Source organism: Panicum virgatum, chromosome 1N (assembly GCF_016808335.1).
Source record: "Panicum virgatum strain AP13 chromosome 1N, P.virgatum_v5, whole genome shotgun sequence".
Classification (NCBI taxonomy): domain Eukaryota; kingdom Viridiplantae; phylum Streptophyta; class Magnoliopsida; order Poales; family Poaceae; genus Panicum; species Panicum virgatum.
This window is the reverse complement of record NC_053145.1, coordinates 64030330-64098908: the sequence shown is the minus strand read 5'-3', so window position 1 is coordinate 64098908 and position 68579 is coordinate 64030330. Positions and strand designations below refer to the sequence as shown.

Below are 68579 nucleotides of genomic sequence, written 5' to 3'. Positions count from 1 at the left end.
TAGGCTGCAAAAGCATCCCCGCGGTTTGGAGCTTATAAGTCATACTCCAGGCCCTTCATGAGTTTCTAGAGAATACCCAATTCTCATAGACCATGACCAGTGGTCAAACTCATATAGGTGTGTTCCTTTCAGATGTTCTGTAGGACAACATCTTTTGTTTCAAGAAAACAACTCATTTGTTTAAAAGAAACCACCTGGCACACATTAAGGTATAGACCAACCTGCCATACAGATTAGAAGAGAAATGCACCTTATACACGGAATGAGCCCTTTTCACAAAGGTTCTCTTCTCACAGTCAGACTTTAGTTTTGTTTCACCATCCTAATTCACGGGATCTCCGATCACATAGGACAGGTTTCCACTATAGAATGACTCACGTGGGTCTCAAGCCCAATTCCATAGATGCATTGTCTATCACATTTCGTGAAAGACCCTTTGTAAACTGATCTGCCAGATTTTTAGCCGTCTGAACATAGTCCAGGGCTATAACTCCGGAGTTTCTCAATTTTCTGACAGATTTCAACCGCCTTTTCACATGTCTAGATGACTTCATGTTATCCTTTGAACTATTCACCTTGACAATTACCGTTTGATTGTCACAGTTCATTAGGATTGCCGGTAACGGTTTTTCAACTATCGGCAAGTCCATAAGGAGCTCACGAAGCCACTCAGCCTCAACAGTGGCGGTATCTAATGCTGTGAGTTCTGCTTCCATAGTTGACCTCGTTAAGATGGTCTGCTTGCAAGACTTCCAGGAAACAGCTCCACCACCAAGTGTAAACACATAACCACTTGTGGCCTTTATCTCATCAGCATCAGAAATCCAATTTGAATCACTATACCCTTCTAGTACCCTTGGGTACCCGGTGTAGTGAATTCCATAGTTCATTGTCCCCTTCAGATAGCGCATTACTCTTTCAAGACCCTTCCAATGATCATCTCCCGGGTTTGAAACAAACCGGCTCAGTTTGCTTACAGCAAACGAGATATCAGGTCTTGTAGCGCTCGCTAAATACATTAATGAACCAATGATCTGAGAATATCTCAGCTGATCTCGCATTATCCTTTTGTTCTTTCTAAGAATTAAACTGGCATCATATGGTGTTGAGACAGGTTTATAGTCGCTATAACCAAAGCGACTTAACACCTTCTCCACATAGTGAGACTGTGTAAGAATCACCCCACCATTGATCTCTTTTACCAGCTTTATATTAAGGATAACATCAGCTTCTCCCAGATCCTTCATCTCAAAATTTTGAGATAAAAACTCTTTGACTTCCTTAATCACATTACGGCTAGTGCCAAAGATCAGTATGTCATCCACATACAAGCACAAAATCACTCCTTCAGCCCCACCATAGCGATAGTACACACATCTGTCAGCTTCGTTCACAACAAAGCCGGCAGAGGTCAAAGTTCTATCAAACTTTTCATGCCACTGCTTAGGCGCTTGCTTGAGACCATATAAAGATTTTAACAACTTACAAACCATTCCTTCTTGACCCTTTGATACAAACCCATCCGGCTGATCCATATAGATCTCCTCTTCTAACTCTCCATTGAGGAAAGCCGTCTTAACGTCCATCTGATGAACGAGAAGACCATAAGAGGCTGCCAAGGAAAGTAACACTCGAATTGTGGTCAATCGGGCAACTGGTGAATAAGTGTCAAAGAAATCTTCTCCTTCTTTTTGTGTATAACCCTTGGCCACAAGCCTAGCCTTGTACTTTTCAATAGTACCATCTGGCCTAAGCTTTTTCTTGAACACCCACTTGCATCCAACCGGTTTACATCCATAAGGACGTTCAACGACCTCCCAGGTTCCATTAGACATAATAGAATCCATCTCACTCCTTACTGCTTCCTTCCAATAGTCAGCATCAGGAGATGAATATGCCTCTTCAATGGTTCTGGGTGTATCATCTATGAGGTATACAATGAAATCATCACCAAAAGACTTTACAGCCCTTTGTCTCTTGCTCTTTCTCGGAGCATCATTGTTATCCTCCTCAGGATTTTCTACAAGTGTATGTTCATTGTGTTCTATCGGCTCAGCAGAGCCATCATCCTTGATGAACTCTTGCCTAGATGAACTTGTTTCATCTCTCATGGGAAAAATGTTTTCAAAAAATGTAGCATCTCTGGACTCCATTATAGTACCAACATGCATGTCAGGTACTCCAGATTTCACTATTAAAAATCTATATCCAACGCTGTGAATAGCATAACCTAGAAAGATACAATCCACAGTTTTAGGTCCAAGCTTACGTTTCTTGGTTATTGGCACACTCACTTTTGCCAAACAACCCCATGTACGTAAGTATGACAGTGTTGGCCTTTTCTTCTCCCATTCCTCGAAAGGAGTTATCTCTTTATTCTTTGTAGGAACACGGTTTAGGACATGACATGCAGTCAATATAGCCTCACCCCACCATTCCTTGGAAAGTCCCGCTGTATCTAACATGGCGTTAACCAAATCCGTTAGAGTGCGGTTCTTTCTTTCGGCAACCCCATTTGACTGAGGTGAATAGGGAGGCGTCCTCTCATGAATAATACCATGTTCCTCGCAGAATAAAGTGAATAAATTTGAGAAATACTCACCACCACGATCTGACCTAACTCTTTTGATCTTTCTCTCAAGTTGGTTTTCTACTTCAGCTTTATAGATTTTAAAGTAGTGTAAAGCTTCATCTTTTGACTTCAACAAATAGATGTAACAAAATCTAGTACTATCATCAATCAAAGTCATGAAATATTTTTTACCACCTTTTGTCAACACTCCATTCATTTCGCACAAATCGGAATGAATTAATTCTAAGGGTGCCAAGCTCCTTGCCTCCGCGGTCTTATGAGGCTTACGAGTTTGTTTTGATTCAACACATACATGACACTTAGAATTTTTGACAAAAGTGAACTTTGGAATTAAGCTCAAATTAGCTAAGCGCATCATACAACCAAAATTAACGTGACAAAGCCTCGAATGCCAAACATTTGTTTCATCAACGTTAATAACATTGTATGCAATTTTATTACAAACATCTGACAAAGAAAGACGGAACAAACCTCCGCTTTCATAACCTTTTCCAACAAAAGTACCAAACTTAGACAAGATACATTTATTGGACTCAAAGACTAATTTGAAACCATCTCTACACAGTAGAGAGCCGCTGACTAAATTCTTCTTGATGGTGGGGACATGCTGCACGTTCTTCAGCTGCACGGTCTTCCCCGAAGTAAACTTCAGATTTACCGTACCAACACCAAGAACACGCGCATGTGATCCGTTCCCCATCAGCAAGGAGGAAGTCCCGCCGGTCTGGTAAGAAGAGAACAAAGAAGCATCAGCACAAACATGAATATTAGCACCAGTATCAACCCACCACTCGGGTGAACCAAAGACTGAAAGAACAGTAGGTAATAAATTACCGTACCCCGAAGTTCCTCCAGGCTCGCTAATAACCATGTTGGCGGAGTTGTTGCCTTTGCGGTTCGGACACTTTGCAGCAAAGTGATCCGTACTAGCGCACACATAGCAAGCTCCCGTCTTCTTCTTCTTCTTAAAAGTGGTTGTCTTCTTAGTCTTTGGTTGGTTCTGCGGTGGCTTTTTCTTGTTCTTGTTGGAGTTGTTCTTCTGAACAAGATTGGCACTTGAAGCACCAACAACTCCTTTCCCACGTATGTCCTTTGCTCTCGCCTTCTCCTCAACATCAAGAGTCCCTATGAGTCCATCTATTGTGAACTCCTGTCTCTTATGTTTTAGAGAAGTAGCAAAGTCCCTCCAAGAAGGTGGCAGCTTAGAGATTATACCTCCAGCCACAAACTTATTGGGTAACACACATGGGGACTCTTTGCTGCAATTTTTGAGATCTTTTGCCAGAGTATGTATTTCATGAGCCTGTTCCACTACAGAACGGTCTTCGACCATCCTGTACTCAAGGAACTGCTCCATGATATACAACTCACTCCCGGCGTCAGATACTCCATATTGAGCCTCAAGAGCATCCCACAAAGCTTTGCCAGTTGGCAGCCGGATATAAGAATCCACCAGGTTATCACCGAGAACACTAATGATCAAGCCTCGAAAGAGGATATCAGCCTCATCGAACGCACTCCCTTCCTCTGGAGAGAATTGTTCAGGCTTACCCTCTTTCACATGGATCACTCTCGATAGTGTTAACCACAGTATAAGCCGCTCTTGCCAACGTTTGTAATTTGAACCATCAAAAGGTGATGGTTTGATTGATGCAGCAAAGCTAGATACCGAAAGCCTATTAACATCATCAGGTTTTTGGATTGTTAGAAATCTAGGCAATTTTCGGTATATTTTAATTCCAAAATTAGATGTATAAACTAGCAATATTTCTATGACTTTAAGGAGTAAAATAAAACATGTGAACATGTTTATACTTATCACACATATAAGCATAAACAATATAAATAACCAAAGTTTTAGGGAGTACCCTAAAGCGGGGCCGTTGCCGGAGGCATTGGCTGCGCTGTTACCAACTGGAGTAGACATCTACTCGGTTGGCCTCAGTCGAAGTAGTCGAACTAAATCGGTGCAGGAAGATGTTCGCAGTGCAGTCCCACGAACGGTCACCAAGATGTAGTCGACGTAGTCGTTCGGCCACCAGAATGTAGTCGACGTAGTTGTTCGGCTCGTCCACCAGGAAGTAGTCGTACAATCGGGCAAAGCCTTAGTATTTTTGAGCAGTCACGCTAAAGCGTTACCCAAAAACCTGATTGCCCGCCTATCCCGTGCAGGATCTCAAGGCGAGCAAGGTTTCGGAGGCCTGCTCACGCTAATTCTGTGCGCGCAGAGATTAGCGTTGGGGAACTCAGTTGTTGCAACTGGAGAGGGAGAAGAGAGGAGCCGAGTTGCCTCAGTGCTCTGGTGTAGGATGGATGAGGGGCATGGCACTCCTTATATAGTGACTCAGGTGCTCAGGTTCGTTGAACCTGGACACCATCAGAGTCATTTAGGTGATGCGGTTATGGCCATTAATTACAGATTTAATTGCACGTTTAATCGCACGATTAATTGCTGTCAACGGGCCGCGCCGCGCCTCGCCTCGGCCTCGGCCTCGGCCACGGCCACGGCCACGGCCACGGCCACGGCCCGGCCCGGCCCGGCCCGGCTCGGCGAGGCGAGCGAGCGCGCGCGCGCGTGTGGTTCACCGTCCTCCTCTTACCGGCTTCACAAGTGGTGTACAAGAAGTCCACCTTTTAAGTCGGTTGAGATCCTCCTCAATTCCCGGTACGGAATTAAACATTGATTCCCTAGCATTAATAGTGGGCTTTAAATTCTTTTATTGCTTTAGAATAAATGGGCCAAGCCCATTACTCCAACAGTACCAACTAGATGATCAACAAAATCATCCTCACCAGGAAATTTACCGCTATCTTTGAACAAATAGCACACAAAGCAAAAGATTAGAATCACTCAATTAGCAATTAGCCCTTGCTGTGCTCTTGCTCTTGCTCTAGTAATTAGAAAATTTCAAACCTGTGCTAGTGCTGGAGTTCACTAATCAGTTTGCTGTTTGCCCTCACGGCTCCCCCTCCCCGGCCGCCGGGCGCCGGCCGGCCGGACGGCCCACGCCGCGTCGCGGCGTCGGAGTCGCCGACTTCACCGCCGCGCAGCGCGGCAGCGCCGCAGCGGCCGCGCCCGTGCCCCGCGCCCCCGCCGCTTGCTGCCGCCTCCCCAGCGGGCCCGCGCGGCCGCGCCGGCGCCGCGACACCGCTGCCTCACCGGGATGCGCCGCCGGCCCACCGGCCGCCGCCTAGGGTTCCTGAGCTGTGAAAGCGTGAGGCGTGAGCGGTGAGAGCGCGTGAGAGGTGAGGCCGTGCCCGTGAGGGAGTCGAGGGAGAGGGAGAGATGCAGGCAGTAGGCCGGAGGGAGGGATGGGCTGGCCGCCAAGTGGGCCGGACGCGCTGGGGGGAGGGATGCAGGGAGCCCGGCTGGGAACGCTGAGTTGGCCTAATTTGCTTGGATATAGCTTTGTCTGTTTGGTTTTTCCCTATATTTATACATGGTATACACTATATACTAAATTTTTTCTCCGAAATAATGGATATTCAACTGAATACCCATGAATACATATGGGCCCGCCCCTGGCTCGAGTGAACATCAAGTCATCATACCACTACTATAGTAGAAAAGAAGATTTGGACGCTGACTTGATCCAAGTGATGGAAGGGGTCAGCACTCGGCTGTTTGATCGCTTCTCGGCAGCAAAGCCAGGAACCTAACGACCTCGGTCAGATGATTCCGGTCACGAGAAACGCCTTTGCACGACTAAAAATTCTCCACTTGATCCCTCAAGCTATCGTCAGAAATCTGTGACGACAAAGTCAACCATGTTCAATCTGCGAAAGAAAAGGAGAGAATAACGAATAAACAAATAAATAATGGAAAAAGCAAACAGACTGCCTTTTAAATTGACGTCCTATTTAGTTGCCTTCAAAATTCCAAAACTTTACAAGATTTCTCATCACATCGAATCTTTGAACGCATGCATGAAGTATTAAATGTAGCTAAATAAAATAACTAATTATACAGTTTGTCTGTAATTTACGAGACGAATTTTTTGAGTCTAATTAACCCATGATCGAATAATAATTACTAAATACAAATGAAAGTACTACAGTACTTTACACCTTAAAATTTACGCAACTAAACAAGACATGAGAATTTACAGCACTTGTTCAGTGAAAAAATGTTACTACCTCCGTCCCAAAATATAAGCATTTGTTGACTTTTACTGATCATGTTTAACCATTCGTCCTATTTAAAAAAAATTTATAAAAATATTATTTATTTTGTTATGATATGTTTTATCATCGTATATATTTGAAGTATATCTTAATTGTTTTTATTTTTTCTAATTTTTTTTTAAATAAGACGAATGATCAAATATGATTAGTAGAAGTCAACAAATAATTATATTTTGGGACGGAGGAGGTACTACTACCGGTGATGGTAATTCCGTGCGCGCTGGAACGAACCCCGAGGCGATGAAGAAACAACGCATGTCAGCCGAGGTGGGCCCGTTGGAAGGAGTAGAAGCGAGTAGGGCCCTGTTTAGTTAACACTTCATAAACCCCGAAAAAAAATCACATCGAATGTTTCGACACATACATAAAGTATTAAATAAAGTCTATTTATAAAACTTTTTGGATAGATGGGCTGTAAATCGCGAGACAAATCTAATGAGCCTACTTAATCCATGATTTGTAACAGTGATGCTACAGTAACCATCTGTTAATTATTAATTAATCATGAATTGATTAGCATCATTAGATTCGTCTCGCGATTTACAACCCATCTGTGCAAAAAAATTATAAATAAACTTAATTTAGTACTTCAAATTAGTAAAATTTCATCACACAATTATTTTGTAAAACATCTCAACACGGCCCAGGTGTGGGTGTGGCGGTATGCGCTTGGATGTGCTGCCGTCGCCTAGCTAGCTTTTTCCATCGCCACGTCCCGTCACCCCGGCCTCTCTTTTTCCACGCCGGGAATCGGAGTACGAAAAGGCCGCACTGCTCACCTTGTAGCCTGTACCCTCAACCAATTTGTTTCCTGTCCCCACGCCACGCCCCACTCCGCTTCATTTCATTTCCGACATTTTTCGCGAGCATTTTGTTCGAAAATTTTCCCCGTCTGGTACAGGACACGCTATTGGCAGGCATCGTATCGGGTGGCGCCGTAGCGGTGGGCACCGCCGCACCGGCAGGCATTGGGATCCCGTAGCGCCCCAGCAGGAGGGACATGACGCGGCGGTAGTGAATCCCGGAACGGAAACAATTAAGCGCGTGCGAATCCCGAGGCGGCGGCGGCCGAAATCCACGTGCCGCGTGAGGCCATAGTTATTGCCCTGTGAATCTCGATGCGTTGGTGAATGGTGAGCGTAGCAGTAAAACTGAGGCGGTGATTTTCTCGTGATTTTTAGTTTTGATTTTGGCCCTGTGAATCACTTTCACCCGCCGTGTGTCTGTCTGCGAGTAAAACTGTCACTGCGATCGCGATTCCGCCGCGCTGAATCCCGAGCCCAGCATCGAAATCCCAAGTCGATCGCGCACTCGGAAACTACCCCCACGCCGCCGTACATTCAGAATCTTTCCTTGCGCCTGCCGTCACTGCGACGTGGGGCCACAGAGGTGCGTTAATTTGCTTGCGGGAGTCACGAGTGAGGAGTGGATGTGCGTGCCCGTGTGCGTCGAGGAATTGGAGCGGCAGATGTTGCAACCTCTTGCGCCGAGCCTAGTTCAATCTAAAAACCATACTAGGTGGCTTAGTGGACAAGTTATATCTTTGTTAATCGGAGTGCATGTGCCGTTCGTTAACGATGTGGCATCGTCAAGTTCTTTACTCTCATCTAGCAGGCCCGTATCTGGGCGGCCGTGCGACCGCACAGGCCCCCGAATTCGAAAGGCCCCCAAAATATTAGGTATATATTAGATATAGTCATGCAAACACTTTAATTTAGTTGATTGTTTGACCCAATTTGTGGCAAAACATGGCCCAAATTGCTCCTAAAAGATAAATCGTCGTAGACGTATCACTTGCCACTTTTTTTTTACATGGGTGCTGTTTGGGGTCACGTGTGTGATCTCAAGTGTACCTGTCACGGCACCCCAACCTCTTCAAGATTTCATGTTTTGGAGATAAAATCGGCCTAATAAACCAGACCTCTCAATGCTTTGTTGCTAGAACAAACTTTTTTTCGGAAAAAAAATTTTGTTGCCCAAACAATAACAATTGTTCCAGCAACAAAAAAAATTTCCGGAACAAAAAATAGTTATTGGGCCTTATGTGATGATTTAACTATCAGTCACACGTGTGACTTCTAACATTTGTGCTTTCACACAGCACATCGTGCTCGTGTGACTTCTAACATTTGTGCTTTCACACAGCATATCGCGCTTTGCCGACTGGTATCGCTTGGTATTCATGATCCTTCACTAGGTCACCAGGGCCCCAGTCCATTGTTTCGCACAGGGCCCCCGAATTTGCCGGTACGGCCCTGCATCTAGGTGCGCTAGCTTCTTCCGTGCATCCGGCCGGTAATTAGATCATGTGTAATCAATCCTAGGATAATACACACTTGTCATTTGCATGAGCTCCCATTGCCAATTGTTGGACATGTTTCGGCTGCATATCTATATATGGCCCAATAGATATGACAAACTACAATTGTGTACCAGGAAACCAAACACTAATCTAAAAAAGGTGTGGTATAGCCATCATCCAAGTAGTCCCTAGGTGTTTATGCATACAAGAAAAATCGGCACCGTTGATTTTGTGTGTTAGCGCCGTGCAACTTAAGCATACACGCTCCTGTTGGATATATGAACAAGATTCACATATAATTTACGCTGAGACGACTCGCCAAAGAAAGAGGGAAAAAAAGAAGAAGGCAAACTTCAGCTGCACTGATTGCTATAAAATGTTATGTTGTTTGAGTTCAAAATCAACCGTTGATACCACATTGATAGTCTTTTGGGGTCATATTCCCTTCGTCCTGGAATATAAAGCGTTTAGAACTCCAAAGCTGATAGAGCAATAATGCACTAGACTAGTCTATTCTGCAAAATGTCTCCAACCAAGAATCTGCGAATAGAAATCATATGTTATAATGATACTGGGTTTAGCTAACTCCTACACACCTCCTTGATTATTTGCTTACTTTTTTAAGTGCATAACATGGTTGGCGGATCCTGTGTACACTAACCATTTTCAAATAGTTTCCGTCTGATTCGAGTGAGTCTTCCTGTGTGGACCATTTCTTTCACACCTTGTCAAATGTCTGGAATTTAGAAATAAATTGATCATTTGAACTAGTATCCAGATTAGTAGAAACCGTTAAGTGTACCGAACACAACTACATGATAGTTTATGCTTGAGACTCTATTATGAAGTGTTTCCTTTCTCTCCGATCATACGTATCATTTTCTTTGTTCTTTTATCTGCACCTAATCAGAACCTAGGTAACCATGAGCAACGAGTGAGTATTATATTTCGAACTGAAGACAAATTTGAGAGAACCAAGGGCATATTTGATCTGGATCGATGTCCGTGCATCGGTGAAATTTAATATTTTGCCGCTATATGATGTATGGCGTGGCGATACATCAAAATGACCTTACATGGTAACAAATGTTTAAGGCGGTATATGCAAAAAGTCGTTGAAGTAATTAGCTAGTTTGATCATATCACTTGACAGATTCTCCTGGAACATTTGGAATCCACCAAGGAATTTACGAAGTGTGGTCTGTCACAAGAACATTGACTAGTCTTTATTCTTGTGGTTGATGGATTTTTTTGAACATATATAAAAATCCAAACACACCCTGTTTGGGGATTTTGTTTAGGTGAAAGTAATGCACCCTGTTTTTTTTTGTAAAGATAAGGCACTCTTTTTTGGGAATTCGATTAGAAGCCACACAATACATCCTGTTGTGGTTTTGTTTATTTTGTCATACTTTAGAAGGTCTGTCAAGAAGCCAGCCAAGGAACCTACTAAGTTATAACGTACCTCACCTTATGTTTGTCTTAATTGCTCCACTGGCTCTATAGTGTGACCTCCAACAAGCTTGTCCTCTATTGCCTCCCTTTATTCTTTAGCTATAAGAGATTTTAGTTTCCTCCATCATGAGATAACTATTTAGGTGTCGCACACGAGGGGACTAAACATACTATGGCAAAGATAGCGGAATTTGAAGAAAACGGCGGTTTTTAGAAAGAGCAGAAGGCACTGTACAATGTTGCAAGAAGGTTGTTGCCCAAAAGAAATTAAGCATTTTAGATCAGGTAACGGCCGATGGGCAACTTGGAAAAGGCAAAATACAGTTATAGTACAAAGAAACATGGGACCAAACCAAATGAAACGGCCCTCTCCGTCGGCAGAAAACCGGGAAAATGCTAGCGACCTCCCCTGCACGGCCACTCGTCCCGTTCCGTTCCGTTTCTTCTCCAGCCCGTCGTCTATAAAAAACAGTCGTCCCTCTCGAATCTGCCTTCCCTGCCCCGACCTCTCTTTCGCTTCCTCCTCTGACAAAACGCAACGCGAACGTGACGAGAGCCACACCAATCCATCAGGGCACGCGCCCCGTCGTCCCGCGAGGCGCTCCTTCCCTCTCCTCCCGCCCGCGTCTCCTGCGCCGTGCACGACAGAGAGAGGGCGCGATGAGGCCGGGCGGGCCGCCGAACTCGCGGGCGCTGCAGCCGCCGCAGCAGCCGGGCACGCCGGGGCGGTCGCGCCGGCGCCCGGATCTCACGCTGCCGCTGCCGCAGCGGGACCTGACCTCGCTCGCGGTGCCGCTCCCGCTGCCTCTCCCGCCGTCCTCGGCGCCGTCGTCCACGTCGTCGTCAGGGGCGATGTCGGGGCCGGCGTCGCTCGGCGCGCCCACCCCGCCGACCTCGGCCGGCTCCGCGCCGCCGAACCCGCCGCCGCTGTGCGAGCTGGAGCGCGTGCGCCGCATCGGGAGCGGGGCCGGCGGGACGGTGTGGATGGTGCGCCACCGCCCCACGGGCCGCGCCTACGCGCTCAAGGTGCTCTACGGCAACCACGACGACGCCGTGCGGCGGCAGATCACGCGCGAGATCGCCATCCTCCGCACCGCCGAGCACCCGGCCGTCGTGCGCTGCCACGGCATGTACGAGCAGGCCGGTGAGCTCCAGATCCTCCTGGAATACATGGACGGCGGCTCCCTCGAGGGCCACCGCATCGCCGACGAGGGATTCCTCGCGCACGTGGCGCGCCAGGTGCTCTCCGGCATCGCCTACCTCCACCGGCGCCACATCGTGCACCGCGACATCAAGCCCTCCAACCTCCTGATCGACTCCGGCCGGCGCGTCAAGATCGCCGACTTCGGCGTGGGCCGCATCCTGAACCAGACCATGGACCCCTGCAACTCCTCCGTGGGCACCATCGCGTACATGAGCCCCGAGCGCATCAACACCGACCTCAACGACGGCGCCTACGACGGGTACGCCGGCGACATCTGGAGCTTCGGCCTGAGCATCCTCGAGTTCTACCTGGGCCGCTTCCCCCTCGGCGAGAACCTCGGCAAGCAGGGCGATTGGGCCGCGCTCATGTGCGCGATCTGCTACTCCGACTCGCCGCAGGCGCCGCGCACTGCCTCGCCGGACTTCAAGAACTTCATCAGCCTGTGCCTCCAGAAGAACCCAGCGAACCGGCCGTCCGCGATGCGGCTGCTGCAGCACCCGTTCGTGGCCCAGCCGCAGCCGCAGCCGCAGCCGCAGCCCCTGGCCGCCCCGCCGCCGTCATGATGACTCGCCCCAAATCCACAATTCCCACCGATTGATTGGTTCCCGTCCTGATCCGACCGGGTGGATTGATCACGGATGGAAGGTTGGTTGCCTGATTGGTTGGCAGGCAATGAGATGTGGGATCTAGGGACGTTCCCCCTAGCCATTTTGGGAATTCAAGCCACCGCCACAGCAACCATCATCAGCACATCCATTGTTGTCACAGTTGCTCCAGGAATTAAAGTTCGCGTCTTAGCACTTGTTTATTTTTTTTTCTTCTCTTCCCCCTCTTTCTCTACTTCATTGTTGTTCATGGTCCTCCAAATGATAATCATAAAATATGGGTTGTTAAGAAAGCAATCGCGTTCCATTTTGTAATACCCAGCCAGTCGAACTCCTGGTGGTGGATTGGAAATAGGAGTAGCTGGTGGTGGTGATCCATCAAACTCCTGGAGTCCTGGTGGAGAAGATGATGACCATATCAACATAGCAGGCCTTGATGCTGGCTTCTTGGATTCCGTAATCCTTGATGGAATGATGGACGGATCAAATCTTCTGGTATTATTTTTGATAAAAACTGGATCAAATCTTGCAAACGGGAACCAAATCGACATTATTTTTTCTCTCATTTCTCTGGCTTTATTCTTGCCCGTCTTGTGGAACGGATGGCAGGCAAAGCAGTAGCCCCCCCCCCCCCCCCCGGCCTGCAACAATGTATGCCCTTTTCTTTTTCTCGTTTTGCTCCCCTGTTTGCTTGGTTGGGGCCCGGGCCTGTGTGGGGCGCCACTTTGCATGCACGGTTTTTTGGTCATTTTTAGGCGTCGCTTGGCGTGTCATCCTAATTTTTACGCAGTAAAAGGAAGCATACGAGAGGCAGGAGAGACAGCGAAAAGCAGGGGGAGGGAAGTGAAGCATACGAAGGTGTCCTTCGGCTGCTCGGCACCACTTATGCTTATCACTTGCTCTCGTATGACCGTTTAGTTTCCAAAAAATTTCACGCGCTACAGTAACTTGCAATATTTGACTATAATTTGGAGTATCAAATGTGGATAACTGACAAAACTCATTCCATAACCTCCGAGTAAAATCGCGAGACGAACCTAATGAACCTAATTATGCAATGATTAGAAAATGTTGTGCTACAGTAACCAACCCTAATGACAGATTAATTAGTCTTAATAGATTCGCCTCGCGATTTCCAGTCCATCCACGTAATTAGTTTTATAATTAATTTATATTTAATACTTCTTTTAAGTAGTCTAACAGCCCCAAAAAATTTTGCAACTAAACGGTCCCTGAGCTCAGGCCTCGGAGGCTCTCACAGAGAGAGTTGCTTGGAATGGATAGATTTGTAGGCCTGCGAAAGGGGCGGCACATAGGAAACGGATTAATGGAGGCATGTGGGAATGGCGTGAGCCCGCCCTGCCAGGTGGGCCCGGTGGGGGCGTCGCCCGTGCCGCTATGCTGCTGCAGTAGAGGGGTAGTATGAAACTATGAATAGCGTGATCTTTCGGGGGAAAAAGTATGAATAGCGTGAACAGTGTGCGCTCTGTCTGTGCTGTAAAATAAATAAATAAATGGAGACACGCCCTCATGCCCCGTGTGTGTGTGTTTAACTGTGTATCGGCTCGAAGCAAGGATGAGGGCACCCACAGTGTATCCCAAAAACGAACCTTGGTGACTAAGAAAGAATCGAATAGAGCACGCTGGAGCAGTCGAACCATATCTGTCAGAACTAAAAGCGAACTCCAAACTCGGTTCGGACTTAGGGAATAAAATACTACTTCCCTTCCGCCTCCGTCGGTGAAGACACGCTAGTGAGAGCAGAGGATGTCCAGGTGATTGAGATTTTTTTAGCATGCACGGACCCTACAATATGATGTTCACACTGCACAGAGCGAACGTTGGTTTGGTTCGACTTCTGTTGTCGGGTGTAGGCGAACCGCACAGTGGAGCTGCTCTGAAGAAATAGAAATTCCTTGCCATTCACTGCCACTCAGTGCTCAACTTGTGCTGCTCCAAGAGTTGCATTTTCCAAATTAGCTGCAGCTAGTTTCTTTTTTAAAAAAAAAAACAAATCAGCTGCAGCTCAAGGCAACTGCCATGAGGAATTTGGATAAAAAAGTTTTATTAGCTCCACTGACGAAACAGAAAAGCGAGCAACTGTCTCTGAGTCTCTCTTTTTTTTTTAATTACACCAGGAGCACTGGTACATCATTTAAGAACTCGGTTGGAGCACCCACGCTGACCGCACGCTCAAACGCAGGTGAGGTTACCTGGGTGGTCCCAGAATGCGCCTACAGAGCAACTCACACCCCAGTACCCCACACACCACCACACACGCTCAGCCTCCCTCAGGGGAATTTTCCCCGATGAGACGCGCGGGTCGTCCCCGACGGGGATCGAACCCGGGCGGGTGGGCTGCACACCGGCAGCGCTCACATACGAGTATATTTTTGTTGTTGCCGGCTGCTGCTGCTAGCGTCACGACCATGCTGGGATGAGTTGTGTTGCGGTGTCGTCTTTTCCCACCGTGCGGCCATTGAATTTCAATCACTGGCGAGGGAGGCGGCGCAGGGAAAGTCAATGCGGCGTCCACAGGATATCCGTGGAAGGTGGCTCCGTCCGTAGCCTCTCGTCTCGCATGGCATGATGGAGTGGGATGACAGTGCTCGTGACATGGAAACCGACGTTTTTAACCAAGGGGACGGCGTCGGATTGGATGGTGCAGTTCCATGGCCGCACACGCCAAGGCCATACCCGAGCGACATCCTGTGATCCTGACCTGGGCGCACGCTGATTGGAACGAGCGAGAGCCCCTTCCCACGCCGGCAGTCCGGGTTCGATCCCCGGGGCTGGCACCGGGGGACACCTCTGCAGCCCTCCTATCGGAAAAAAAATAGAAAGAAAAAAAGAAAAAAAACTGCCCAGGAAAGGAAGCGTGAGAGCGGAGGATTCTCTTCTGAGGCGAAGCGAAAGGTGTGCCCTAGGCTGACAGGGGTGCGTCGATCTACGGGGAGGAACAGTGGGCAGACTCTGGGAGGAAGAAGCGTCCTAGGCTGTCGCGTAGCCCCTGCCACTGTTTGGAAGTTTCGGCTCGGCGAGGAGCGAGGGCCGAGGCGACGGATCGAGGATCCATCGCCGGCGTCATCGTATCTACAGTAGGATCTACTACTACTGATCTAGGCAAGGCAACGTCCGCATCGGCGCCGGGCGTGGCCCCTGCTACGGTTTGCAGCCGCAAAGGAAGGACGGCTCCGACCGGTTGCATCTCGCGTGCTCTCCGGCGAGATGCTCTCCCTCCGTCCCTCGATGTGTTTCGGCGGCGCCAGTGCACGGGCAGCGTGGTGAACTGGTGACTGGCCGTGAGACATGGCACAGGCCGGGGGACCAGGCTTCCTCGAGGTCACTCACATGAAAGCCATGTCCATGTCCACTAGCCTCCTCCCGCCGCGGCAGGGTTACACGGCCCAACACATCAAACAAAGTAGTAGCGGCCTGATCGATCACCACCGTGCCAGGCACAAAGGGTGGTGCTGGTGCAGTGTGTTTGGCGCGCTCCACACCGTGATGATTCATTCACATGTCTCCCTTCTCCCAGCAGGCCAGCACCCAGAGTTACCAACCGTGTGACCGCGGCAATCTCCCTAGCATAGATTCTCGGCAATTTGCCGGCCGTCCGCGTCCGCGTCCGCGTCCGCGTCGGGGCTTTTGCCGACCTTCCCAGGTCTGGCGGCTGCGTGTGGTGACCGTCGAGTCGCCGTCTCATGGATGCATGCAACATGCCTATGCCTAGTGATGCTGTTAGCTGACTCGGTCAACTGATTCTGCTGGCTCCTGGGTCACTGAATATGCTTCAGCTGCGAATGGTTTTTTTTCCCCCGCGATTGGAGGAGCCGGTTTGATGTCTGGGCTGCATCAGCTGTGACAGCGCCAAGCTGCTGCGTGTACAGAGATCGGCACTTCGCTACGCAGCTTCGTCAGAGTTTCAGACAAGGCCGGCGGTGGTTCTGGCATGGACAGGGCAACAACGCCAACGCCTGTCGGGTACAGGGCACGTCAATTCCACGTGCTACCAGTATCCTGGACAAAGCTTGGAAACGGCCGCAGCGACACGACCACGACACCAACTTTTGCTCTGCCATCTCGAGAACCGACAGGTTCCAGGGCGCGTCACGTCGCGCGAAACGTGCGTGTTGCCTGCCGGCCGGTTCGGCGTCAGGCAGGGGGAATGTCATGTTCCGTGCTGTGACTTGGACCAGACCAAGGACGGAACGATGCGGAAATCCATCCTCAATTCTTTGTTCCAGTGAGTGAGTGGCCTGTCGCCGCTGAGCCAGCCGTACACGATCATGGGACGCGAATTTCAAAATGGCTTTTGGGAGAAACCGAATTTGTCTTTGGAATTTCAGGCGGTTTACAGAGGTAGCACAACTTTTGAAGAATCTACTGTAGATGGTACAGGCACTGCACAGGGTAGAACTTACCGCCTGCAATGCGCAAGTGGCAATTGGCATTGCCATGGCGCTCTGCTTCTGCCAGCTGCATCGTTTTGCAGCAGCCACACTCTAACTCAGACCAGGAACACATTCAGTTCAGCTAATCAATCTTCAGTGACTAGCCAGTTTCGCACTGCTCCGTGGCGATCGGTTGGTTACTCGAATGCGATCAGGATCTCTCTCTCTCTCTGCGTCAGTCAGTTGTAGTTGAGCCTCCGTGTCGGCATGGCCGCCTGGCTCCCGTTCGAGCTGTGGTGCTGGTTCGGCCTCCCTATCGATGGATCGCTCACCCCATCCTGCACATCGGATTCGAGATCACCACCAGCGTTAACGATACCAAGGGAAAGTAGTAGGAGGGAGGGAGGAACGGGCGTTACGTGTCGCGGATTCGAGTAGGGCCTGCTGTGGGAGGCGGAGGAGCTGTGCATGCCGCCGCGGCCGCTCATGGGGTTGCAGTACTCCATGTTGTCCTCGCCGAGGGCGCGGAGGCGGTTGAGCTCCGGGAGCACGACGGTGGCGAGGTCGGGGCGGTCCTTGCGCCGGAGCTCGCAGCAGCGGAGCGAGATCTCGGCGAAGCGGTGCGCCTCCTCCATGGGCCAGTCGGGGACGGCCGGGTCGAGCAGGTCGGCGAAGGTGCCGCGCTCCAGGGCGCGGCCGACGTGGTGCGTCAGCCCCATGGGCGACCGCGCCGTCACGATCTGCAGCAGCATCACGCCCAGCGAGTAGACGTCCGACTTGACGCCCAGCATCCCCGTCTGCTGGTACTCCGGGTCGATGTAGCAGAAGGTGCCCGCGGCGGAGGTCATGTGGCACTGCGTCACGGAGTCGGCCACGGACGGCGGCACCAGGCGCGCCAGCCCGACGTCGCTGATCTTGCTCACGTAGTTGCGGTCCAGGAGGATGTTGCCGGGCTTGAGGTCGCGGTGCACCAGCGGCTCCGGCTTGGCCTGGTGCAGGAACAGCAGGCCCGTCGCGATCTCCGCCGCGATGCGGAACCGGTGCTGCCACGGGATCACCGGGCCGCCGCCGCGCCGGAACAGGCGGTCGTCCAGGCTGCCGTTGGCCATGTACTCGTACACCAGGCACCCGTACTCGGGGCAGGCGCCCAGGAGGAGCACCATGTTGGGGTGCCGGATGCAGCTCAGCACCTCCACCTCCTGCTGGAACTGCGACCGCCCCTGCGCCGCGTCCGGCCGGAGCACCTTGATGGCCACCGGCGTGTGGTCCAGGTGGCCCTTGTACACGGGGCCGTACCCGCCCTCGCCCACCTTGCGGGCCTCGTTGAAGTGGTCGGTGCCCAGCTCGATCTCCTCGATGGTGTACTTGCGGTACCGGACGGACTCGCGCGCCCCGCCGCCGGCGCCCATGGAACGCAGCCGCTCCTCCGCCTCCTTGAGCGCCTTCATCTCCGCGCCGATCCGCTTCTGCGCCTCCAGGTCCGCCAGCCGCTGCGCCGCCTCGGCCGCCTCGATGGCCGCCCTCGCCTTGGCCTTCTCCTGCTCGATCAGCGCCATGGCCGACTCCTCCGTCAGCCGCGTCTCGTGCGACCGCTGCTCCTCCTCCACCTTCCAGCGCTGCAGCTCCATCGCCTTCTGCTTCGCGCTCAGCGCCTCCTTGCACGCCGTGCTGTACATGTCCATGGTCTGCTTCAGCTCCAGCCGCAGCCGCTTCATCTCCGCCTCCATGTCGTCCTGCATCGCATCGACGCCCCAATTGCATCATGCATGCATCTCACAAACAAAAGTGATTCTGTTCCGTCTCCTGGCCCTGGGGGTACGCTTTGACTTGATCGTATCGTACCGTGGGCTGGGAGCACCACGAGGAGGTGCTGGTTTGGGAATGCGCTGCCGTGCTGTCGTTGCCGAAGGAGTCGCCCCACCGGCCGGGCGTGCGCGCCTCGAAGCTGTGCTGGTCGAGGCCCTCCGACCCGCTCGACAACCGCGGCGGGTACCGCTCCGTGCTCCGGCGGGGGGCCGAGCCGATGAACGATATGTCCGACGACTCCGGCAGCGAGAACTCCGGGAACGGCTTCCGCGCCGACCCCGCGCCCAGCCCTGTCGACCTCGCGAACGGCGACCTGTGCCCGGCCGCACGAAACAGCCGTCGAGGTCACCATCAGCAAAACATGCCGTCGCCGGAGGCCGCGAGAGAGTGGACGGCGAAACTTACATGATGGGATTGTCTTGCATCATCGGTGTCGCGGCAACATCACCTGCCAGAATTTGTTGGGTGACGCATCGCAGTATTGTACAGTGCGATCATGTTATGCTACAAACAAGACAAACCTCTCGATGGAGGCGGCGGCGTCCATTTCTGCGCGGCCGCGTGCACCTGCTGTTCGGGCTTGGGGCCCTGGATCATGGTGCGCAGCGGCGACACGGCCGGCGCCTGGCGGATGGCCTGCCGGACCGAGTTCACCTTGCCGCCCTTGGTGACGACGTACACGGTGCAGAAGTCCGGCGCCGTCTTGGAGATGGTGCTGGAGATTTCCGCCTTGAACCTTCACAAACCGAACCAGGAAGGGATTTCTCTTGTCGTTCAGAGACGTCCAAGCCTGGTGAGCAACACAGGGCGCGCTGGACGCGTGGACATCGACAAAGACGGGACCATCGCTCACCTGACGAAGCCGCCCCTGGCGGTGGCGCCGACGACGAGCTTCTCGATGGCGGCGTGCGCGGCGAACTCGACGATCGACTTGGCCACGTCGTGGTCGTCCAGCACCACGTCCTTGCACTGGATCTGCAGTCAGGCACGTGTTACATCATATACTAGCAGACCTCTGAAATACTTTCGAGGTTCGCGTACGTACGTCTTTCCGGGTGCAGAAGCAGCGGAACGGGAGGAAGAGGTCCTTCATCTGCGGGTCCGTCGGCTGCTTGTACCCGGCGGCGTCCTCCACCCCTCCTGCACGCACGCCGCCGTCAGAAACACGGAGGTCGCCGCCGACGAGAAAAATTAAACTGCCCGGAACGCGGCAAGGATGCTTTGCTTGCCTGAGGTACCCTTGGTGTTGACATGGACGAGAACGATGGTCTGGCCCTTGTGGGCGAGCGTCTCGGTGGCGTACTTGAGCGCGTTCTGGCTGTTCTTGTCCTTGTCGATGCACACCGCCACCAGCGGGTAGCTGCCGCCGGTCTCGCCGTCCTTCCCGTCGCTGTACTTGCCCATCCCCTGATCGAGCTTCTTCTACGGTGCCTTCCCTTCTCCCGCTCTGATGTATGCAGCAAAGCTATTTGAATTGATAGTTTTTGTTCCGCTATGTTTTCTGGGCTGACTTCCTACAATTCTGATGTCGGCAATTCATCATCCCCTCAAAGGTCTTGAGGAGGGGTGGTGTTCAGAAGAGGATTTTGGGGCATCTCTTTCAGGCTCTCACTTCTGTTCTCTGACCCCCATTGACTATAATTAGAGCGGCTTCGGAATGTTAATCATGTTCCTTTTGAGGAATTCAGCTGATTTAACGGGTAGCCACCAGTTCTCCCCTTCCCATTTTCTGCTAAGCAGGTGGGATTAAAGTTAAACAGAAAAATAATAAGGATCTCAAATTAGATCACTTTGCCAGTCCTTCACAAAAGCGTCGCTCGAGGATGGCACAACTTCAATCAGGTGCTTTTAAGCAGAATGACTAAAAAGCAGACTGGCATAAAAAGGTGAGATTCTTTTAGGAGAGCAATCAGAAAATTCACACTGTTGCAACTTCCAAATTTTGATCAACATTTTAGAATGCATATTTACAAGAATTTTGAACTATCAAGCTAACATTTACATTACTAACACTTTACATTTTCAGCAATCAGCAATGAAATCGGGTCACACTCTAATCACCTCATAGTATGCCTGATTGCCTGAGTACATGTTGATCCACCGATACAATCAACTATCTAGATTTGAGTTACTCACCTGACCCTCTCATGAACAACTCATCAGAAAGAGCTGTCGAGAAAGCTAGTCTTAGCCGTCTAGACTAGAAAATTGTCTATCATATGGTATATGACATCTTCTCCATCCGAATTAACTGGATGAATCCTAACCTGCACCAATTATAAATCCACAGCGAATGCTCAGACTTCCATGGAACACCTCTATCTTCCAATATTACGGAATATCAGGGAGTATCCGAAAAGGAAACATCACATATATCGATGGGAAGGCCACCGGCCACAGCTACTGAGCAGGTACAACAATAATAAGAATGATGCATAAGATTCTGTCTCAGCTGCCCAACAAGTACAATGTTGTATGCTTAGTAGTTCAGTTCCCAGTTGGTGAGTTACTTGTAATATGAATCCACAGTTCGCTAAACACGTGAATGCAAGTCCAACAATACTAGAATAATTGAGAAGTTTCTTCCAATAGCAGTCAAATCTTACCTGGATGTTATTATGGGCGTTGTATCTTAGCCAGCTCTTATGAAAGCATACATCCACACGTTCCCAGCTCACTTGTGTAAGGCCTCGGATCATCCTCTCTGAAAAAATAGATCTCTTAATGCACAGGTAGCAGAAAACCCACTGCTTAAAGGTTTTTAGTTTGTAAACATGTGGAGTGCACATCCTACTCACATCTGTAATTTCACATTAGATAAGCTTATCATTTAACAGCTGTCACGCAGCAGCATTTCAGCTTCCTGCAACTCCTACAGTCACCTCTACCCAGTCTACAGGGGGGGAAAAAAGAGCAAAAGGCCAGATGAGTAATTGTGCAAATCGAGCACTATTACCTTCTAAGCTATCTGGCAGCGAAGCTTCAACGGTCTCCTCTTTTTGACGATCCTCTGAATTTCCTTTGTCAATATTAATAACATGAGGATACTTTTCATCGTTTGCTGATAACTTAAGCTGTGAAACCAAAGACCACATTTATAATATGAGTGGTAAAGCACAGGAAAACTTCCATTTTCTCTTAGTAAATAGGAGTGCTGGTTTACTTTTGGCAATTCATGCTCACGCCGAATTGACGATGTTCTCCAACCAACTATATCTTTTGCAATGAGTCAAGGGCACGACCAAACGGATAATTCAACAAATAATTTGATGAAGAAAATATAAAATGTGTGGCATCAGTAGGATACGATCATATGTTACATTAGCATAGGCAACCCGACGCTTAAAAGAGCGCAAAGCAGACCTGCATACAGTAACAGAGTGATAAAGATGTTTGAAGCCAGCGTATGAAGTATAGAGATTGATGTCACTTGGGACAGTAACTGGATCAATACATGAATTTCCCATCATCACAGTCTTCAACCATCCGAACTAGAAGCGGAGGCTTCCCATCATCCCTATCTGTAAGGAATAAATGTTTACCAGTTCTTCCCACTATAAAATGTGCAGTTCCGGCAACAGTTCTCTCGAAAAGTGGGACGCCGAAAAGAAAGGGAAGCTGACGAAAAACAAAGATATAAAAAGGAATCAGGGTCTTGGTACAGATACTGTTTTGGTATTGAAACCACTGTGAAAAAAAAAACTAGAGGAGAAAAGTTAGGGAATTCAGTAATAAGAATACAACAACAAAATAACTTTTTAGTCCCAACCAAGTTGGGATTCAGGGCTAAAAGTTATAGGATAGACAAAGTTCAGAATATCAGGAGGCTCATGGGAGTATGGGACTTAGGAGGGCTGACAAAAACGTTAATAATAAGATAGAACAAGAATGTATCAGGTATTCACAACTGCACATAAGTAAATAGCCATGAGACTTACTTGTTTATTCCATCTTGAGCCCAAGTGTGGCGTAGCAGACGTGATAAAATTTATTGGTTCTAAACCAGCTATTTTACCAGCACCAGGTATTTTTTGTTCATCATTAAGCTTATCAGTATCAAGAGAAAAGGTTTCATTGGTCGTGGGTTCATAAAGTTTTCCGATTGCACATCTTGTTACTAAACCACCAAGGGAATGAGCAACAAAAGATATCTTCCTCAAGTTTCTTCTTCTCTGAACAACTTGTCGAACCTGCATGATAGATATTTGTTCATCTAGTACCCTTCTAACTAATTCTATAATTTACTGTCAACTTCACTAAACTAAAGCATATACTATTCTATGAATTGGCATATAACGAATGAATTACAAGATGAAAAACTTCATTTCACAGGGTTACTATTTGGTTGTACCTCCTCAGCTAGCCTTTCACCCATCAAATCAACTCCATCATATGTTAATTTTGAATGATTGCTCTGACTACCTGCAATGAAGAAATTTTTAAGATAAGATTTAAATAATCTTACTATTCTGAACTAGTAAGGTCAATGGTCAGATAGGTGTACAGTGGAAGTTGGAACACACTTGATGTGGCAAACTAACTGGGTAGCATGACTGCATGAGACAAACATTACAGAACTGTAATTAGCAAACTAGACTGCACTGCACATCACTCCCAGTTGCATCATGTCAGACTGTCAGTGTACTGCTTCAATTGATTTCAAGTTGTGGTTCTAAGCAGCTCTACCCTATTCTAATTGGTGTTTATTTGCTTAGCGGTTGCTTTTAAAATTACACTGACATGCACCTGCAAAATTTTGATGTAACTTCACATTTCTATGTTTGAACCTCTCCCCCTTTGCGATAACACATTCCATTTCAAATCAAAGTGCGAAACAGGCAGAGTATGAGCGCTCACGATGCACAAAGACTTTCCCCGGCAACCTGTTCACGAACTGCTCCGCTGCAAACTTCCAGTCCGCCGAACTGGTCAAAACTCAAACCACCAAAATTAGAATAGACAAGAGGTCAAAACTCACAACCAGCAGTCAACTAGTCAAGCACTGCAACCATCGCGTGCGCACCTCCCGTACAGCCCGTTTACCATGACGACGAGGTGGTCTGCCCCCTCGCCACCGACCTCTTCTTCCTCGCAGCTCCCGGCGGCCTTCCCCTCGGCCTCAGCCTCCGCCTCCGCGGTCGGGGGCGGTAGATGCTGCGACAGGAAGCACCTCATCCAGTTCGCGAGGTCCGGCCTCTCGTCCCCAGGCCGAGGCTTGCGGCCGAGCAGGAACCCAAGGTCGAGCCCGAGCCCGGGCTGCTGCCACCGCGAGCTGCTCCGGCTCCGGTTGCCGCTGCGCCCCGGGGGTGCGCTCGGCGACTGGCCCATGAGGGAGGCGGCGTGGCGGCGGCGCCGAGGAGGGGAACGGGAGGAGGCGGAGGCGAGGGAGCACGTGGCGGAGGTGTGGAATCTGGAAGACGCGGGCATTTCCCGGTTGGTTCCGGGTCCACGTCGGACGGTTCTGGAATTGCTCGAGAGATGAACCGTTGCTTTAAGAAAAATCAATGACAGTTTTCAAAAAAAGAAAAATCAATGACAGTGTTTGGCGTGCGGTCGTATGCATAAGAGGAAGTCGAGTGATTAAATTTGAGTGACTAAAATTTATTTTAATTATTTATTTTTTATATTTATTTATTTAAAATATAGTTTCTACCTCAGTAGTACCGACTAAATAGATTAAAAATGGTGGGTTTTATTTTTGGTAGTCTAAATAGAGGGTGGCCAAATTGAGGGAGTGGGAAAGAAAATTTAGTCACCTTCTCATTTTAGTCACCCAAGTAGAGATCCTACTGGAGATAAAAATTAGAACAAAATGATTTAAATATGAGTTTAGTCACCCAAATAGAAACCCTGTTGGGGTTGCTCCAATATCGAGCGGTCCTAGTTAAATGTCACCTATGAAGACATAAAATAATTTCCCAACGGAACCATTTCTAATCACCATTCTGAGTCATTAACCGTTTTGAAGCTATCGCAAAAAGAAAACATTTGTTCCAGATACTTCCGCATGTGTAGAATTCGGATTAGTTGGCTGCACGTTTGCAACCTGCAAATTAATCCAGCTCATTCTGGACATGCAGTCCTGTATATGGACCGTTAATTTATACTGGGAGCTGAAGGCCCAATAACAGTTGCCTTTTTTTCATGCGCTTTTTTTTTATATTTAAAAAAATTAAAATTTTAAAAATATATGTCTGTTTTGGAAAATTTCAAAAGTATACCCCGGTCGCCCCCCATAGGGCGACAGGAACCCGTTTGTAATAAAAATATTTACAACCAGACTTCTGGAGACCTATTTGTAATAAAAATATTTACGCATAGACTGGGGGGCCGGTCGCCCGTGGAACGGGCGACAGGGGAGGCCGGTCGCCCCCCCATCAGGCGACAGGCCTCCCACGTTGTTGTTTTCTGGTCTTCATGTTTGGTCCGGTCGCTGGCTCGTTGCTCTAGTTCGGTTTAAGTAAAAAAAATGGCGAGGGAGCTTTGGATGGCTGCATGCGTCTTCTTTGACTTTGTGAAAGGGCGTGCATGCTCGTGGGTCCCACATATGCATGCAGCGTGTGCAAGTTTCCCAGCCACTTTCCTTTGGGTGAGTTGAAAATTTGAAAAGTCTGTTGTGGGCCCTAGCTTTGTGCATAAGATTGCTATTGGCTGGGGCTCCTATTGCTTGCTGTACTCTAGCCTGCCAACCTGCTGCTATGAGGCCGCTCGTGATGTGCTCGGCAGTGCGCGTGAGGCCGGTCTGCCACGGCCTGAGGCTATTTAGCACTTGTCGAGCCATCCACGAGCGGCCTCATAGCAGCAGGGCAGGCTATTTACGCACTTGCTCGAGCACATCCAAGAGCGGCCTCATAGCAGCTGGCAGCTAGATACGAAAATAGGCCAGAATAGACATCTTATGCAACAAGCTGGGCCCAAATTGCCACCAAAGGAAATCCAACTTAGCGACCTGCTGCAGACCATGGAAACCTCCTTCCAAAGCGGAATCAGGAGCATCCGAAAGGCCATTTCACATTATCGATGGAAGGCCACGACCGCTACTGAGCATACAACAACGTAGCCTGTGCATAAGCTGTCTCAGGCCAACAAGTACAATGTTGTATGCTTAGTAGTTCAGTTCCCAGTTGGTGAGTACTTGTAATATGAATCCACAGTTCGCTAAACACGTGAATGCAAGTCCAACAATACTAGAATAATTGAGAAGTTTCTTCCAATAGCAGTCAAATCTTACCTGGATGTTATTATGGGCGTTGTATCTTAGCCAGCTCTTATGAAAGCATACATCCACACGTTCCCAGCTCACTTGTGTAAGGCCTCGGATCATCCTCTCTGAAAAAATAGATCTCTTAATGCACAGGTAGCAGAAAAACCCACTGCTTAAAGGTTTTTAGTTTGTAAACATGTGGAGTGCACATCCTACTCACATCTGTAATTTCACATTAGATAAGCTTATCATTTAACAGCTGTCACGCAGCAGCATTTCAGCTTCCTGCAACTCCTACAGTCACCTCTACCCAGTCTACAGGGGGGGAAAAAAGAGCAAAAGGCCAGATGAGTAATTGTGCAAATCGAGCACTATTACCTTCTAAGCTATCTGGCAGCGAAGCTTCAACGGTCTCCTCTTTTTGACGATCCTCTGAATTTCCTTTGTCAATATTAATAACATGAGGATACTTTTCATCGTTGCTGATAACTTAAGCTGTGAAACCAAAGACCACATTTATAATATGAGTGGTAAAGCACAGGAAAACTTCCATTTTCTCTTAGTAAATAGGAGTGCTGGTTTACTTTGGCAATTCATGCTCACGCCGAATTGACGATGTTCTCCAACCAACTATATCTTTTGCAATGAGTCAAGGGCACGACCAAACGGATAATTCAACAAATAATTGATGAAGAAAATATAAAATGTGTGGCATCAGTAGGATACGATCATATGTTACATTAGCATAGGCAACCCGACGCTTAAAAGAGCGCAAAGCGACCTGCATACAGTAACAGAGTGATAAAGATGTTTGAAGCCAGCGTATGAAGTATAGAGATTGATGTCACTTGGGACAGTAACTGGATCAATACATGAATTTCCCATCATCACAGTCTTCAACCATCCGAACTAGAAGCGGAGGCTTCCCATCATCCCTATCTGTAAGGAATAAATGTTTACCAGTTCTTCCCACTATAAAATGTGCAGTTCCGGCAACAGTTCTCTCGAAAAGTGGGACGCCGAAAAGAAAGGGAAGCTGACGAAAAACAAAGATATAAAAAGGAATCAGGGTCTTGGTACAGATACTGTTTTGGTATTGAAACCACTGTGAAAAAAAAAACTAGAGGAGAAAAGTTAGGGAATTCAGTAATAAGAATACAACAACAAAATAACTTTTTAGTCCCAACCAAGTTGGGATTCAGGGCTAAAAGTTATAGGATAGACAAAGTTCAGAATATCAGGAGGCTCATGGGAGTATGGGACTTAGGAGGGCTGACAAAAACGTTAATAATAAGATAGAACAAGAATGTATCAGGTATTCACAACTGCACATAAGTAAATAGCCATGAGACTTACTTGTTTATTCCATCTTGAGCCCAAGTGTGGCGTAGCAGACGTGATAAAATTTATTGGTTCTAAACCAGCTATTTTACCAGCACCAGGTATTTTTTGTTCATCATTAAGCTTATCAGTATCAAGAGAAAAGGTTTCATTGGTCGTGGGTTCATAAAGTTTTCCGATTGCACATCTTGTTACTAAACCACCAAGGGAATGAGCAACAAAAGATATCTTCCTCAAGTTTCTTCTTCTCTGAACAACTTGTCGAACCTGCATGATAGATATTTGTTCATCTAGTACCCTTCTAACTAATTCTATAATTTACTGTCAACTTCACTAAACTAAAGCATATACTATTCTATGAATTGGCATATAACGAATGAATTACAAGATGAAAAACTTCATTTCACAGGGTTACTATTTGGTTGTACCTCCTCAGCTAGCCTTTCACCCATCAAATCAACTCCATCATATGTTAATTTTGAATGATTGCTCTGACTACCTGCAATGAAGAAATTTTTAAGATAAGATTTAAATAATCTTACTATTCTGAACTAGTAAGGTCAATGGTCAGATAGGTGTACAGTGGAAGTTGGAACACACTTGATGTGGCAAACTAACTGGGTAGCATGACTGCATGAGACAAACATTACAGAACTGTAATTAGCAAACTAGACTGCACTGCACATCACTCCCAGTTGCATCATGTCAGACTGTCAGTGTACTGCTTCAATTGATTTCAAGTTGTGGTTCTAAGCAGCTCTACCCTATTCTAATTGGTGTTTATTTGCTTAGCGGTTGCTTTTAAAATTACACTGACATGCACCTGCAAAATTTTGATGTAACTTCACATTTCTATGTTTGAACCTCTCCCCCTTTGCGATAACACATTCCATTTCAAATCAAAGTGCGAAACAGGCAGAGTATGAGCGCTCACGATGCACAAAGACTTTCCCCGGCAACCTGTTCACGAACTGCTCCGCTGCAAACTTCCAGTCCGCCGAACTGGTCAAAACTCAAACCACCAAAATTAGAATAGACAAGAGGTCAAAACTCACAACCAGCAGTCAACTAGTCAAGCACTGCAACCATCGCGTGCGCACCTCCCGTACAGCCCGTTTACCATGACGACGAGGTGGTCTGCCCCCTCGCCACCGACCTCTTCTTCCTCGCAGCTCCCGGCGGCCTTCCCCTCGGCCTCAGCCTCCGCCTCCGCGGTCGGGGGCGGTAGATGCTGCGACAGGAAGCACCTCATCCAGTTCGCGAGGTCCGGCCTCTCGTCCCCAGGCCGAGGCTTGCGGCCGAGCAGGAACCCAAGGTCGAGCCCGAGCCCGGGCTGCTGCCACCGCGAGCTGCTCCGGCTCCGGTTGCCGCTGCGCCCCGGGGGTGCGCTCGGCGACTGGCCCATGAGGGAGGCGGCGTGGCGGCGGCGCCGAGGAGGGGAACGGGAGGAGGCGGAGGCGAGGGAGCACGTGGCGGAGGTGTGGAATCTGGAAGACGCGGGCATTTCCCGGTTGGTTCCGGGTCCACGTCGGACGGTTCTGGAATTGCTCGAGAGATGAACTGTTGCTTTAAGAAAAATCAATGACAGTTTTCAAAAAAAGAAAAATCAATGACAGTGTTTGGCGTGCGGTCGTATGCATAAGAGGAAGTCGAGTGATTAAATTTGAGTGACTAAAATTTATTTTAATTATTTATTTTTTATATTTATTTATTTAAAATATAGTTTCTACCTCAGTAGTACCGACTAAATAGATTAAAAATGGTGGGTTTTATTTTTGGTAGTCTAAATAGAGGGTGGCCAAATTGAGGGAGTGGGAAAGAAAATTTAGTCACCTTCTCATTTTAGTCACCCAAGTAGAGATCCTACTGGAGATAAAAATTAGAACAAAATGATTTAAATATGAGTTTAGTCACCCAAATAGAAACCCTGTTGGGGTTGCTCCAATATCGAGCGGTCCTAGTTAAATGTCACCTATGAAGACATAAAATAATTTCCCAACGGAACCATTTCTAATCACCATTCTGAGTCATTAACCGTTTTGAAGCTATCGCAAAAAGAAAACATTTGTTCCAGATACTTCCGCATGTGTAGAATTCGGATTAGTTGGCTGCACGTTTGCAACCTGCAAATTAATCCAGCTCATTCTGGACATGCAGTCCTGTATATGGACCGTTAATTTATACTGGGAGCTGAAGGCCCAATAACAGTTGCCTTTTTTTCATGCGCTTTTTTTTTATATTTAAAAAAATTAAAATTTTAAAAATATATGTCTGTTTTGGAAAATTTCAAAAGTATACCCCGGTCGCCCCCCATAGGGCGACAGGAACCCGTTTGTAATAAAAATATTTACAACCAGACTTCTGGAGACCTATTTGTAATAAAAATATTTACGCATAGACTGGGGGCCGGTCGCCCGTGGAACGGGCGACAGGGGAGGCCGGTCGCCCCCCCATCAGGCGACAGGCCTCCCACGTTGTTGTTTTCTGGTCTTCATGTTTGGTCCGGTCGCTGGCTCGTTGCTCTAGTTCGGTTTAAGTAAAAAAAATGGCGAGGGAGCTTTGGATTGCTGCATGCGTCTTCTTTGACTTTGTGAAAGGGCGTGCATGCTCGTGGGTCCCACATATGCATGCAGCGTGTGCAAGTTTCCCAGCCACTTTCCTTTGGGTGAGTGAAAATTTGAAAAGTCTGTTGTGGGCCCTAGCTTTGTGCATAAGATTGCTATTGGCTGGGCTCCTATTGCTGCTGTACTCTAGCCTGCCCTGCTGCTATGAGGCCGCTCGTGGATGTGCTCGAGCAAGTGCGCGTGAGGCCGGTCTACCACGGCCTGAGGCTATTTACGCACTTGCTCGAGCACATCCACGAGCGGCCTCATAGCAGCAGAGCAGGCTATTTACGCACTTGCTCGAGCACATCCACGAGCGGCCTCATAGCAGCAGGGCAGGCTAGAGTACAGCAGCAATAGGAGCCCAGGCAATAGCAATCTTATGCACAAAGCTAGGGCCCACAACAGACTTTTCAAATTTTCACTTACCCAAAGGAAAGTGGCCGGGAAACTTGCACACGCTGCATGCATATGTGGGACCCATGAGCATGTACGCCCTTTCACAAAGTCAAAGAAGACGCATGCAGCCATCCAAAGCTCCCTCGCCATTTTTTTTTACTTAAATCGAACTGGAGCAACGAGCCAACGACCGGACCAAACATGAAGACCAGGAAACAACAACGTGGGAGGCCTGTCGCCTGATGGGGGGCGACCGGCCTCCCCTGTCTATGCGTAAATATTTTTATTACAAATAGGTCTCCAGAAGTCTGGTTGTAAATATTTTTATTACAAACGGGTCCCTGTCGCTCTCTGGATGGGCGACAGGCCCATGCAAGGGGCCTGTCGCCCTATGGGGGGGCGACCGGGGTATACTTTTGAAATTTTCCAAAACGGACATATATTTTTGAAATTTTACTTTTTTTAAATATAAAAAAAAAAGCGCTTTTTTCATAACTGTCATCAACAAGACCCTTAAGAAAAACTGCCATCAAGAGGCTGGGAGGCCCAACAAGACCAGGTTGTCCTGCGATATTATTGGGCCTTCAGCTTCCTATCGACGGGCCAAATATATCGACTGACACCACCAAATTGTAAACTCCCCTAAAAAAACAAGTTGTAAACGGTCTCTTGCCAAGTACTCCACGCACGCAGTCTACACTGTTATTGGGAGCATCATTTCTGACGTTATTTCTATGCTCCTCAGGAAATTTTGCGACCGTACTCTGCACAAGTTTGTTTAGGCCTTGTTTAGATCCGTAAAGTTTTGGGTGTAAAATACTGTAGTACTTTCGTTTGTATTTGGTAATTATTATCCGATTTTAAGTTAACTAGGCTCAAAAGATTCGTCTCGCAAATTATAGACAAACTGTGTAATTAGTTATTTTGTTTAGCTACATTTAATACTTCATACATGTGTTTAAAGATTTGATGTGACAGAAAATCTTATAAAGTTTTGTAATTTTGAAGCCAACTAAACAAGGGCTTAATAATCTCTGCACAGTGGCATGAGAACTGCAGCCGAGGAAGCTTCCACGCACGCAGTGCCGCCACCGACTGAGGACGAGTCCCTCGATCCTAGATGCGGTCGAGCTAGTCAGGCACGCACCCAGAGTGCCGGGGCCACATGAATCCATGTGTTCCCATCATGTCAATGGCTCCTGCAGCTCGCGCAAAACCGCTGCACAGAAACCATTAGAGCAGGTACAATAAGGACAGATCACCGGGCGAATAGCCAAGACAGATCAGCAGATTCAGACGTGGCGGAGAGAGAATGGAGAGAGAGTGAGCTTGTCGTGGGATCCAGCGCCAAGCGCGGCACGCTTCCATAGGGTCTTGGGGCCCGCCACAACCGCATGCTCCCCACTCATCACCCATTCACGGTTGCCTGTGTTTGGACTGCGACGGGCCGAAGGTGGGCTCCATTCAAATTAAAAAAATAAATATTGGAAGAGACAAGTTTATTGTACTACTGTTGAGCACAGATGACATGGCTTGGCGTATCGACAAGTTTATTGGGCTTGCTCTTAAACTATACCAAACGAATCGCAACCCAAACCCCTTTCGGCCTTTATTTCAAAGCGTTTACTTCAGCTGCAATGCAAACTGACGAGAGGCTCCCCCCTGATCGTCGTCGTTCTAGGCCGGCCGGCATCCTCTGACCCGGACGCCATAGATTTGCCCAAGGTGTCGAACCGACCAATGGAGGCGAGGGAAACATTTAAGAATGTTCGTACACTGCCCGGCTCCATTATGAAATCGCAGGTCAAACGAGGACACCGACGCCCTGCCTCGATCGCGAGCTGCATGCAGGAACTGCTAGCACGGCCTCAATGTACGTGCCCCGATCACATGACATGATTCGATCTCCTGCATCGGTCAGTGGATCCATCCATCGATCTACCACCGCTGCACTGGATGCTTATGCTAATGGTAATTCGTAAATACTTAGCTCCTTCCGTGCCGGGTGTCATTGTCTCGCTAGATGCTTAGCTTCTTAAGAGCTGTGAAAACTTTGTGGAGCTTGTGAACTCCTACTTGTTTTCATTTGTACGAACCTGAAACCTTTGTTTTGTTTCCCTGAAATAAAGCGGGAGTGATCCTTTTTTCTAAAAAAAATTCGTAAATACTTAATAAAGATAACATATATAGGTGGTCAATTTCTTATTTGTCGGCAATGCTCAAGTATATAACGGCCGCCAGGTAGAAGCCTTGGCATCGTCGTCGTCATTTCTTACACTGCTAGACTACTCTATTGCTAGCTAGCTCTAGCCGGCCGGGGAACGAACACTGGTCTTCGCCATGGAGTGCACCTCAAGAACCAGCAGGCTCTCGTGCTGCCTCCTCCTGGTCGGCGTCGTCCTGCTGGCCTCCTCCCCGGGCTCGGCGGCCGCGCCGCGCCGGCTGCTGCAGACCTGCCTAGGGCAGGACTTCGACGTGCCCCACGAGCACCTCCGCGCCAAGAATAACGTGCGGCCGCTCAAGTACACGCAGGAGCTCTCCGACCGGGCGGCGGCGTGGGCCGCCCAGTTCAAGGACAACTGCGCCGCCGCCGCGCCCGCGCCGGGCATCAACGTGTTCCTGGGCAACGCGGGCACCACCTGGCTGCCCAGCGACGCTGTCGCCGCGTGGGCCGAGGAGGAGCAGCACTTCGACTACGGCTCCAACACCTGCGCCGACGGCAAGGGCTGCGGCCGCTACACGCAGATGGTGTGGCGGGGAAGCAAGGAGTTCGGCTGCGCCACCGTCGACTGCGCCTCCGGGGAGACGCTCATGGCGTGCCACTACGAGCCGCAGGGCAACATCATGGGCCAGAGGCCCTTCTGATCCGATGCGATGCGATCCCTCGCCGGCCGCTGCCGCGCGCGCCGGAACACAGGGAGCTACGACATGCATGGGGCTTGCTATAGCTCAAGAGCTACCACCATGAACGCAACCAGCAAGGTGCCACTTTACCATCGTTCCCTAATCATGCTTTGAGCTTTTTTACATTTCCTCTTATACCTAGCAAATTATTTGATGTTGAGAGAGTTCAGTAGATGATATATGCCATGAGAGTGACGAGCTCATAGGTTTGTCCTCGTTTGTTTTGTTCATGGCATGATCTCATGAGAACCAAATTAATTAATCTGTCGTCTCCTCGTATCTCAACTTACCTTATCTTTATTCATTTACTGTGTTAATTTCAGTTATTCTTGAATTTCCACTTTGTCTAGGCGTACCATTCATGTTATACGCGGTGACTTTGAAGAAGCTACTTATGGCACACGCTTATCAATGAAAAAACATGTACTGTAGGAGCTTCGGATCTAGGAAGCTAAATTACGTAGTAAATTCTGTATTTTCAATTTTCATAATATTATATTCTAGAAATAAACTATATATACCTCTTTACTAATATATGCGTGTGATCTGTTTTAGGTTTTTTTTGCAACTCACCGCTATGAATACACGCACACAACTCTACTCCTATGAGCACTTTCGAGAGACTGAACTAGCAGATCCTCGAAATTGACTATCACGAGGCATGTCACCTACCATTGAAAGAATATTGCCGGTTAAATCTAAAGCATCAATGCCCAGTCCAGCACTCGAACCCTAGGTTCCACCACCAGCTCAGCTAGGTATACGTGCGTGGGTTTACAGGGCGAGTGCAGATGTGTGAATGTGAGCGTTTGTTTCTACATCATCATGTTTCAAAAAAAAAGTTTGTAAAGCAGGAATAATCTACTGGAATTTGCTCGAACAAAAATTATGAAGATCCTTTAGAAGCCCTAAATCGATGAACTGGCCCCAGAAGCTTTTGTATGGGCCTTAAAACTCGGCCCAACGGGAGCCCAGAAATTTGGATGCCCAACAAGAGTTGAGAGTTCACAAATTCACCACCAATTGGCACGGCACGAAGGGACGAGCAACAGTGAAGCTCTCAGAGAGAGCGACTGCAAACATCGCATTTCGTTTATCCCGATCTATTATCTTATTATTTAGCCAACAAATAAAGCCTCCATGTTCGCTCTCAATGCTTAAATATTCCCACATTAACCAGAGAAAAAAAACTAAAATTACCCACAACTGCCATTACGAAAAAATTAGCCTATAATACTCATGTGCCTAATTAAAAATCACCCACAAATGCCATTATAAAAAATTAAATATAAAATATAATTTAGCTATGTATTAGTTACAAACCTATACTATTAATAAAAACTAAAGCTAATAACAATTAATTAAAATAAAATAAAAATAAGAATAATTATATGTATAATATTATTAAAGCTCAACAAATCAAACAGGATACTGTATGGTAAACAAATAGTATAATCTTTAAGTAAGAATATAATGACATGCGAATTTTTGAATTTTCAGTACTAGCCGTGCAAATGCGCGGGCTATACGTCTAATTATATAAAAAAAGCATCCAAAGAAAGTCGAAAAATTCTAGTGAAGCAGTATCACACTTTACTGATCGATTTGCATCACTTCACGGGACGAGCCCTGATAAATATATTTACAGACGAGTGACGAGTCGACGATTCCAACGCCCCGTCGCGTCGGCGTCGCGAGTCCAACTGCACAGACGATGATGATTCCTGAGCCTAATCAGTAGGGCCTCTTGCCGACGACGTTGCCGGGCGGGTAGTAGTTGCAGGTGATGAACACGCCGCCGTCGTCGCACACCACCCGGGCGCACCCGACGGAGGTGGTGTCGCGCCACACGATCTGCGTGTAGTGGGCGCACTCCCGCCCCGGCGCGCACGCGTTGGCGGCGTACGAGTAGTCGACGCCCTCGGCGGCCCAGTCCTGGACGGCGTCCCCGGGGCGCCAGGCCCCGCCGGCGCCGCCCCAGAAGATGTTCTCCCCGAGCGCGAACTGGCCCTCCGGGAACGAGTGCCGCAGCGCGCAGTCCCCGCGCCGCTGCGCCGCCCACCACCGCGCGTACGCCTCCATCCGCGGCGACCACGCCAGCGGCAGCTCCCACCGCGCCAGCCGCACCAGGTTGTGGTAGTAGAGGAACTCCAGGGACTCCGCCCACGCCGCGCACCCCGGGCACAGCGCCGCCGAGACGCCGTACACCGTCGCGTTCCGCGCGTACGCCGGCTGGCCCCGGGGGCGGTAGGCGGTGGCGTGCGACGCCGGAGCTTCCCGGGAGGAGGAGCGCGCTGGCGGGATCGCGAGGAGCTGCAGGTAGAGGAGGGAGCAGAGGAGGAGCAGAGGCGCGGGTGGCCTCATGGTGGTCTGTTTCTCTTGGGAGCTAGCTTCGACCTTCGTCGCAGTCGTTGGGGCTCGTGTGATTTAAGCATCGGCATTGGGGGATCACTCATTCGCTTGTCGTTGCCACCCGTGAACGTGAGCCGTCGAGTGGCGGTAGCTGCTAGCTTGATATTCGCGTGGCCTTTTGTCGCCTTGAGTTGACAAAAAACGACCTGTTTCGAATCGATCGCGGGTGCTTTTGTTTATGGTGCAAGATGCAGGTTTAGCACGAAAACCGACAGAATGCGTGTACTAGATTTGTTAGAAATAAAGCTGAAATAACCGTACCTGCGACTTCATGACGATTGTCATCTGGCAACTGGAGTACTACAGAACAGAAGGACACCCGTGACGATGCATGGCGGTTCTAGATGCTTCCCTCGCGGTCACGAGCCTGCAAAGTTGCGTGGATTGCTTTCTGCGATGCATGCACGCGGATCCAGCACTCCGTGGCGGCTGCAATGCTACCAACCGCTACCGCGGCCACGCACCGCGAGGGGTGCCCACGCGTGTCCTAATGTTCCAGCCGCTTTTTTCCGGTCAATCAGCAACACTTAAGGGGTGTTAATTGGTTATCTTTAGATGCACCTTCAATTACTTTTTAGTTTAAAATTTTATATTACTTTTTCAAAATCAGATATAATTTTTAAAAATTAGTACAAAATTTTAAATTTAAAAAAATTAAAGATACACCTAAAGATCACCAATTAACACCCCAGCGACACTAACAGCTCCCGCGCATGTGCGTGCAGTGTGATGAGCGCATCAACTCGTTACCGCGCGACATCATCGCGTCCCATCAGGGCGCAGTATTGGGCCTACGTGGAGAAAAGGCCTATGATGTGGGCTTGCGGCCTTGCGCCCAGTTTTAACAGGGCCGTTACAACATCAACAGGTGAAAAGCCAGCTTCTTCTCATCACCTTCGGTCAGTCACTGTGACGGCCAGAGAAATAACTTCCCTTCACAGTGTGGAACAGCAAGACCCGTTCATCAGGCAGCTGATCGTGGAGCTCAGAGAAAGTTTTTCATTGCAACATACTACGCGGTGCACCCCCCCCCCCACCCCCAAAAACCCACCCCAGGCTGTTCTGAACATCTGATCGGCTGCCTGTCTCTACAGCCAAGAACCGGCCGGAATAATAATATCCTTACGCATCACCTTCGCTATAGCTGTTTGTGTCTACGCAATCTGATATAGGGTGTGTTTAGTTGGTGAAAAAATTTGGATTTTGGTACTGTAGCATATTTCGTTGTTATTTGACAAATAATATTCAATTATTGACTAATTAGGCTCTAATCAGTTAGACTGTGTAATTAGTTATTTTTGTAACTGCATTTAATGATTCGTGCATGTGTCCGAAGATTCGATGTGATGGGTACTGTGCAAAACTTTTTGGAAACTAAACAAGCCCATAGGGTCGGTTTGGATGGACCAAAGTTACGTGCTATTTTTTTTAGCCTTTATACTTTTGCTAAAAATTCAAATTTTAACTAAAATTTAACTCACCTCATTTGCACTTCCATTTCGATAAAATAATACTAGAGGCATTAGCACTTGGATCCATATTAGCCCTAATCGATCAGGTGACCTGATCGCACGTGCATCGCAGAGAGGTTTCCTCCCCGTGTTATGCGAGAACGCCGTGCTGTGAAATCCAGTGTTGCAGCAGACCTGCAGGCTGCAGCGTGCATCTGCGTGAACGTACATGAGCTGATGAGCGTGGCAATGTGAGAGCCAGAATCAAACGAGCTCTTAGGCAGCAAGTGGTTTGTAAGGGCCACATGGGAAGAGCATGAGACTAGATACAGCACAGCACATTGTCACAGCAGGAGTTCAGAGCTCAACATGTTTAATGCGGGCGGGGAGAGTCATTTGCGCTGGAATGGGCGGCGGGGTACTTTATTTTGGTCCGTATGTCGGCTAGCACTAGCAGAGGTACTGGTATTGTATTGTATTGTACTCCGGAAGTATTGTACTATAGCAGAGGATACTAATTTGTACCAACAGTGCCCTGGGGAGGGAGAAACGACTTGCAGGAGCACACGCACGTTCTTCCTTTCCCCAATTGTCAAACCCGTATCCCAGCGCACGCACATCGGCCCCCTGCCACTGCCCCGTGCAATCGCAATTGTCATTTGACCGCGCGCGGCCGGTGATGGATCTGATTCCGTCGACACAGCTCGCCGGCGCCGCAGACTCGCGGTATAATTGTTGGACCACCTGTCGCGTGCACAGACAGCTCCGCTCTGTCCAAGCGCACGGCCGGGCCGTTGTTCACCGGCGGGCGACGGGGCGGCCACTCGCTCGCCGTATCCGGCCGGCGCTGCTGCCAATCGGAGGCAATGGAGACGGATGGATGACAGGATGAGCTGCAACCGCAACCACACGCCGCCGTTCGGTGGCGTCGCGTCGCATCGGATTCCAATGGCCCGCCCGCCCATACGCGCGCACGGTCAGAGAGGGCGCAGAGGCCAGAGCAGGAGAGAGGACGGAGGCCCAGCGCCAGCAGCCTCTGAGCCACATGCACGCTCATTTAACAGCTCATTCGTTTAGTCGTTTCCCCCATCACACACAGCTCGTTCTGCAGTTGCTACGCCAACCAACCCAACCACCCACCAAGCAGGAGAGAGGCAGCTGCTACAGGAACAGGGAATGGAATCGCGTCACGCAAGAGCACGAGAAAGTAAGTGAGATCTTTATCGTTGTCTCAAGAGAAGGGTGGAGCATCGGCTGCAAATGCTGTCATTCTTGGCTTGCAACAGCATCACAAGACCGATCACTTTTGCAACTGCATGCAAAGGTGCGAGGTCAACAGCTAGCACAGCTGAGATGCAGTGTCCGAGAACAGAAGGGGAAAGAGGTTGAGGTTCTCGTTCTGTTGGACAGAACAGGCAGTTGGCTGCTGAATTAGCTCGATTTTATTGCAGATTCTCGGGTCCTGCTAATAACCTCACAGTATATGGTAGTATTGGAGTAGTATCTTGGTAGGACAAGAAGAAGAAAAAGTATTGGAGTAGTATCTTGGTAGGAGGAGAAGAAGAAGAAGAAAAAAGTAAATAGTAACAGTACCGCCGTAAGAATAATGATGCGTTTTTGTACACTTGTAGCATCTCGATCAATGTAGTGACAACGAATTAATGGGGAGCAGCAAGAGACAGGCTCTTCTGCGACATGCCGGCCAGCAATGTAGCCAGCCAGCCAGCTAGCATGAGGACAGGAGAGGCAGTTGGTGATCACCGGCGGCCGGCCGGCCGGCCAGTGGCTGTGCAGCAGCTCAGTACGGGCGCACGCCGACGTAGTTGCCCGGCGGGTCGTAGTTGCAGGTGATGAAGGTGCCCCGGCCGTTGTAGCAGGTGACCATGGCGCAGCCGACGCGGCGGGTGTTGCGCCACATGATCTGCGTGTAGTGGCCGCACATGCCGCCGTAGCAGCTGTTGCTCCAGTAGTCGTAGCGGGGACGCTCCGAGAGCCAGGCGCCCACGGCCTGCGCCGGCGCCCACCCGGTGCCGCTGCCCCAGAAGAGGTTCTCGCCGTAGGGCCCCGACGAGTGCACCAGCGCGCAGTCGCCGCGCCGGGACTGCGCGTACCACCGCGCGTACGCCGCCACGCGCTCGTCCCACACCAGCGGCGCCAGGCCAATCGACGCCCGCGCCGCGTTCTGCTGCGACAGGAACTGGTACCTCAGGTCCCCGCCGCCGCCCGGGTACGCGTCGGCATTGCCGGCGAGGAGGACCAGGAGCGCAATGCCGGCGGCGAGCTGTCCTCTGAGACAACTGGAGGAAGAAGAAGACGACATAGCCATGGGAGGTGATGCTGAGCTGTAGATTGCGCTGCCACTACCGCCAGTGGCGCGCGGCCGGGCGCTCCATATAAATACATGGAGAGATCGAGGGGGGAGATGTTGTTGGGGGGACATGAGCCATGTTCGATAATGATTGTGACACATAATACGGCTCTGGAAGGTCTACCTAAATGTGCCACCGGCGGAATTCATTTAGCAGCTGCTGAATTATGGGGAGGCGGTGATCCATCGAGAAAGAACCGTTTGGCTTTGATGCTCCTTCAGACTGGTATTGATTTGTTAGTAGGTAGTAGCTCTGTTAGAAATATAGGTAGTTTTCGATATATTTTAATTTCAAATGTTATTATTAATTTCATGGCATAAATGAGTGATATTGTGTTAATAAAATATGTGCTCGTGTTCATGTTATTCTCACTAATAAACATGAACAAAATAATAAATCAGAATTGGTTTAGAGTGTACCCTAAGTCGGGACCAGTGCCGGAGCCACCGGATGCCGTTCCCATGACTGGACATTATGTCGGTCAGGGCTGTTCGATGTAGCCGAACTTAGTCGATGCAGTGCAGATGGCCGTCGGGAAGTAGTCGAGACGATCTTGATGTTCACTTGGAGAACACAGGTACGGCCACCAGGAAGTAGAGGACGTAGTCATTCACGCCGGTCGCCGGGATGTAGACGAAGTAGTCGTTCAAAGAGCGAGCAGTCGCGTCAAAACGCTCCCCAAAAAACTGATTGCCCGCTATCCCGTGCAGGACCTTCAGCAAGTAGAGGTTCCGGAGACCTGCTCTCGCTAGAGCTGTGCGCGCAGCGCTAGCGAGCGATGAGAATGGCAGAAAGCAGCAGAGGAAGAAGGGAGAGGTCTCCTAAGCAGGAGTACCTGAAGCAAGTGTGCTTCTGGTGTGAGGTGTGTGTGGAGGAGGGGTGGTTTATATAGGCGTGAAGGTGCCTCAGATTCAACGAACCTGGACGTTATAATGGATTTTGATGAGCAGCAATTACTGGTGCAATTGAGTCACAGGAATCTCATTAACCGCAAAGACTTTATTCTGTGTCATCATTCACCTGTTAATGCCAATGTTTTATTGCCTCTGATTTAATGCTTTTAGCAGCAAAACGTTCTCTCATCTCAGCACAGGCCGGGCCACGCCACGGCCTCGGCCCGGCGAGGCGAGCGAGCGAGCTCGCGCTCGTGTGGTTCCCCGGCCTTCTCTTACCGGCTTCACAAGTGGCGTACATAGGGTCCACCCTTTAAGTCGGTTGAGATCCTTCTCAATTTCCGATATGGAATTAAGCAATTGATTCCCTAACATTTAATAGTGGGTTTTGAATTCTTTTATTGCATTGAATAGAATAAATGGATCAAGCCCATAATTCCAAAAATCCCCACCAAGAATTTCATTTCACACTAGAAATGCTCTCATTCCCTCATTGATATACCAGTATTTGACAGAGACTGTTAAGTTAAACTTCCATTTAGGACAAATGCTACACTTATTAACAACTGTGTAATGGACTATACCTTGAATTGACAGTCTTGTGCAAACAAGTTTGACCAGAGTCCTACAATGGTACTAGGCTGCATAAGCATCCCCGCGGGTTGGAGCATATAAGTCATACTCCAGGTCTTTCATGAGTTTCTAGAGAATACCCAGTTCTCATAGACTATGACCAGTAGTCAGACTCATATAGGTGTGTTTCTTTTAGATGTTCTGTAGGACAGCATCTTTGTTTTAAGAAAATAACTCATTTGTTTTGAAGAAACCACCTGAAACACATTAAGGTATAGACCAACCTGCCATACAGATTAGAAGAGAAATGCACTTATACACGGAATGAGTCTTTTTACAAAGGTTCTCTTCTCTCAGTCAGACTTTAGTTTGTTTCACCATCCTACTTCACGGGATCTCCGATCGCATAGGACATGTTTCCACTATAGAATGACTCACGTGGGTTTCAAGCCCAATTCCATAGATGCATTGTCTATCACATTCCGTGAAAGACCCTTTGTAAACTAATCTGCCAGATTTTTAGCCGTCTGAACATAGTCTAAGGCTATTACTCCGGAGTTTCTCAATTTTTTGACAGATTTCAACCGCCTTTTCACATGTCTTGATGACTTCATGTTATCATTTGAACTGTTCACTTTGACAATCACCGTTTGATTATCACAGTTCATTAGAATTGCCGGTATCGGTTTTTCAACTATCGGCAAGTACATAAGGAGCTTACGAAGCCACTCAGCCTCAACAGTGGCGGTATCTAATACTATGAGTTCTGCTTCCATAGTTGACCTCGTTAAGATGGTCTGCTTGCAAGACTTTCAGGAAACAGCTCCACCACCAAGTGTAAACACATATCCACTTGTGGCCTTTATCTCATCAGCATCAGAAATCCAGTTTGAATCACTATACCCTTCTAGTACCTTTGGATACTCTGTGTAGTGAATTCCATAGTTCATTATGCCCTTTAGATAGTGCATTACTCTTTTAAGAGCCTTCCAATGATCATCTTCCGGGTTTGAAACAAACCGGCTCAGTTTGCTTACAACAAACGATATGTCAGGGCTTGTTGCACTAGCTAAATACATCAATGACCCAATGATCTGAGAATATTTTAGCTGATCTCACATTATTCTTTTGTTTTTCCTTAAGATTAAACTGGCATCATATGGTGTTGAGACATGTTTATAGTCGTTATAACCAAAACGACTTAACACCTTCTCCATATAGTGAGACTGTGTAAGAATTACCTCACCATTGCTCTCTTTTACCAGCTTTATATTAAGGATAACATCAGCTTCTCCCAGATCCTTCATCTCAAAACTTTGAGATAAAAAGTCTTTGACTTCCTTAATCACATTAAGGCTAGTGCCAAAGATCAATATGTCATCCATATATAAGCACAAAATCACTCCTTCAGCCCCACCATAGCGATAATACACAGATTTGTCAACTTCGTTCACAACAAAGCCAGCAGACATCAAAGTTCTGTCGAACTTTTCATGCCACTGCTTAGGCGTTTGCTTGAGACTATATAAAGATTTCAACAACTTACAAACCATTCCTTCTTGACCCTTTGATACAAACTCATCTGGCTGATACATATAGATCTCCTCTTCCAACTCTCCATTGAGGAAAGCCGTCTTAACGTCCATCTGATGAACGAGAAGACCATAAGAGGCTGCCAGGGAAAGTAACACTCGAATTGTGGTCAATTGGACAACTGGTGAATAAGTGTCAAAGAAATCTTCTCCTTCTTTTTGGGTATAACCCTTGTCCACAAGCCTAGTCTTGTACTTTTCAATAGTATCATCTGGCCTAAACTTTTTCTTGAACACCCACTTGCATCCAACTGGTTTCTTCCATTAGACATAATAGAATCCATCTCACTCCTCACTGCTTTCTTCCAATAGTCAGCATCAGGAGATGAATATGCCTCTTCAATGGTTCTGGGTGTATCATCCATGAGGTATACAATAAAATCATCACCAAAAGACTTTACAGTCCTTTGTCTCTTGCTCTTCCTAGGAGCATCATTGTTATCCTCCTCAGAATTTTCCACAAGTGTAGGTTCATTGTGTTCTATCAGCTCAGCAGAGCTATCATCCTCGATGAACTCTTGCCTAGATGAACTTGTTCCATCTCTCATGAGAAAAATGTTTTCAAAAAATATAGCATCTCTGGACTCCATTATAGTACCAACATGCATGTCAGGTACTCTAGATTTCACTATTAAAAATCTATACCCAATGCTGTGAATAGCATAACCTAGAAAGACACAATCCACAGTTTTAGGTCCAAACTTATATTTCTTGGTTATTGACACACTCATTTTTGCCAAACAACCCCATGTACGTAAGTATGAAAGTGTTGGCCTTTTCTTCTCCCATTTCTCGAATGGTGTTATCTCTTTATTCTTTGTAGGAACACGGTTTAGGACATGACATGCAGTTAATATAGCCTCACCCCACCATTCCTTGGAAAGTCCCGCTGTATCTAACATGGCATTAATCAAATCCATTAGAGTGCGGTTCTTTCTTTCGGCAACCCCATTTGACTGAGGTGAGTAGGGAGGCGTCCTCTCATGAATAATACCATGTTACTCGCAGAATAAAGTGAATAAATTTGAGAAAAACTCGCCACAATCTGACCTAACTCTTTTGATCTTTCTCTCAAGTTGGTTTTCTACTTCAGCTTTATAGATTTTAAAGTAGTGTAAAGCTTCATCTTTTGACTTCAACAAATAGATGTAACAAAATCTAGTGCTATCATCAATCAAAGTCATGAAATAACTTTTACCACCTTTTGTCAACACTCCATTTATTTCTCACAAATCGGAATGAATTAATTTTAAGGGTGCCAAGCTCCTCGCCTCCGCGGCCTTATGAGGCTTGCGAGTTTGTTTTGATTCAACACATACATGGCACTTAGAGTTTTTGACAAAAATAAACTTTGGAATTAAACTCAAATTAGCTAAGCGCATCATACAACCAAACTTAACGTGACAAAGCCTCGAATGCTAAACATTTGTTTCATCAACGTTAATAATATTGTATGCAACTTTATTACAAATATCTGACAAAGAAAGTCGGAACAAGCCTCCGCTTTCATAACTTTTTCCAACAAAAGTACCTAACTTGGACAAGATACATTTATTGGGCTCAAAGACTAACTTAAAACCATCTCTACACAGTAGAGAGCCACTGACAAGATTCTTCTTGATGGTGAGGACATGCTGCACGTTCTTTAGCTGCACGGTCTTCCCCGAAGTACATGCGCATGAGTTCCATTCCCCATCAGCAAGGAGGAAGTCCCGCCGACCTGGTAAGAAGAAAACAAAAAAACATCAGCACAAACATGAATATTAGCACTAGTGTCAACACACCACTCGGGTGAACAAAAAACTGAAAGAACTGCAGATAATAAATTACCGTACCCTGATGTTCCTCCAGGCTCGCTAATTATCATGTTGGCGGAATCCTTGCCTTTGCGGTTCAGACACTTTGCAGCAAAGTGTTCCGTACTAGAGCACACATAGCAAGCTCCCATCTTCTTCTTCTTCTTGAAGGTGGTTGTCTGCTTAGTTTTTGGTTGGTTCAGCGGTGGTTTTTTCTTATTCTTGTGGGAGTTGTTCTTCTGAATAAGATTGGCACATAAAGCACCAACAACTCCTTTCCCACGTATGTCCTTTGCTCTCGCCTTCTCCTCAACATCAAGAGTCTCAATCAGTCCATCTATGGTGAACTCCTGTCTCTTGTGTTTTAGTGAAGTAGCAAAGTCCCTCCAAAAAGGTGGCACCTTAGAGATAATACCTCTGGCCACAAACTTATCGGGTAACACACATGGGGACTCTTTGCTATAATTTTTTAGATCTTTTGCCAGAGTATGTATTTCATGAACCTGTTTGTAACACCCTGGTGTTAGTTTTGACATTAATACCGTTCTTAATCGCTGATTAAGGTTAATCACAATCATTAGCGTTAATCGTGTTCGCGCGGTAAAGGTCGATTTAGCCGAGTTCGATCGTGTTTTTGACTCTAATCCGATCTTCAAATTAACTTGCGCCCAAAACAAAAGTTGTAGACCTTCTATCCCTCTACAACTTCTATTTTGGTCAAATTCCGGTTTCATTATGAAATTTGGAGTTTTGGGCAGTCAAACTTTGATCAAAATCATTTCAAACGAGTTCAACTCGGTACTGTGCCTCCCCGGTTGGTCAGTGCCCCACCGGCCTCGACCCTCGAGCTTACACGCCCGGCCTTATACGCACGGAGTCGTGTCCGTTTTTGCCGTCCCCTCCTTCCTCGCGCTCACGCCGAGCCGAGCTTGAGCTCAGTGCCACCGCCGGTGCCGATTCCGGCCATCCTCGCCACCCCGCCTCGATCCCTCGCGCCAGAGCTTCCCTGGCTTCGCCCTTTGCCTCCTTAACCCGTTCCCGAGCTCATTCGAGCCAACCCCGGGCCGAATCGACCTCCAGAGCGCCTGCGTTACTGGCCGCCATTGTCGCGCCGTGCCGGAGCTCCGCCCCTCCGTCGATCTCCGTCCTCCGGTCCACCTCCGCCCGATTCAAGCCGTGGTGAGCTCGGCCGTGACTAGGGCTGGAAAAAAAGCTCGAGGCTCGTGAGCTGGCTCGGGCTCGGTGCAGCTCGGCTCGGCTCGGAGCAGCTCGCGAGCCTTGAACGAGCCGAGCCGAGCCCAGATATTAGGCTCGTCCAAACAGCGAGCCGAGCCGAGCCGGCTCGCTTCAGCTCGTGAGCCGGCTCGCGAGCTGGGCCAACCCAGTAGCAGGCCGGCCCATCCACCCAGCAGCCCATCCACCCAGCGGCCTCATAGGCCCATCCACCCAGTAGCCAGGAGGCAGGACGCGCCGCGCCGCCGCCGCCACTAGCCCGCCGTCCCCTGCCGGCTGCCGACCTGCCGGACTCCGGAGTGCCGGTCCCCGCCGGCCGCCGCCCTCGCCCCCACTCCGGCCCTCTGGGCCGGCGGCCGCCAGCCCGTTGCCCGCCACGGCGCCACCAGCCATCAGCCGCGCCCGCCGGCCGCCGCCCCTACCCTCCAACGGCGGAGCCTCCCCGGTGAAGCTCGCGGCTCGTGGCGTGCGGCGTGCGGCGGTGCTCATGGCGGCGGCGGATAAGCAAGGACGGCGTGCACGGAGCTCGCTGCAGCGCACGGAGCAGTAGGGGACGGGCGGACGGCGGCGTGGGGAGCACGGCCGCGGGCGTGGGCGGCCTTCTTCCCCAAAGCCGGCCATCTTCGATTCGCGGGCGCCGCCGTCTTCTCCTCCCCGCCGCCGTCTTCTCCTCCCCTGCGCGGGCGAAGCCGACTGCCACGAGTCCACGCCGGCGCCCCCCTCCCTTCTCTCCCTCGCTGCCCTGGCGGGTCAACGCCGGCCCTCCGCCCCCTCCCTCCCTCTCCGCCCTCACTCTCCTCTCCTTCCTGCTCCCCATCCTCTCGACGGCCATGGCGCTCGCTGCGTGGGCGGAGCACGGCCGCAGGCGTGGGTGCGTCCTACCTCCCCCTCCCTCGCCGCCACCGCTCCGCCCGGCCATGCGCCGCTGCAGCTCGGCCGCGCGCCGTCGCGCGTGCTGCCCGGTCGCTGGCCGGCGGCAACTGCTGTGCCCCGGCTCGCGAGCCGGCTCGAGCTGGCTCGCGAGCCTCCTTCGAGCCGAGCCGAGCCTACTGAATGAGCTCGCCAAAGGACCGAGCCGAGCCAGGCTCGGCTCGTCCACCCACCGAGCCGCACCGAGCCGAGCCGAGCCTGGCTCGGCTCGGCTCGTTTCCAGCCCTAGCCGTGACCTCCTCCATCTCCCCGACCCCTTTTCCCCTCCCTTCCGGCATCGCCCTCGCCAGGCCACAGCTGCGCCACCGCGGCGGCCATGCTGCGCCGCCGGCGCACGCCGGGCGCCGCCCCCGCGCGAGCCTGCTTGCCTCCGCCGAGCGCCTCGAGGCCGCCGAGCTCCCCTCAGTGTTGCGCCGCCCCATCCCGCGGTCCTCCTGCCCCGCCATGGCCGGAACGACGCCGCCGCCTCTGCCTTGTGCGCCGCCGCCGCCTAGCTCCGCCCCGGGATGCCCCCGCGCGGGCCGCGAGCGCGCTGGCCTCCCTGCGCGCGAGCTGCACGCCGCCCCGCCCGCGTTGCCCTGCTGGCCGGCCCCCACGGCCACCGCGCTCGCGCCTGGGCGCCGGCGCCGTGCGCGGCCGGGGCGGGCAGTGAAGCAGGGGAGCGTCCCCCCTCTCTCTTCCTGTCAAGTGGGACCCACGGGTCAGGAGATTAGGGGTGGTTTTATTTATTTTTGTTGATTTCTGCAGAAATCTTCCAAAAATCGTAGAAAATGTAGAAAAATGCTAAAAATGCAAGCCAAATTTTGTTAGTATTCTTAAATCCAGATCTTCAGAAGAAAAATACTTGTGCAGGTGAAATGTCACTTTTGCCCCTGCTAAATTTATGGTTTGCGTTTAAGCTAGATTATTTTGTACCGGTTGTTCTGTTTGTCTAAAAATCCTGAAATTTTTGTGGTAACCTACTCTTTGCATGTATAATCCACTGTAAAAATTTCATGTGCTGGTGTTGTACACTTTTGTGTAAATCTATTTATGTTTAGTTTACCTTGCTAGAGTTAAATAAATATTTTTCCGGTCATCATTAAATGTTGGAAAATTTATGTGGCATGCTTTATCAAAATCATGTTTGCTGATAAATTCTTATGGCTTGTTCATATCTGCAAGTCAAGTTCTTGCTTTTATTTTTGTTCCTAGTGAGGCTCGTTTCTTTTATAATTGTTATAATTAATTCTTTCATGCATGCATGTGTTTTTGCAACAAAACAAGCCCCTGTATATTTGATCCATGTTGCTCTAGGGTTGTATTTAATCCTCTAAAGCAAGCTTAGTAGTTGTTGTTTGGAGGAAACACTTCAGGCTAAAAGGAATTAGCAACCGAAATCCCATCTCAGCACTACACCATTCCTTTGGACCGTAGTTTTGAGAGTGCTATTCATCGGTTTTGTCTATAATTCTAGTTGCGGGTACTGCAGTGCATTGCATCTTTTCTTGAGTCTCATGCATGGCACATTTTATTCGTATAGACGCCGAAACCGAAGTCGCCTACAAGCTAATTGCCGAGCCGGTCCAGGAGCAGCAAGCAGGAGAACAGCAGGAGGACGTAGTCGAGCACACTCCCGAAGAAGTCACTAACCCCGCTGACTTGCAAGGCAAGCCCCGGAGCATATCCCTTATTTTAATTACTCCATGTTATACTTAAAGTATTGTGCATTTACGTTCAAGGAATTGATTGGAACCATAGATGCATAATCTAGAATACCCAACGTCTTTACTAGTGCAGTTATCGCTAGCACCGCTATGCTTAAGTAAACTCGGTAGAAGACGGGTGATTTCCTGTCACCCGCGAGATATAGGGTTGTTACTTCAGGCAGTGTTGTGAGAAATAATGCAATGAGAAGGGAATTGGAGACCAGGCGGAGGGAAAGTTGGACATGTTTGTGAGTAAAGAAAGTTGAGTCTCCGCCTGTGTCGATTGAGGACTGTTCCGTTGTTGGCATTTGACTGAGGATTGAACAATACTAACCACATGCCGGAAGTAGGAGGTAGTCGAAACCGGTAAGCTAATTACCTAAATTGCGTCGGATTCTGAGTCTCGACCTGCGGTGCTGGGTAGGATTGACGGATGGTGAAGTGGCCCACGGGTTCACCGAGTGTTCGCACGTGCGGGGCTCATCATCCGGGTGTTTGCGGGCTTGATTCAGACTTCGGGGTAATTGTGGGAACAGTTGACGTGTGTGGCCCGATGGGGTTTTCACGTGTCGTGTGAGTTAGGTCCACCTTGCAAGGTTAAATTGGATCGATTCGCCGTGACTCGCAGATATGAGAGCCTTGGTCAATGCGTCGCATCGTAGTAAGGATTGAAAGGACAGAAAGAGAAAAGATGGATTTATGTGCATGTCTTGAAAAGATAATATGATTAACCATGTGTGCTCTAGAGAACTAGGCAAACCTAGTTTCTAGCTATCAACACAATTGGAGCTAAAATATTGAAAATGAGGATCCAGTATTAGTAGCTTTTCAGCAAAATAACTCCAGAGCCAAAGAGTTGTGCATGTCTAGATAATGGGCTAAGGATACCCATAGATGGGTAAGCCTTGCTGAGTATTAGAGTACTCAGGGTTTGGTTGTAACCCTTATGAGCAGGCTGTATTCCGGAAGACTTCAAGGAAATCGGTGCGTCCTGGATTGGTCAGCCTCTTCCTCCAGGTTGGACGGTCGAGTGGGTTCCGTCTTCTCCGTGAAGTGCAGGCAGGTGAGCCTCACATCAGTGGGCAAGATGTGAAGCTCGTCTTTTGGTCATCGACGTTATCTATCGTACTGTATTTTGAAGCTTGTTTCAAACCAGTTGTACTTTCCGCTGCGTGTGAACTCCGTTTAAGTAATGTAACCCTGGCTTGTAAAACTTTGTTGTAACTTAATTCTGAAGACTTTTGGTTTAACTCTGGCTGTAAGTTACATTTGAAAACTTTTGTTGCTTGTAATCACCTGTGCTCGTCTTTTGGCGAGAGTTCCCGTGTAATCGATCCTGGTTATAGCAGGCAGTCTGGATGTACTGGTGGAGTGCAGTAGTGGAGGATTAAGTTAAATGGTTGATTAGTGCACTTGATCGTTATTATTTGGACTGTTCTGTGACACTGTTCCACCACAGAATGGTCTTCGACCATCCTATAGTCAAGGAACTGCTCCATCACATACAACTCACTGCCGGCATCAGACACTCCATATTGAGCCTCAAGAGCATCCCATAATTTTTTTGCCAGTTAGCAGTAGGACATAAGAATCCACCAGGTTTTCAGCGAGAACACTAATGACGCAGTCTCGAAAGAGGGTATCAGCCTCATCGAACGCACTCCCTTCCTCTGGAGTGAACTGTTCAAGCTTACCCTCTTTTACATGCATCACTCTCAGCACTGTCAACCATAGTATAAGCCGCTCTTGCCAATGTTTGTAATTTGAACCATCAAAAAGTGGTGGTTTGATTGTTGCAGCAAAACTAGATACCGAAAGCCTATTAACAACATCAGATTTTTGGATTGTTAGAGAACTAGACAATTTTTGGTATATTTTAATTTTAAATATTACTAGCAATTTAATGGCATAAAAGAGTGATATTGTTCTAACAAAATATGTGCTCGTGTTCATGTTATTCTTACTAATAAACATGAACAAAATAATAAATCAGAATTGATTTAGAGTGTACCCTAAGGCGGGACCAGCGCCGGAGGCACCGGGTGCGCCGTTCCCATGACTGGACATTATGTCGGTCTGGGCTGTTCGATGTAGCCGAACTTAGTCGATGCAGTGCAGATGGCCGTCGGGAAGTAGTTGAGACGATCTTGATGTTCACTTGGGGATTACAGGTACGGCCACCAGGAAGTAGAGGACGTAGTCGTTCACGCCGGTCGCCGGGATGTAGACGAAGTAGTCGTTCAGGGAGCGAGCAGTCGCGTCAAGACGCTCCTCAAAAACCTGATTGCCCGCTATCCCGTGCAGGACCTTCAGTGAGCAGAGGTTCCGGAAGCCTGCTCTCGCTAGAGCTGTGCGTGCAGCGCTAGCGATGGGAATGACAGAAAGCAGCAGAGGGAGAAGGGAGAGGTCTCCTAAGCAGGAGTACCTGAAGCAAGTGTGCTTCTAGTGTGGGGTGTGTGAGGAGGAGGGGGCGGTTTATATAGGCGTAGAGGTGCCTCAGATTCAACGAACCTGGACGTTAAATTGGGCTTTGATGAGCAGCAATTACTGGTGCAATTGAGTCACATGAATCTCATTAACTGCAAAGATTTTATTCTGTGTCATCATTCACCTGTTAATGTCAACGTTTTATTGTCTCTGATTTAATGCTTTCAACAGCAAAATGTTCTCTCATCTCAGCACAGGCCGCGCCGCGGCCTCGGCCCGGTGAGGCGAGCGAGCGCGCGAGCGTTTGGTTCACCGACCTCCTCTTACCGGTTTCACAAGTGGTGTACATAGGATCCACACTTTAAGTCGGTTGAGATCCTCCTCAATTCCCGATACGGAATTAAGCAATTAATTCCCTAACATTTAATAGCGGGTTTTGAATTTTTTTATTACATTGAATAGAATAAATTTGCCAAGCCCATAATTCCAACGAGCTCTTGGCAGGCCCTAGCGTCGTGGAACTGAATTTTTTTTTGGGTGGTTGCTCACCACGCCTGCCACGCGGTTCGTGGAACTGAATTCGGTTGCCTGACTCTTCACTGTTCATGCAAGCAGAAAGTAAAAACGAGCCGCTCTTGGATTGGACTCTATCAGATTTACACAGTTCATTATATGTTAGAATTTGTCAATGCAAGGTCAAACTGCCGCGAGAAATTCAGAATCTCAGTCTGTTCCTGGGGAGTGGTTCATATGTAAAAAGAAGGAAAAGTAAGTAACCACTTAAAATTGCTGGAAAATTTGAAGCGCTTCATCCGCGGCCGGAACCATGATGAGCCGATGGCTTATTATAGCTCGATCGAGACCTGTAATACTGACGCCACGCCGTTTTTAATTTTTTTCATCAAAAGTGGCCCTCTTTACAGCTCAGCTATTTGCTGTCAAAACAGTGATGCGGCGCTCCGTGATCCACAGCGCCAACAAATAAATTAGCTAGAGCAGCTTTTCATCATGCCTGAAAAAAATTGCAATTAATGCAGGTCCAGTAATCTCACAGAACGCTACTCGTACGCAAATTTAATTTATCTTGATTTTTCTACTGTGCTCTATCATTTGACTTGCCTGAACATTTTTTTTGCCCCTCTGTCATGCTGAGTTTGAATTCCCAGCAGAAGCTTTACATAGGGGGTGTTTTGTAACGAATATGGCCCCATTTAGGCCATTTCGAGTGATTTTGGTGATCGATTGACAACATGATCATGGGACTAACAAAGTTTATCGAGTGAATCATAGTAGGTCCCAAAGATGAATACAAAGTCCTAGCAAAATAAGGATGAAAGGAAGAACTCAAATAAATGCTGAATTGGTTGAGTTTCACATGAAATAGTAGCACCGGTTAAACTGATGTATTGAATCAGTGCCCAAAACTTGATCTAATGATATGAACTTCTGAACATTCTTGTAGACAATTTCATAAGCTTTTTATAGAGTCCAAGATTATCAAAATCAGAGTTCGGAGCAAAAAGTTATGATCAAAACATGATGAAGCTGATTTCTGTGTGCGACCGGATGATCCGACGGTATTCGGATATTCCGATGCCCAAAACTTGATCAAATGAGATGGAATCCTGGATATTCTTGTAGATAATTTCATAAGTTTTCCAAAGAGTACAAGATCATCGAAAACAGAGTTCGGAGCTGAGAGTAATAATTAAAATACAAAGCACCATGAAGCTGATTTCTGTGTGCGACCGGATGATCCGACGGTATTCGGATATTCCGATGCCCAAAACTTGATCAAACGAGATGGAATCCTGGATATTCTTGTAGATAATTTCATAAGCTTTCCAAAGAGTACAAGATCATCGAAAATGGAGTTCGGAGCTGAGAGTAATAATTAAAATACGAAGCACCATGAAGCTGATTTCTGTGTGCGACCGGATGATCCGACGGTATTCGGATATTCCGATGCCCAAAACTTGATCAAATGAGATGGACTCCTGGATATTCTTGTAGATAATTTCATAAGCTTTCCAAAGAGTATAAGATCATCAAAAACGGAGTTCGGAGCTGAGAGTAATGATTAAAATACGAAGCACCATGGAGCTGATTTTGTGTGAGGTCGGATAATCCGACCCGTGTATAAAAAGCGTCGGACTAATGCACCAGAGTATTATTCAGAGAGCATGTTTTTGACTCCAGAAAATTTCTTTAGCATAAGATAATCCGACCCTACCTTCGGATCATCCAACCTTATCTTATTTTAGCTGCAGTGCTTGTCAGAAAGGTGTAACAGATAGTTCTGGCTATTAGCGACCGGATCATCTGAGTCCTTCGGTGTGTTTATCCGACCCTTACGCAGAAATGGCCCCAACGGCTACAAACGGCTACTTTAAGTTTGTGGGCTATATATATATATGGCTTGCCTCGGCCATTTTGGAGTTGCTGGAGATCAGAGACACCTCATACACATTGAAGAACAACTCCAAGCCATCCAAAGAGTAAATTGATCACATTCTTAGGTTTAGCAAATACTTAGTGAGTGTTAGTGCTAGATTAGCTCTTGAGTGAGTGAGTGAGCAAGGTTGTGTGCCTTAGTTCTAGGAGAGAATCACAACATGTACTCGGTGAGCCGGCCATCCTTGGAGTCTTGGTGACTCGTCGGCACGTCTTCGACCCTCCGGCTTGGTGTAGAGCGGCGACGAAACTTTGTGCGGGGGACGTGGAGACCCCTTCCTTGGTGGAGAAGCTCTTTAGTGGAACCCGGGGCCAAGGTGACCGTGATTGTGTTCACGGAAGAGACTTAGTGGCCAAGAAGCAATACTCTTTGCGAGTGCTTCAACAACGTGGATGTAGGTATGCCTTTGTGGCTAGCCGAACCACGGGATAAATTCTCGTGTCACAAGAATTTGCTTTCTCTTATCCCTCTTTAAGCTTCCGCATTTACTTTTGCAATTTTTGTGTCTTTACTTTCTAGAGTAGAATCTTGATAGGATTGTCTATAGGTTGCATACCTCTTTTGGGATGAGGATTTTCACACTAGAAGAACACTAGTTGCACATCTAGATAATATGCTTTAGTTTAATTTATGTGCAAATAGTTAGAACTTGAGATTAAGGTTTTTAGTTTGCCTAATTCACTCTCTCCCCCTCTTAGGCCAGGAGCACCCGATTCCTTTCATATTTAGTTCTCAAAATTTTTCCTATAGTACCCGTCACATCGAATCTTCGGACACATGCATGAAATATTAAATGCAGTTGAAAAAATAACTAATTACACAGTTTAACTGTAAATGATGATACGAATCTTTTAAACCTAATTAGTCCATGATTAGATATTAATTATCAAATAACAATAAAATGCTACAGTAACCAAATCCAAAAAATTTCGCGGACTAAACACACTCATAATCAAAGGACAGAGGTCAATAAGGTAGCCATGGTAAACAACCATGTGCATCTGACCCTGTTATTCAAGTAATCAACAACGTTCCATATGCAAGCACTACATTATTCAGAAACCAGACCTACCGAATAGCCAGGAGTATCGAGCTAGTAGGTTACAGCGATCGTGGCTGCTGGAAGGCGTCTGTTTGGTACGTACCTACTGAACACAAACGTGCCAATCACTGTCTGTCAAGAGGCGCCGCCGCCCAATATGCGCCGAAACAAAGGGAGTTGATGAAGACTTTTTGGCGCCGACGACCCCTGCCCTAGGTGCACCTGCACAGGGCACGAGTATGACAAATTTGACATTCTTCTGCAGCTGGTGCTGCTAGCTTGTGCACAAGTGCTTGACGTATGCTCCTATGACAGAATTATTAATACAGATCATTTGGAAGATATGGCTGCAGGGTTAGGAGAAGACAGCTCAATGCCTGCTGGGTGTTTGTAGTAGAATTTAAATTGTTCAGGTTTTAGCAAGGAAGGAGTTGCTGAGTGTATGATTAGCACATAATTAAACTATGGCCGGCCCCTGAAAGAGTGTGCGTCGATTAATAGAAGAAAACAGTCTAATTTAATCTCTCAAATGCTCCAAGTTGTATCATTTTTTTTGGCGGGTAGTGTGTACGTTCAGTTAACCCAGACATTACGGCAATGCCAGGAGCAAAGAAGAAGAAAATGCAAAGAGGGGCGAACAATTGTCGGCGCGTGTGCGTCGCTCCCCCGCCCGACGAGCCGGCCGCCAGGCGCGCGGCCACCTGCTCCGCGCGACACGGGCGTGTGGGCTCCCCGCCCCGCTCACGGCTCCCACGCCATTCTGTTGCGACCTCCCCACTCCGCTGATTCTTCTGCCCAGACCGACCCGCCCCGCTCTCATCCCACATTCAGGTAATCGACTCGACGGCTCATTCTCTTCTAATCCATCCTCCAATCGGCCTCCTAGATCTGTGCGATTGCACAGAGGTAGGTGATAGGACTTCTAGGGTTAGGGTAGGCCCTATTTTTTCTAGATTAGGAGTGCAGGACAGCAATGGTAAGGTGGCAATAGTGTTTGTGATTTACTACATCCATTTCTCTGTATGTTTTGTGATCAATTCAGGGAGGGCTGTGGAATGACAGGATTTGTCAGTAAATCTCGTGAGTGGTAGAGTCGTGTTCGATTGCCTAATTGCTTTCTCTATGAGTGTGTTTCTATGTGTAGTTGTGATATTTTTCATTTTTTTCTGATGCAAGTTCGTAATTTATGCCTTGGATAGTGTTCCCTAGATGCTCAGATAGCTGTTGTAGTTATGCTGTTGAGTTCATCTATCTTGTAGCACCCTATTGGGCTCAGCTGTGGTTGTGATGTTTAGAGTATTGTTCAACACTTGCTGATTTATTGTACCTCGTGCAACCCCCCACAGAGCTATGTATATGAGAATTTTGCAATGTGCAGCTAGGATTTTTTTTACTCTGCTTGGGTCACATGCGTGCAAGTAATCGAGTAGAACACTACTTCCTCTTTTTGATTCGATTGGGTGCATTAAGAAATTTTGGCTGTCAGAAAATTTTCTGGAAATATTGTATATTGATGGTTCTTTCTCTTTCTGATTAGAAGATTCCTCCTTTTTGCAATTCCCATGTCTAACAGCTAGTCAGTTTGTGCCATGGAAAGCTTGCATGATAGTTCTACTAAATTCTACAGCAAGAAAATTTTAAAGTGCAATAATATTCCTATATATTTCTGCATTTATTAGATTTATGTGTGTGTGAGTTATTTTGTCAACTAAAGTTGTGTAGTTTAATGACATGAGCTTTTCCATTTACTATTCGCTGGTTACTTCTTATCAATGTGTTTACCCAAACCACATACTAAATTTTGCATATTCTTAACTCTGAATATTTATCATATGTAATTACATATTTGGTTATTATTTTCAGAGAACTTATTACACTACTATAATTGTATGATTCAGCATAAGAAATTATTTTTTCAATCTAGATTGTTATGGAAATGTTTTGTTTTTTTCCATATATTTGAAATGGTCTGCCTAGCTTTTCTATCACTAGATATTTTATTGGTAATTTCAGAACTATGGATATTATTTTTTTGTATAGATGTGTAGCCTTTTTTATCTAGATGTGTGTCCAACTCAGCTTATAAATTTTTAATGCTTTAGTTGAATTTTGATCAGTTTGGCCTGTTTGGGATCCACTTTTGGCCTGTGATATTTGTGAAACAAATCTACATTCGACGGCTAGATACTGCCACACTAGGCAACTTGGTTGTTGTGCTTTTCTCTAAACTTTTTTTTTGTTTCAGAATTTCATGTGGTTTTGGTTATGTTACCTTTCCTGCAGGACCAAGATAAAGGATAAGCTTGGCAAATTAAACAAGGAGAAGTTGCTAGACTTTCATGAACTACTCGATATTTGTGTTTCAAAATCAACAAGGAAGGTTAGTTAGCTAAGCTACTCGATATTCATGTTTAGTAATTACTAATTACTAGTACTTGGCTTGAATCACATATGAGCATATGGCATTACTACCCTTGTTAACTTTGATGTAAGGATCTTCGGGACTACCTTATCGTTAGTGACATTCCCAAAATGATGCCATGATGGTGATTAATGCATTTGCCTACTGCCTGGAGCTTTTAGATGCCCCTTTCCATGTTAGTTACTAGCTTGTCTTTATGTCGACCTCCTGTTGTAGTCAGAATCAATTTGGGAACTGTATTCCAGTAGGGGTTGATCTTTGAGGACCTGTTTCTCGATGACTTGTTTCTATTGCTAGTGATATATAGTGTTCTTGTCGAGGTGAGGTGATTTCAGAATCTGCACGGTATTTACAAATTTGAGAAATTGTTGATTGCATATTATAGCTGCTTCGTAGGAGAGGAAGAGTGAGGCAGTTCAAAATGCTTTGGGTTGTGTCCTTTGATTTTCAATCTGCCGTTGCACATGCGGTTTCTGTGTATGGAAGTCCAATAGGCAAGGGAGAGCAAGTGCTTCCGATCTGTGCATGATTTTTTATTTGTGTCTGATTTTTGGTTGCTTAGTGTTACATCTTTGGTGTTCATTATATTTTTGACCGTGTTACTTTTGTGTTCTATTTATGAGGTGACTACCTAGTCTTAACCACTTTTTAGTTTTCGTATCATTAAACTTGCTATCTATTTTTTTTAGCAGATGCATGTGCCCCCAAAACATGGAGTCTGCACATTATTTTTCAAATATTAGGTAAACTCTTTGCTTTCTATTTTTTACATAAAGTGCTATATGTTTATTATTATTTTGATTCACATTGTCGATGGTGACCGAGGACTTCACTATAAGGGTGATGGTCTTGCTAATCAGGGTTTTTGATGAAGTGTGCGTGCCACCCCTCAGGTGGACAAAATGAAGGGTGGATTCCTTGTGGATGTTAATGTAAGATCATCAGAACTTTGACCGTAGAATTTTTCTATGTAAATAAAACTAAGTAATTTGAATATTTTTTAGGTGTTATATCATGCAGATATGGTATGAAGATACATTAATTCTTACTTAAACCATGAGCACCTTTATATTGAAATAACTAGTTTTTGGGTAAAAATCTTAATGTCTATCTGTCTTAAATTTTCTTTGGAAATTGTGTTATAAGATCTGATATTTTCATTTCTTTTTATGGCGGACAAACTTATCTATGAGCTACTTTATATTCAAGCAAGCTACTTCCTCACCCTTACTGCCCTCCTTGTTTATATGGTAAATGAACTTATCCAAGTGCTGCAGTATATTCCGGTAAGTAGTTGCTTGCATATGGCAACTGTTTACAAAATACTTCCATGCAAATAATATATTTTCTCTTTTATTGAATAATTTTTCTGAACTTTGTATAGCTTTCTTGCCTTATATTCTAAAACCTTTGTTTACAGAAAGTAAGCTATTGTATATTTTATTTTTCATTCATTAATAGTTCTTTTTGTTTTTAGAACCACTGATATTTCACCCCTTCCTACTTTTCCATTTTTCTAATTGTTCTGTTACTTATAAGTTTAACTTAGTTATACTCAGACAACTAATTTTTCCAAGTCAAATCTGCATAAATGTAGTGTAATTTTTGGAACAAGACTAGTGTACATTTCTTCCACTAGGATTTTTTACACACTAATTTTTTTAACTAGATATAAGTAGTTATTATCTCATTATTGATCCATAGATCTATTTTTCTTAAGGAGTGGAGTTATTATTTTTACCATTGTTAGGATAGCACCACCATCTCTGCATTTATGATATCAAATTGACCTTTTTAATGTGCCAGTGTAACTACTATTACAAAAAGTTATAGTCCCGTTGATGTTACTATGTGTAAGTTGTAGTTTGTTGCAATGCAATATTTTTTTCATGACTTATGGTGGATGCTTCGTTGATAGGTGACCTAATCTTGCTTTTGTTTTGCTTTGTTTAGATCTGCAATGCTTTTATCTCATCGGATTTGTGTTTGTTCATTGAACTGACTAAATGTCAATCGATTGACAAAGAGACACATCCTTATTATAATTAGAGTTGTTGGATTGATGGCTGCATGTTTCTAATTTTTGTGAAAATTTATAGAATTTCTCTATTTTTTCAGTGGCTTCACGTGAAGAGAGCCTCCAATTAGTAATAGTAAAATTGCCGAACCAATGCAAAAGAATGATGGAACAGTAAAAAAATATGAGGGGATCCACTGTAATCGCGAGATCGCCGTAAAAAATTTGACACAAAATTAACCTCTCCGTAACCGTAATCCGTATGATATGATCAACACTTCAGCAGCAGCATATATACACGCGCCCTCTCAACGTCGTGGCATGGCGGACGCGGAGCTCCACGTATCGCGCACGCCTCGATCCCCATCGATGATGGATCAGTAGGGCCTGACGGCCACGTAGTTGCCGGGCGGGTTGTAGCTGCAGACCCCGAACGTGGCGCGTCCGCCGGCGCAGGGCACGAGCGCGCACCCGACCGCCGCGGTGCCGCGCCACACGATCTGCGTGTAGTGCCCGCAGGCGCCGGGCGCGCCGCGGCAGGCGTTGGCGCGCGGGTCGTAGAGCGCCCGCTCCCGGACCCAGGCGCCCACCACGTCGGCGGGGGTCCACCCGGCGCCGCCGCTCCCGCGGAAGAGGTTCTCTCCGTAGGGCCCGTGCGAGTGCGCCAGCGCGCAGTCGCCGCTCCGCGCCGCCGCGTACCGCCGCGCGTACGCCGCCAGGCCCTCGTCCCACCGCAGCGGCCGCAGCCCCACCGCGCGCCGCGCCGCGTTGTGCGGCTCCAGGAAGCCGGACGCCAGGCTCCTCCCGCCGCGAGCGGCGGCGGCGTCGGCCGCGGTCGCGCCGGGCAGGAGGAGCATGACGACGAGGAGGAGCGCGGCGGCGGCCACGAAGGGGAGGCGGCGAGGCGGCATTGCTGGCTGGCTAGCTTTTGATCAGTTCAGGACTTGAGGTGGTGTGGTTGACCTTGCATTGCATTGCATTGTGATTTACCTGGCGAATGGGGTCGTATTTATACGAGCTTTTTGCGTAGGAGAGCTTCTTGTTTCGGGTGAAGATACTATGGCATGAGTGGTGCTCATGTTCGGTGATGCCGTTGGCAAAGAAATTGGAGGGAGATAAGGTCCACGCGGAACGAACAGTATGTGCGTCCACGTTCAGTGTGAGCTTCTTGTTCGCGCCATCCGGGTAGCTGGATTCCGTTTCAGTTCAGGGGTGGCGATGTTGAATGGTACTGTAGTATAAAATGTGACAACGTAGAAGAAGCTTTGGCTTGAGGTCTCACCAGCTGGTACTTATTTTTTTTGGCCATCAGAGATTCAGAGTGCAGCACGGACATGAACTGCACGAAAAATTCGATAGGTTCCAGAGCGTGGCTGATCAAATGGGCCTGTTGTGAACTTGGGCTCTATTGTGCGGCCCGTAGACGTAAGCCTGCTGGAGCAGCAGCGTGGTCCGGCGCTCCCACGCCGCGCGGCCTCCTCGCTCCCGGCGGACACGCCGAGACCCGCGGGGCACACCCACACGCCTCCCAGACGCGCATCTCTGGTCTGTCTCCGCGCGCGGCCGAGACGACCGCTCCGACAGATCGAGGCGATGCGAGCTCTGGCCTGGTCATTGTTTGGAACGCCGATCGATCGGGATCGTACTCCAAACAAGGACCGGCCGGCCGGGTGAGAGCTGGCCAGCTGGGAACCTTCGACAACCGCGGATCGATCGGAGTCCATTGGGGACTGGGGAGAGGTCGTTTCTGAAGCGCGCGTCAATGAAAGAACAATAAGCAGCAGTTTGGTCTCGGACTCTCAGTGACACATCCTCGGAGATGCATAGATGATCGTTCACAGTTATATGGCAATTAAACTAGTATTTTCAACATTCCATTCACATACAGTACAAGTATATATATTATTAACAGTAAGTTTTAATATAATCTCAGTGATCGAGAGCAAACATGCATACATATACGATCGAATTACCAGCTATGAATTGGATTGGATGTACTAATATATAGCACGCAATCAACACGGCAAAAACTAACCCTAGTATCATTGATCGTAGCCGCCCAGCACGTAATCCTGCAGGCTGCTACTGATGGGGTTCCCCCTGGAGCTGATGGCCACCGGCCGCCGCGCCGTAATCGCAGGAGGCGGCCCACGTCGAGAACTTCTCGTCGGCGCCGTCCGGGTACTGCAGCTCCGGCAGCGGTGGGATATGCGTGTGCCCGCCCTGAGCCACGCCGCCGCCCAGGGATCCGTACTTGCTGTACAGGAAGTCGTAGAGCTCGTCGTGGTGGGGTCCGAAGCCGCCGCCGCCGCCGTAGACGCCCACCATCGGGCATGGGGCCATGTCTGCACTGGCGGTCTCGGCCTCGGAGGATGGGGAGTGAAACCCTAGCTTGGGCCGCTCGAAACTCCCCGGCGGCGCCATGTAGGTTGCGCCGGCGGCAGAGCTAGAGTTGAGCTGGTGCTCGGTTTCACCGGCTGCCTCACCGGCGGAGGCGGCGAGGCCGCTCCGGTCGACCAAACGCTGGGGCTGCTGCACGCTGACTGTCGTCGCCACGGCGTCGGTCGGCAGCGAACCCTGGAGCGGCTTGTTCGTCTGCAGCAACGTCTCGAGCTTGGGCCACTGCGGCGCTGCCGCGGCTGCGGCGGCGGCGGCGGCGTTGTCGGTGGCGCAGCCGAACGCGCCGTAGAGGCCTTGGAGGCGCATGTGGAGCTGGATGCGCTCGAGGGCCGACGCGCTTAGGGCTTGCGGCGTGGCCGCCGTGGCGCTGCTGCCGGTGTTGACGCCGCCGCTGGTGCCGCACATGTTGCCGTCCGTCGCGGCGAGATAGGGATCCGCTTGGTTCGCCCTCGCGCGGCGGGAAGGCGCGCGCTTGCCGAGGAGCTTCTTCTTCAGCTTGGTGTTCCAGTAGTTCTTGATGTCGTTGTCCGTCCGCCCCGGCAGCTGCGCTGCAATAATGGACCACCTGATCGAACATGAACGAGATGAGCAGAAGCCAGAAGGTAATTAGCCACAGGTAATTGTGTGTGCCATGCTTATGCATGGGATATGATCTAGTATTCTACTTCTCCATCGAAGCTAAGGATCTCTGATCAAATTTGTTAAGGGAAAAGAAGAAATAATAAAGTATGTGCAGAGGCAGAGGTTGCATAAACAATTGCACATGCGATGTAGTTTGCTAATTATGTTAGATGATTGTTACCTGCTTCCGATGCTAATGTAGAGGCTGCAAATGATATGCTCCTCTTCTTCTGTGAAGTCACCATGCTTAATGTTTGGTCTCAGATAGTTGAGCCATCTCAGCCTGCAGCTTTTCCCGCATCTCTTCAGCCCTGCAACGACGAATCATATTCATTTACCACAGTTACTTCCAATTATATCAAATTAACAAGCAGCGCCATCAGTTCATTCAGAAAGCAGAATAATTGAAACAAGAGAAAAAAATGATTGCCATGCTAAATATACTACCAATATATAGGTATTAGTACAGGGACAGAAACTCAGTAGAAGAATATACTAACAATCTACAACCTATATGTATACAGAAAACAAATTCTAGCATATATAGGAAAGATACTATCCAGGTCGAAAGAATATTGAGACCTAGCTACTCGTTTGTTTTGATTTCATGTAATTATCATGTTTGTTTCCCGTCTTAATTGAGAAAGGGAAATGATATTTTCTTCTTTATCAATTTGATTGATATGATACTCTCTAGCTAGATCTCTCACACCACGACAAACAAATAGATCAATCTATACACGATGGAACAGCGTCACATGTCATCAAAACCTTTGATGATGCATGAATGAAAACAAAAATGAATCAGGCATTCATATGATACAAGAGAAGTCTTTTGGATCTGGTTCAAGGGTGGAGAAATTGAAGGGGCATGAGCAACATGCATATATATCTATCTATCTATAGGATCATCTGTCGATATGCAAAGGCAGGTATCCATCTTTTGAAAAGTTTGGCTCTAAATCGAATAAGAATACAAAGACCAGCAACCTAGCTATCGGCTACTGCATCCATATTCGATCATGTTGCACCATGCATGAGCATGACAGGACTAGATAGTCCGTCCGTAGAGATAGGCAATAGCACACGGATCAGAAGGAACCAAAGAGATAACGGGATCAAGCAGTGCGCAACCAAAAACACGCCAAACGATCGACCGACCAGGCGAACATATACATACATACATACCAATCTTCTGCGGCAGCGCGATCCAGTTGCCGCCGGTGCCGTGCTCCTCGATGTAGGCCTTGAGCTTGGCGTCCTCCACCGGCGACCACGGCCCCTTCTTCACGCTCGCCTTGTCGCAGCACGGCGCTCTCCCCATGGCTAGCTCCTCTCCTATAGCTGTCGATCCTCTCCTAGATAGTCTCCCGAGCGAGCGAGCTAGCTAGCTAGCTAGATCTCAAGCCGGCCTGCTTCTTGCTCGCAGTCTCTCGCGTGATCAGAAATTACAGCTAGGGGGAGATCGATCGGAGAAGATGAACTGATGATGATGAGTCAGGCAGGCAGGAAGGCAGGCAGGCGGATATGGTGGCGTAGCTAGTCAGGCAATCAGGCAGGTGGTGTTGATGTGAGTGGCCGAGCCGGGGTGCGAGTCCGGAACAGGCCAGGAAGGTGGTGCCGAGCTTTATAACGAGGGATCGAAAAGTCGACGGGGTGAATGGGAGTCGATTAAAAATTCTTGCAAACAGAAGCTTCGGTTTTGTCCCAACGTGCACGCCCAACCCGAGAGTCCTAGGCATAGCGTGGAGTAGCTATAGAGAAGCTACACCAACACAAAAAAGCCCTAGGAACAAGAGAGAACAAACAAACGCGGAAGCTAACACAAAAAGCAGCGCAAAACAAGCACGGTATATGAACACCGGTTGAACCGACGCATATAGAAATGAACCCGTCGATCTAACCGGTGTCACAGAGCCGGCAGCAGTAGGAATCAAGCACCGGTTGATCCGACGCCCACGTTTAGAAGGCGTCGGTTCAACCGACGACACTGCACCGGATGATCCGACAAAATCGACTTAAAACGTCGGTGCAGTTGTCCAGAGAGAGCTCAAACAGACCAGTGGGCACCGGTTAAACCGACGTGCACAGAGGGCACCTCGTCGGTTTAACTGATGTGCAAAAACAGTCCAGGCACAGAAGCGATCACCGGTTAAACCGACGTCTAGTAAAGTCTATACGCCGGTTGAACGAGCAAAACTGCACTTCCAGCGGTAACACCGGTTGAACCGATGCTTGTGGTAGCTAAAGCACCGGTGCAATTGAAGAACACCAGAAAACCCTAATCTCAGATAAACCTACTCACCGGTTGATCCGACGCATACACCTTCAAAGCGTCGGTTCAACCGGTGCTAGGAAAATCAGAGTCCAGAGAGGTTTTTCCAGCCTGCGTTTCTTGACAAACTCAACGATCGAAAGACCAAATCATGTCCAAACCTCGCCAAACTTTGCAGACACGATCACAAAGGACTTGTGAACATATCCACAGAAGGAATTGACGAATCACTCCATGGTTTGGGAGGAATCGAGGAATTCCCGAGCAAGAACGGGGTTTTCTCTAGAACGTGAAAATTTCGATTCGAGGAGACTCGTGATTCCGGGGGTTTTAGCACTTAGCTAGATGGGTTAGAATCACTTCAAAGAGTCACACAATCACCACAAAACAACCTCTCATCTCGTACTCAAGAATCGACAAAGGAAAATCGAAATTCATCCAAACGAGGCACAAGATTAACGAGATTGACACGAGATCAAAAGCCCCGAGGGCACAAGGAGGGAAGGGCCTCCTTTCTCACACAATCTCAGTACAAAACGTCTCAAGAATACATACCTCTAGTTCTCATCCTTGAGAGGGAGGAGAAGAACAGAGAGAGAGGGAGAGCAACGGGAGAGAGGTAAGAGGCGCTGGCTGGTGGAGGATGGTTTTGTTCCAGGCGCAGGGGAGAGAGGAGAGGGGTATTTAACCCATTAACTCTAGACTAAAAGACTAAACTACCCCAAGACTCAATTAGACACTAGAAAGCCCGTAGGGGCAAAACCGGAAAAAAGATACAAGGACTCATCCGACGGTCGAGGTTCTTTCTTCGAGTCGAAGTCTTCTCCGCGATGCCGCCGTGTGGATGAAGATCCGGTTCGCAGTTTTAGGGGATCCGCGAAACCCGATGAGGTGGCCGGTTTTGTGAAAACCGCCAAAACTCCACGCGCGGGAAGATTCCCGCCTCCACGCCGTGGCCCTAGACGCAATTCCCGCCTCGGCCTTCTGATGGCCCTAGACGCCGCCCGACGCCCGTCACCTCCTCGCCCGCAGCGAGGCCCTAGACGCCGTCGACGCCCGTCGCCTCCGTCAGTCCCAAGACCGACACCCGTGCCTCCACGACTTGGCGTCTTCAACCGCCGTCCACCTCCTTGGTTTTGTAGCGCAAACTAAGAAACCCGCCTTCCGTTGTTGCTTGCGCCCTCGATCCAAGAGTGGACGCCATAGCTACCGCCCGGCATGAGCTCCGGTCCCGGCTGCCCTTCACCGCCGTCCACCACACGGTCCGTCGGCCACAGCACCTCCACGACAGCTCTCCGTCGACACTTGACGCCCGTGTACCTGCAATCCAAAGACCAAGCGCACGATCACACCGCACGGTTGACAATTCACTCATCACAAGCAGGATAGAGTACTCAACATTCCTCAATCTCCCCCTTGATGAGTGCATTGTCAACACACCACAAATGAACCAAGATTGAAACAAAAACAGTGAAGAACAAAGAAGCAAGATAGAACCTGAACAAGTGACAAAAGCTCGAAAGAAGAAAGAACAAGTCACTTGACCAAGCAAAGATCGATTCCCTAAGACAAGGGCAACGGCTCGACGCAATCGATCAAACACAAACATGACTCCTCAAAGACAGAGGCAGGGTTCGAAACAGTCATGCCAGAAGCGGAGGGAAAACCAGGAGCTAAACAAAGCAGAAACTCCCACTGAAATGCATTTCCCCCTTACCAATGCAACTCTCACCACATGTATGCACTCTCAAAGCCCTGTGCACAACAAGTTTTTGTTCGATCACTAAGTTCTCCCACTGAAATGCATTTCCCCCTTACCAATGCAACTCTCACCACATGTATGCACTCTCAAAGCCCTGTGGACAACATGTTTTTGTTCGATCACTAACTTCTCCCCCTTGTTGGCACATGCACACATCAAGGCTTAGACCTAAAACTCCCCCTGAAACTGAGACTCCCCCTGAACATATGCTATGCAATGAATGCAATGCAGGAGGTGTAAGTGAAAGCATTCAGGGATACAAGGATATGAGCAACAACTAGTCACAAGCACGTGTGCATCCATAAACAAGACCTGCATCTAGCTCAACAGGGTATATCAAATCAGTCTAGACCTAGGCAAGTTCCAGTTTAGGAGAAATAAAAGCATCACCCTTGATCTAGCACTAGCCCGTAGGGAATGAAAGACAGTGCTAATAAAACTCATACAGGTGAGCCAAAAACATTCAAAGCATGTTGTAAACATTGATTTTACAATCTCATTACATCAAGCAATTTAATGCCAGGGGTTGAAAGCTTGTCATGCTTTACTTAGCAACGAGACCAAGCCTATGCCAAAGGCAATCAGAAGCTTAAGGCACTCGTTTCAGTCATGCACAGCCTTGCCCGGGTTCTCACAAGTGCAAAGTGATCTGTCCCGAAAGCTCGATCAGTGCGACAAGCAATCCCACCTGGATCTTTCCATTCCATTTCAAGCACAATTCAAGCAATTTTATCGATTTTAGATCATGTCAAATATGAATTGCTGAACGAAAGGCTACACTAGCATGAATGAGATAGCAAAGCATATAAACACGCCCTAACATGCTAATAGCCAAGACAGGGTGACTATGTTTTCAGATTTTCAAATCAAAATAGCTTAACTCAGATGATGTCATATACACAGTGGAGCAAGCTATACATGATCACATTTATAAACTCACACTAGCAAGCACTAGGAGATCATATCAATGTATACAAGAATGCTAGTGCAAGTGAGGCAATGCAGAAATGTACAATGCATATGCACAATGCAACTACCAAACCTAGAAAACGAAGAGAAAAACAAACAAGACCTACAAAGCTAACCAAGAAAAAGTCAGCGTTCAAAAAGGGTAACAAACCCCAATCTCCCCTCGCAAGCGAGCAAAGGTGTCCTGTTCAAGAGGTTTGGTTAGGATATCTGCAGTTTGCCTCTCTGAAGGGACATGGATCAAGTCTATGTGGCCTCTCTCATGATTGTCTCGCAGGAAGTGGAACCAGATATCTATGTGTTTGGTTCTGGAGTGTAGGACAGGGTTCTTTGCAATGCTAATAGCGGACATGTTGTCTACAAAGATGGGAACCCTACCAAAACTCAATCCAAAATCCTGCAAGGTTTGTTTCATCCAAAGGATCTAGGAGCAGCAGCTAGCGGCAGCAACATACTCAGCTTCTGTGGAAGAAAGCGCTACGCTAGCCTGCTTGCGAGAGGACCAAGACACCAAAGATGTACCGAGAAATTGACAAGTGCCGGAAGTCGACTTGCGATCCAACCGACACCCACCAAAGTCGGCATCAGAAAAGCCCACTAAAACCAGTGAAGAATCCACAGAGTACCAAAGACCAAATTCAGGGGTGAATTTCAGATACCTGAAGATGCGTTTCACCACCTGCCTGTGGGAGGTGCGCGGCGAAGCCTGGTACCGCGCACAGAGGCCGACGCCGAACTGAATGTCCGGCCGCGTCGCCGTCGGGTACAGGAGGGAGCCGATCATGCTCCTGTACTCCGTCTGGTCCACTGCCTCGCCGTCCAAGTCCTCATCAAGCGTCGTCGAAGTGCTGATCGGAGTCGGCTGAGGAGAAAAGTCCCTCATGTCGAACTTCCGCAGCAAGTCCTTGGTGTACTTCGCTTGATGGACGAACGTTCCCTGAGGAGTTTGCTTGATCTGCAGCCCGAGGAAGAACTGCAGTTCACCCATCATGCTCATCTCGAACTCCCTGGACATCTGATCAGAAAATTTGGACACAAGAGCGTGAGAAGAGCCACCAAAGATAATATCATCCACGTATATCTGAACTAATAGAAAATCAGTGCCAGACCGCATGAGGAATAAGGTTTTGTCAACACATCCCATTTTAAAACCTTGAGCAAGTAAGAAGGTTTTAAGCCTAAAGTACCAAGCTCTAGGCGCCTGTTTCAAACCATAAAGAGCTTTCTGAAATTTGTAAACACGGTTTGGAAACTTGGGATTTTCAAAGCCAGTGGGTTGCTTCACATAAACCTCTTCTTCAATAAAACCAATCAAGAAGGCAGATTTCACATCCATTTAAAAAACTTTAAAACCCTTGGAAGCAGCAAATGCAAGAAAGATCCGAATAGCTTCCAAACGAGCAACTGGGGCAAAAGTTTCCTCATAATCAATACCTTCTTTTTGGCAAAACTTATGGGCAACAAGACGAGCCTTGTTTCGAACAACCAACCCATCCTCACCCTGCATGTTTTTAAAACCCACTTCGTTCCGATGGGATTACAAGCAGGTGGAGGCTCGACTAAAACCCAAACTTGGTTTCTTTCAAAATTTTCAAGTTCCTCATGCATGGCATTGACCCAAATAGAATCAGAAAGAGCGTGTCCAATATCTTTGGGCTCAAAAGAGGCAACAAACGTTGAATGAGCAAAGCCAGCGATACTTGTTACCTTGGACCGTGTAATTCGCTCATTGAGGTCACCTAGCATCTGTTGAGGTGGATGACGACGCTGAATGTGTCACGGTGCTTCCCTTGTCGAAGTCGCCTCCTCCTCAACCAAAACTGGTGCCTCCTCAGGTGCAGCTGGTGAAGGCTGAGTCACCTGCTCGACCGGCCCCCGAGAAGTAGACGTAGTAGGATCGGGGCCGTCATCATCGTCTGAGCTCGTGACAGAGGTGGCTGGGTCCATAGCACACGTGGTAGCCTCAGCATCACCCTCTGCGGCTTCTTCCTCCTCATCTTCAAAGATGGAGGTGCCGAGCTCATCATCTCCTGCAACTTCAAAGACAGAAGCATTGCACGGTGCAGTCTCGTCGAAAGTGACTTCACAAGTCTCTCTGACGATGTTAGAATCAATAAGCAACACACGGTATGCTCTGGAATGAGATGCATAACCGAGAAAAATGCCGTCAGACGAGCAAGACTCAAACTTCTCAAGATTTCCTTCTTTCAGCACAAAACACCGGCAACCGAAAACTCTGAGATGGTCAACACGGGGC

The 68579-nt window shown here is 48.1% G+C and overlaps 8 protein-coding genes, 1 long non-coding RNA gene and 1 pseudogene across 12 annotated transcripts; 3 read left to right on the top strand and 7 right to left on the bottom strand.

Annotated features, from left to right (window-relative positions):
• The first annotated feature begins 11014 nt into the window (after positions 1 to 11014).
• Positions 11015 to 12659, top strand: LOC120657420 (mitogen-activated protein kinase kinase 5-like). The gene has a single exon (XM_039935731.1). The coding sequence runs from the start codon at positions 11196 to 11198 to the stop codon at positions 12300 to 12302; it is 1107 nt and encodes a 368-aa protein (XP_039791665.1). The 5' UTR covers positions 11015 to 11195; the 3' UTR covers positions 12303 to 12659.
• Positions 12660 to 16636: 3977 nt separating this feature from the next.
• LOC120657418 (U-box domain-containing protein 35-like) lies at positions 16637 to 20283 on the bottom strand. The gene is made up of 8 exons (XM_039935728.1): positions 19774 to 20283; positions 19590 to 19684; positions 19398 to 19519; positions 19066 to 19280; positions 18950 to 18992; positions 18581 to 18857; positions 17158 to 18471; positions 16637 to 17076 (listed from the first exon to the last, which is right to left on the bottom strand). Exons 1-8 carry the CDS (start codon positions 19946 to 19948, stop codon positions 16978 to 16980), a joined length of 2340 nt encoding a protein of 779 aa, XP_039791662.1. The 5' UTR covers positions 19949 to 20283; the 3' UTR covers positions 16637 to 16977.
• A 156-nt stretch (positions 20284 to 20439) lies between these two features.
• LOC120657419 lies at positions 20440 to 23994 on the bottom strand. Of its 3 annotated transcripts, XR_005668159.1 has the most exons (11): positions 23568 to 23994; positions 23402 to 23469; positions 22896 to 22966; positions 22483 to 22734; positions 21999 to 22162; positions 21852 to 21907; positions 21708 to 21760; positions 21501 to 21618; positions 21343 to 21407; positions 21151 to 21248; positions 20767 to 20811 (listed from the first exon to the last, which is right to left on the bottom strand). XR_005668159.1 is itself a non-coding variant. In XM_039935729.1 (10 exons), the coding sequence occupies exons 1-10, from the start codon at positions 23969 to 23971 to the stop codon at positions 20740 to 20742; spliced, it is 1356 nt and encodes a 451-aa protein (XP_039791663.1). In that variant the 5' UTR covers positions 23972 to 23994; the 3' UTR covers positions 20440 to 20739. The 3 variants fall into 3 exon arrangements, 2 of the variants coding, with proteins under 2 accessions (XP_039791663.1, XP_039791664.1); XM_039935729.1 differs by lacking the exon at positions 21343 to 21407 and having other exon boundaries at positions 20440 to 20811; XM_039935730.1 differs by lacking the exons at positions 21343 to 21407; positions 22483 to 22734 and having other exon boundaries at positions 20440 to 20811.
• Positions 23995 to 26285: 2291 nt separating this feature from the next.
• Positions 26286 to 28624, bottom strand: LOC120657417. The gene is made up of 6 exons (XM_039935727.1): positions 28190 to 28624; positions 28024 to 28091; positions 27518 to 27588; positions 27105 to 27356; positions 26475 to 26784; positions 26286 to 26384 (listed from the first exon to the last, which is right to left on the bottom strand). The coding sequence occupies exons 1-5, from the start codon at positions 28591 to 28593 to the stop codon at positions 26614 to 26616; spliced, it is 966 nt and encodes a 321-aa protein (XP_039791661.1). The 5' UTR covers positions 28594 to 28624; the 3' UTR covers positions 26286 to 26384; positions 26475 to 26613.
• Positions 28625 to 32364: 3740 nt separating this feature from the next.
• LOC120654258 (pathogenesis-related protein PRB1-3-like) lies at positions 32365 to 33299 on the top strand. The gene has a single exon (XM_039931773.1). The coding sequence runs from the start codon at positions 32432 to 32434 to the stop codon at positions 32954 to 32956; it is 525 nt and encodes a 174-aa protein (XP_039787707.1). The 5' UTR covers positions 32365 to 32431; the 3' UTR covers positions 32957 to 33299.
• A 1132-nt stretch (positions 33300 to 34431) lies between these two features.
• LOC120657416 lies at positions 34432 to 35518 on the bottom strand (annotated as a pseudogene).
• Positions 35519 to 38277: 2759 nt separating this feature from the next.
• On the bottom strand, positions 38278 to 39332 carry LOC120657412 (pathogenesis-related protein PR-1-like). The gene has a single exon (XM_039935724.1). The coding sequence runs from the start codon at positions 39326 to 39328 to the stop codon at positions 38657 to 38659; it is 672 nt and encodes a 223-aa protein (XP_039791658.1). The 5' UTR covers positions 39329 to 39332; the 3' UTR covers positions 38278 to 38656.
• A 15175-nt stretch (positions 39333 to 54507) lies between these two features.
• Positions 54508 to 58349, top strand: LOC120657415. 2 transcript variants are annotated; one of them, XR_005668157.1, is made up of 4 exons: positions 54508 to 54687; positions 56140 to 56236; positions 56971 to 57021; positions 57139 to 58349. It is a non-coding gene; the product is annotated as an uncharacterized LOC120657415 (long non-coding RNA). The 2 variants fall into 2 exon arrangements; XR_005668158.1 differs by having other exon boundaries at positions 56968 to 57021.
• Positions 58350 to 58383: 34 nt separating this feature from the next.
• Positions 58384 to 59238, bottom strand: LOC120657414 (pathogenesis-related protein PR-1-like). The gene has a single exon (XM_039935725.1). The coding sequence runs from the start codon at positions 59204 to 59206 to the stop codon at positions 58673 to 58675; it is 534 nt and encodes a 177-aa protein (XP_039791659.1). The 5' UTR covers positions 59207 to 59238; the 3' UTR covers positions 58384 to 58672.
• Positions 59239 to 60178: 940 nt separating this feature from the next.
• Positions 60179 to 62903, bottom strand: LOC120657411 (myb-related protein 306-like). Its single transcript, XM_039935723.1, has 3 exons — positions 62505 to 62903; positions 61498 to 61627; positions 60179 to 61260 (listed from the first exon to the last, which is right to left on the bottom strand). The coding sequence occupies exons 1-3, from the start codon at positions 62638 to 62640 to the stop codon at positions 60378 to 60380; spliced, it is 1149 nt and encodes a 382-aa protein (XP_039791657.1). The 5' UTR covers positions 62641 to 62903; the 3' UTR covers positions 60179 to 60377.
• Between the last annotated feature and the right edge of the window lie 5676 nt (positions 62904 to 68579).

Bases quoted from the DNA above. Each gene is read 5' to 3' on its own strand.
- LOC120657418 (XM_039935728.1), bottom strand. From the start codon at position 19,948: ATGGGCAAGTACAGCGACGGGAAGGACGGCGAGACCGGCGGCAGCTAC. The intron at 19,685-19,773 runs GCAAGCAAAGCA...GCGTGCGTGCAG, and splicing joins CAACACCAAGGGTACCTCAG to GAGGGGTGGAGGACGCCGCC. The intron at 17,077-17,157 runs GTAACGCCCGTT...TCCGATGTGCAG, and splicing joins CCTACTCGAATCCGCGACAC to GATGGGGTGAGCGATCCATC.
- LOC120657420 (XM_039935731.1), top strand. From the start codon at position 11,196: ATGAGGCCGGGCGGGCCGCCGAACTCGCGGGCGCTGCAGCCGCCGCAG.
- LOC120654258 (XM_039931773.1), top strand. From the start codon at position 32,432: ATGGAGTGCACCTCAAGAACCAGCAGGCTCTCGTGCTGCCTCCTCCTG.
- LOC120657414 (XM_039935725.1), bottom strand. From the start codon at position 59,206: ATGCCGCCTCGCCGCCTCCCCTTCGTGGCCGCCGCCGCGCTCCTCCTC.
- LOC120657412 (XM_039935724.1), bottom strand. From the start codon at position 39,328: ATGTGTCACAATCATTATCGAACATGGCTCATGTCCCCCCAACAACAT.
- LOC120657411 (XM_039935723.1), bottom strand. From the start codon at position 62,640: ATGGGGAGAGCGCCGTGCTGCGACAAGGCGAGCGTGAAGAAGGGGCCG. The intron at 61,628-62,504 runs GTATGTATGTAT...TCGTCGTTGCAG, and splicing joins CGCGCTGCCGCAGAAGATTG to GGCTGAAGAGATGCGGGAAA. The intron at 61,261-61,497 runs GTAACAATCATC...ATGTTCGATCAG, and splicing joins TACATTAGCATCGGAAGCAG to GTGGTCCATTATTGCAGCGC.
- LOC120657419 (XM_039935729.1), bottom strand. From the start codon at position 23,971: ATGCCCGCGTCTTCCAGATTCCACACCTCCGCCACGTGCTCCCTCGCC. The intron at 23,470-23,567 runs GTGCGCACGCGA...AGTTTTGACCAG, and splicing joins GTAAACGGGCTGTACGGGAG to TTCGGCGGACTGGAAGTTTG. The intron at 20,812-21,150 runs GTAAGATTTGAC...TAATTGGTGCAG, and splicing joins ACGCCCATAATAACATCCAG to GTTAGGATTCATCCAGTTAA.
- LOC120657417 (XM_039935727.1), bottom strand. From the start codon at position 28,593: ATGCCCGCGTCTTCCAGATTCCACACCTCCGCCACGTGCTCCCTCGCC. The intron at 28,092-28,189 runs GTGCGCACGCGA...AGTTTTGACCAG, and splicing joins GTAAACGGGCTGTACGGGAG to TTCGGCGGACTGGAAGTTTG. The intron at 27,589-28,023 runs GTGAGCGCTCAT...TCTTCATTGCAG, and splicing joins GGGGAAAGTCTTTGTGCATC to GTAGTCAGAGCAATCATTCA.